Raw genomic sequence first — 72,089 nt, forward strand, 5'->3', positions numbered from 1 at the left:
GTGTCGTCAGATTGCAGCATTTAGAAAGTCCTGCTGTGTCATGATGACGCTCAGCTGGCGTGTGTGTGTGTGTGTGTGTGTGTGTCGGTCACATCCTGCTGTGGTTAACCTGACTCACAGTTCAGTGGAGGATTCTGGTGGATGAATAAAATGCTGGAAAACTTTGACATCAGCAGTCACGCCTGAGCTCCAGCTCGTCTCTCAGGTGTTTGAGACTTTGTGCACTGAGACACGTCGTGTTGAAACAGGACGGAGACAAACAGAAGCAGCTGAAACACAAACGATGAGCAAACTTCACTTTTCATGTCAAAATGTGTTCTGTGAGTTCAGCATTAAAGTTCAGACCAGCAGCAGGTGGATGACAGGGTTAGGTGATCAGCCTGATGATGCACACCTCAAGTCTGTTTGACCGTCTCCAACGTCACATGAATGCAGCAGTGACTGCAATGCATTATGGGATACTGAGGACCCAAATTTGGTCAAAAAGAAGGTTGTACTTCTTCGAAACCGACCAAACTCAGACGTGATGGACTTTAAAGCAGCTGCACAGATTTAAAGACTCACTCATACACCATGAAGAAGCTTCGGTCCGACCTGGGACAGAGCGATGGAGTCGGTCTGAATTAACCTCATTAACAAAGCTGAAGCTCTTTATTACTGACGAACATCTGCGATGAGCACAGACACCACCGGTCCCCAGTCTGAGCCACGAGACGACGCTGTCAGTCCTGTTGACCCTTCACACTCACGGTCCACTGATCAGATTAAACAGCTGCATCAACATCTGGACTGATCACTGCTGATTCATGCAGCAGTCACATTAACACACCAGATATAATGAGAACATACTCTACACACTGTGAGTACATGATGCTGATGACGTTGATACTTTTCCTCAGCCACGTTTTGAATGAACTCATAAAAATGATACTTGCAGCTGGTAAATCCAGCTCATTTTAACTATTTACTGCTTTAATTATAATAATACATCATAATAAGATAAGTCAGATTGTGACAAAGAATTTACAGTCCAACTTGAAAATCATCGTTATCGAGACCGATATTCATTTTTCTGATTGTGTGTTTTGTGTCAGATAAAATAAATGTATTCAGAAACACAACGCAGCTTCATCTCTCTCTGTAGTTACTGAGTAATCTGAATCTGCAAAGTAACTAAAGTAATGAAATGAATGTAGTGGAGAGGAAGAATCCAGGAGAAGAGAATGAAAATACTCAAGTACCTGAGAAAGCTGTAGTTAGTTACATTTCATCACTGACACTAAGATTTTAATTATTTTATTTATCATCAGTTCCACTTATCGTTTATCTTAAGTGTTGCTATCGGCCCTGAAACACACCAGTCGACCCCTGCTTCTAAAAGTAACTAGTAACTTAAGTTACTGATCTGAATCTGAAGCCACAGAGGAACATTTCATTCTGTAGTTTTAATTTAACTCAAGTAAAGTACAAGTACCTCTAATGTGTGCTTAGTGCCTATTATCATTATTATTATTATTATTATTATTATTATTATTAATGTTATTATTAATAATCATAATGATAATGATAATATTACCAGACTGTGGTATCGTTGTGAATAAAGTGGGTCAGACTGACAGCATGGAGCAGCAGGACGCTCAGTGTGTGCACGTAGCTCACGAGCGAAGCAGCGCCGCGTTGCTGCTACGTGCAGCTCCACACACGCACGCACACGCACACACACACTGAGGACAGAGGGGGTGGAGTCAGAGCTGGTTATGTAATCAGTGATCTCCACCTACAAGCTGCTCGGTGTTTATATCACACTGCTACTGCACAGAGTACAAGTACACACAGTACACACAGTACACACAGTACCACTACATGCAGTATTACTCCTGAGCGATGGACACTAGTGTTTCAGGAGTACTTCAGGACTGTGTGTTCACTCAGTGTGTGTGTGTGTGTTCAGTGTGTGTGTCGGTGCAGGACAGTCAGTAAACAACAGACCTCAGTGGGGTGTGTTCCTGCGCGGCTGAGCTCCACCAATCAGCTTCCAGCTCCTCCCCACGTGGTGATCTTGTTTACTACGAGGCTGGAGCGGCACCGCGGGGGCTGCTGGGAAAACCCGGAGCGGATCAGCTGCTCGGAGCCCAACATGCAGATCCAGTGTGGTTCTGGTTCGCTCTCCTCAGCAGATGAACTGATGAGTCTGAGCAACATTCAAGACTGAAAAACAAACTTTACAGTTACACGAGACGTCATCCTGTTGCATGATGGGAAATGTAGGATCCTGTGTTTATGAAGGTTTGCAAGAGATTGCACGTGAAAAACAGTCACACGTTACACATGTGCATGTAGGAGCAAAACATCAGGATCAAACTGCACATATATATAATACACACACACACACACACACACACACAAACACAACGTGCATCTCCACAGTAACATGTAACTTATTCTGCATCAACAGCACTGAGGCGGGTCCGGATGTGTCCACCTCTGCTCCTTCAGTCACGTGATGTTGAACTGTCTTTTTGGACCGACGGCAGCGGACTCAGGTCACCTGGTGTGCAGGTGTGCAGACTGGATCTTAATGACACACCTGGGTCAGTCTGATTCTGCTTCTGTCCTGACTCACTCACCCAAACAGACTGTCTGTCTGTCTGTCTCTCTGCAGGTCCACTTCACATGTCCGCTGTCCTCCATCAGAGCCGGCTGATCTGTGCGGAGCTGCTGCCTGAACCTGCTGCCAGCTGAGCCCGTCTGCACGCCTCCACTCCCCTGTTTCATTTCACTTCTTAAAATACAAGGATATTTCAGCTTCATTCTCCCTAAAGAGACGTTTTTCAGCTTTATGGATCTCCCCCTAAATATATAATACGCGTTTATCAATCTGTGCACGTTTTCTTGAGCTGTGCACAGATTTCACAACATTGTTTTCAGAAATATGGATCTTTTAATACAAATCATTTCTGAATATTTGAAACGGTGATTTTCTGTATCGATGCACCAGCTGTTGTTTCTCACCGTCTCTTCTCTCCAACAGCGACTCCACACACACACACACACACACACACACACACGCACACACGTTTTTTAAAGTCCTGATCAAAAGGCAATAAAACTATTTTTTCTCTGTTGATTAAATGTTTTGTCAACGTGTTTTCCGTCCCACAGACTCGTCAGTTATTCATCCAGTTCAAGAACAAATAAAGAATAAAACTCTGAATATTTTCTGTTTGAATAAGTTTGTTAAATAATCATGTTTCGTATCAGCCAATCAGAAACGAGTCATCAGTCTTCAGCATGTTACTGTTTGTTGTCGCATTAGTTTGCATGTGTTACACGTGTTGCTGTCCAGGCTCACAGCTTTCTAACAATATTTAAAGGCTTCGTAGTGAATTCAAAGAAGGAAAGTACGAACACGTCTGATCACAACAAACTGAAGCGTCTCTGTTCTGGTGTCGTGCTGAAACAGGCTCCGCTCCAGATGTTCCGGTGCGATCCGGTCCGTGTGTTGCGTGAACTCCTCCCTCCCTGATGGTGTTCAGACTGGCTGCAGCCTGCAGCAGCTCACACACTCACACACCCTCACGCACACACCCTCAGCTCCCAGTGAACACGGTGGACAGTCCCAGCGGAGTGTTGTTGTGTTGTTGTTGTGTTGCTGGAGCTCCGGGCTGCAGGTAGGTGACAGCTGACCATGTTTCCTCTTTCATCACAGCTTTAGTGTCCGAGGACAAACTGCTTCCTGCTGCTCTGAGGACTGAATGAAGAGCTGCTGCTGCTGAAGTTCACAAAGACAACGAGCTGACTTTACTTCAGCTCCGTGAACCTTCAGTGTGTCTGTTCAGTCACTGATCAACATCACTGACTGTGGATGAATCATTTTCAGTCATTTCTGGAGTAAAAACTTTGGGTCTGGTACCAGCCTGTAGCCTGGGTCCTGTTGTTCGGACGGTAAACACAGTGAAGAGTTTGTGAACTGATAAAAGGACGTGTTGGGTTCATGCTGACGTGCACGGCTGACCCTGAGCTCAGAGGTGCTCCAGCTTCATGAAGGTGCTGCTGGAGTTGTTTTTGTGCTCATTGAGGACTCTTATTGTGGAGGGTGTGAACTCTGCACTGAAGGAATCTGATTGGTTCAGAGCTCAGAGCAGCAGACAGACACAGGGGTGTGTTTGTACAGTGTGTGTGTTGTGTTGTGTTGTGTTGTGTTGTGTTGTGTTGTGTTGCTTTGTGTTGTATTTATTTGTTAAATGTGTTGAATCTTAACGCGGCTGCACATGAAGATGTTCTGGACGTCTTTGTGTCTTTGTGTCAGCGTGTCTGGTGTCTGTGCTCAGCAGCTCTGCAGAGTCACCAGACTGCTGAGAGGACCTGACCTCAGCAACATCCAGCAGCTTTGGCATGAACACAAAATCATTTAGTGACAGAAAATGAAGTGGACACTGTTGTGATTATCGTTCGTGGATGTAATGTTGAAACAAGCTGCTCCAGCGTTGTTGTTCCATCGGAGGCTCGATGTTTTTCTTTCAGCTCGTCTCAACAACAAGTCTCGACAATGTTCGTTTGTGCAAATCACAGATATGTTGAAACTTTACGTACACGTCAGGCACAAAAAGCACTCGTCAGGGTTCGGAAGAGATCCTGTTTTGGCTTAAAATACCTGGTTCTGTCTCGACAAACACGGCTGGAAAATGTCCCGACGTCTCGTTGAATGTATCCAGTGGTTTCATGTTGACCTGCCGACTCCACCACCAGCTCCTCCACCTCCTGATGTAGGTCAGGTCATAAACATGTAATGTGAGCGTGATGTGGACACGTGACGCAGTCTTTGAGTATCAGTGCTTCACAGGAACATTAACTGTACATGTCATCCTGTAAACTGATAGTAAGCTTAATATCTTTGATTTTGGACTGTTGGCTGGAGGAAGCAGGCGCTCAGGGAGATCAGTCTCAATCAATACGACTGATCAGTAATGGAAACAAGCGTTAGAGCTCAGTGTGATCAGCAGCAGCTCCAACATCTGCTGGAATCTGCTGTATGTGTGTGCTGATACTGATACCGGTTACTCTGAGTCACTGATTAACAGGAAACTTTAACGAGGGGGTCATCATGTTTCATCATGTTGCCACGGTGACACAGTTTAGTCCTGAAGGTGATGTAATCATCATCAGTGTCAGCATGGTAAAGAAACATTTAGCAACAGTTGGTGCCATCTGTTCATGTTAATCCTCTGATCAGCTAGTTACTGGTAACCTGCACGCACGCACACACACACACGCACACACACACACACACACACACACACACACACGCACACACACACACACACACACACACACACACACGCACGCAGCAGCCTGACTGTAAATGACACTTCAGCCTGTGAGTCACTGTGAGTTCACTCTGTTTCCCAGCAGCCCCGGCTCCGGTCATGTTGGATGTTTTTTAAAATGAGTCTGTTAGAGTTGAAACATCTGCATTAAAGGAAAACTCCACCAATTTTACACATTCAAGTGTGTTTGCAGGTATTTGGGAGGACGACTGCGTATGTGTATGAAGTAGTATAAAAGCCTTTTGTGGCTCCGGTGGAAGCTGCATGTAAACTGTTAAACTGCCTCTGAGCTGGACTGAAACGTTTCTGTCTTTGTGGTTCCAGACGGACAGACATGTTACCGAAGACACGTCTGGGGAAGCGTTCTCCTCTCGGGGCGTTGGTGAGCTCCACCTGCCCGGCAGCAGGGACACAAGCAGGCCCAGTGATGGGTGACACCGGCGTCACCATGGAAACAGCAGCAGGACATCTGAGCAGAGTCAAAGGTCACCCCGGGCTGAAGGTGAGATCATTTTGTCTGAACAGGAAAATCCCAGTTTTGTGTTTCAGTTCTGGAGAGAGCGGTGAGAGAAACCCCCTGCTGTGTCCAGGGAACTTTGTCTTGATTGACGGGTGTCTCAGCCTTGATTGACAGGTGTCTCAGCCAATCACTGTCCTCTCCCTCAGGTGTATTTTCAGTGTGGAGGAGCAGGTGAATCTTCAGGTGTGGTCGATCAGCCTGAACTCATGCAGACAGACGCTTGTGTCTGGTCTTCATCTCATCCCTCCTCCTCGTCCTCCTGCAGCAGATCTGTCTCATCCTGCATCGACGTCCCTAGAAGGTCAGATGTCCTCCCTGTGTCTCTGTCTCTGTCTCTGTCTCTGTGTCTCTCTGTGTCTGTGTCTGTCTGTCTCTGTGTCTGTCTCTGTCTCAGTATCTCTGTGTGACGTCCAGTAAACAAACTGTCGTCCTGCAGTCAGAGGAGTCCACACGAGGTGGACATGGACGAGCTGATGGCAGCGATGGTTCTCAGCAGTTTGTCCTGCAGCCCTCTGCTGCACAGCCCCGCCCACCCGGACACCACAGGTACGACAACAATAATAAACAACAGACAACAACAATAATAAACAACAGACAACAACAATAATAAACAACAACAGACAACAAAATAAAACTACAGCAGATAACAACAATAACGAACAACAAACTATAAGAACAACAATAACATTGAATTAAACAAATAATAACAACAAAACAGGCATTAACAAACAACAACAAACAATGAGAACAAACAATAACAACAACAACAAACAATGAGAACAACATGTAAACAGTAGTCGATGATGCAGGTTGGCGTCAGCCTTCAGGACCTGAACACACTCCATGTTTCAGCTCCTCTGATGGACTGTGGCGGCGGCGAGCTCTCTGACGGCGGCAGCAGTGGCTACTGGAGCGTCGGCCACGGCAACGGAAGCCCAGCCCCCTCTCCACCGTCCGCGGAGCCCGGCGTCAGCCCGACCACGCCCTGTGACGAAGGACTGGACATGGAGCTGGAGCAGGTGCTGTTCGATGAGCCGGCGCCGCGGAGACGAAGGGTGAGCAGGGTTTTATTTCGAGCACAGGAAAGAAGTGAAAGAGCGTCAGAGAGCTGACGTGTTTCCTCCTGCAGAACTCGGTGAAGACGGCCTACAGGTGTCTGTGGCCGAGCTGCGGGAAGGTGCTGACGTCAGTGGTGGGAATCAAACGTCACATCCGGACAACTCACCTGTGGTAAGACTCACCGGAGACACACGGCTTCTTTCTCTGCTGATTCTTCTCTTCACGAAGAGTTTTGTGTTTATATGGAAGCTTCATCCTGACAGTACAATAAATCAACTGTTGAATAATTTAATGATAAAAATAAAGTTTCATATCATCAGATAACTGTTGGATATTTTAACACTATGATCTTTTATCTTGTCAGTCAGTCATTATATTTCTGGCATGAAGGAGCTTCCGTATGTTTATTTATATATTGTACTGACATGAAGTTATCTAAAGTTAGAGAACATAAAATAATACAAAAACACTTTAATTCTATGATTTAATTATCAGATACTAAGTCAACTTCTACATTTATATGTTTCAAAATGCCAAAATTCTGATGATCTTATAATTTCAAGTTGTAGTTAGTATTTCTGATTAAATCAGAAAACAGCAGATTATCAATAATGTGTTTTTCTTTTATTAATTCAGAAATGAGAAATGAGCTTCAGTATCACCCGACTCAATATTTCCAAAAGCTCAACTAGCTTCATGATAACACCTGTCTAACACCGGTGACCTTTGACCTCTGACAGCCGCGGCGGCGAACACGAGCGTTGTTCTCGCAGCGAGGAGGATTTCTACTACACTGAGATCAACCAATGGGAGGAGCAGCAGCAGTCTCCTCCCCTTCCTCTCCTCTGCAGCCCCGCCCCCGCCTCCCCAACCTCCTCCTCCTCCTCCTCCTCACCTCCCAGCCCTCCCCCTCCCTCCCCTCCGTCCCCTCCGTCTTCCCCGTCTCCGGCCTGCAGCGCTCTGAGTTGCTCCGCCCCCTCCTCCTCCGGCACCTCCTGGCAGGTCCAATCAGAGCACTCCTACCAGGTAGGGCGGGGCTTATCAACAGTGATTGTGTTTCTGAACGTAAGCTGCATCATTCAACACAAACAACAATTTTAGTTTTGGTATTTTTGGACAAAAAATGATCTTAAATCATTTTGTCTTGTTTTAGGCTCCGCCTCCCAGTCATGTGACATCAGCAGCAGCACCTTTGAACACACCCACCTGTCGTTGGACGGCCCCGCCCACCAGCTGTGTCAAACAGGTAAATCCTGAAAGAGGCTTTAATCAGTATTTTATATGACAGCATGAATGTGAATCCTCAGTGAGTTTCTCTGAGCCTCTTTTAGCTCCCAGCGTGGAGGAAAGTAACTGAATACATTCACTAAGGTTCTGTACTGGATCCAAACTGTGCCGGAGCACACGGACCAGAAACAACTCACTTTATTACACAACACACGTTTAGACGCCAGTTAAACAGTCCCCTCCCTCCAGCCCCTCCCCCTGTGCTGTGTGAGGTCTGATTACAGGAGCTGATTAAACAGGATGTGAGTCTTTGTGTTGTTTGACTCGATGAAGACGCACATGGTGTCGAAATGTTCCTGATCCATCTGCAGAGTTCAGACTCTGGACGGGCCTCCAGCTCCATGTGACGCTTTAAACTTTAAGCTTTAAACTATTTTTATACTTTAAACCTCTACTCCACTACTTTTACATATTTTTACAGCTGTAGTTACTTTTAAAATGTAGATTCAACATTGAAACACGTTTCATTTAACTGATGTGACGTTCATTTCAATAAGATTTTAAAAAGTCAAATACTTCACAAAACAGGAAGATTAGAGAAAAACAGAGGAGACAAAAGTCCACACAGTGTGTCCTCCAGGAGACGTTCAGGTACTTGTGTAAAAACAGACTCTTGTGAAAGTAGAAGTACTGATTCAGCTTCTTTACTCCAGTCAAAGTAATAGAGTACAGGCTCTGACATGTACTCAGAGTATCAGAGTAAAAAGTCTCCCTCTGAAGGACATCTGTGGTCAAAGCTAACTGAAGCTCACATCATATTAATATAATTCACAGACTATTAAAGTTAAAGGTAGAGTCAGTAGGATTTGTCCCAGCTGTTCCTGAACGCACCACAAAGATAGTTGATAGTTGAGTCTCATTCCCAGGACGTCAAATAGCCACATGTTGGGTTGGTAAAGCGTCCCGAGCAGCAACAAAGAGAGAAAATAAGAAACTCTCTGCAGATACGAGACACTAACACGCCTTTTCTCCCCATTCAGCCTCCCTCTCTGTCTGTTCACGTCTTTTACGTCTTTGTGTCGTCTCGCTGCGTCTGCTGTGCGTGATGTGTTTGTGTTCAGATGTAGAGGGAAAGTCTCAGAGATACTCCGGTACAGTACAGATACCTGAAACATGTACTGCAGGACAGTAATGAAGTATTTGTACTCTGTTACATCCCACCGCTGGAGAAAATGAGGTCATCTCGACCCCTCAGATTTATCTGGTGACCCTGGACTGAACTAGCTAGCTTCACCTGGAGCAGCTCCACCTGTATGATGCTGCTCCAGCATCATGAACTGACGTATAATGTCACACAGGATCAGTTGAGTGTGTAAATAACCACTTTCCATCAGCGTGACGACGTGTCGGGGGAACTTTAATCTCAGTGTTTCCAGCAGCAGGCGGCTGTTTGATAAAACCCCGTCAGGCTCCAGACAGCAGGCTGTCCCTCTGCTGACAGTCATGCAACTGTAGAGAACAACAGCGTGCAGCGCTACAGCAGCCAGGTGAGACAGTGTGAGACAGTGTGAGACAGTGTGAGGGGAGACAGTGTGAGACAGTGTGAGACAGTGTGAGGGGACACAGTGTGAGACAGTGTGAGACAGTGTGAGGGGAGACAGTGTGAGACAGTGTGAGACAGTGTGAGGGGAGACAGTGTGAGACAGTGTGAGGGGACACAGTGTGAGACAGTGTGAGACAGTGTGAGGGGAGACAGTGTGAGACAGTGTGAGGGGACACAGTGTGAGACAGTGTGAGACAGTGTGAGGTGAGACAGTGTGAGGTGAGACAGTGTGAGGGGAGACAGTGTGAGACAGTGTGAGACAGTGTGAGGTGAGACAGTGTGAGGGGAGACAGTGTGAGACAGTGTGAGACAGTGTGAGGGGAGACAGTGTGAGGGGAGACAGTGTGAGACAGTGTGAGGGGAGACAGTGTGAGACAGTGTGAGACAGTGTGAGGGGAGACAGTGTGAGACAGTGTGAGGGGACACAGTGTGAGGGGAGACAGTGTGAGACAGTGTGAGGGGAGACAGTGTGAGGGGAGACAGTGTGAGGGGAGACAGTGTGAGACAGTGTGAGGGGAGACAGTGTGAGACAGTGTGAGACAGTGTGAGGGGAGACAGTGTGAGACAGTGTGAGGGGACACAGTGTGAGACAGTGTGAGACAGTGTGAGGGGAGACAGTGTGAGACAGTGTGAGGGGACACAGTGTGAGACAGTGTGAGACAGTGTGAGGTGAGACAGTGTGAGGTGAGACAGTGTGAGGGGAGACAGTGTGAGACAGTGTGAGACAGTGTGAGGTGAGACAGTGTGAGGGGAGACAGTGTGAGACAGTGTGAGACAGTGTGAGGGGAGACAGTGTGAGGGGAGACAGTGTGAGACAGTGTGAGGGGACACAGTGTGAGACAGTGTGTTGTTGTGCAGATAGTCTCACATGTGCTCTGACTGACAGACTCGTCACTTGATGGTGTTTCACTGTTGCTTCTGCACACGAGAGCAAACAGTTCTGGACTTTCCATCAGAACATCAGGTTAAGTTTGGGTATTTCTCTTGTTGCTGTGCGTCCCCGTGAAGCTGCTTCACCTCCTGTGGATCAGCACACTTCTCTAAATCACTTCTGTTTTCTCCGTCTGGATCCTGCACAGCAGCCTATTGTTTATTTCCTCCAGCAGCCGGAGCAGCCTGTTAAAACTGGTTTCATACTGGAGGGGGGTGCACTGTGTGTGTGTGTGTGTGTGTGTGTGTGTGTGTGTGTGTGTGTGTGTGTGCTCGCTCCTCCCTGATGGTTTTCATTCAGCAGGAAAATCCCCTCTTGGATTGTTTGTGGTCACGTTTTCCATCAGTGTGCCACAGTGCAGAGCTGCCACCTGCAGGCTGACGGAGGCACCTGCAGGATGTTTTTACACCACAGAGGAGAAACACAAAGGAGCAAACAAACAAACAAACAAACAAACAAACAAACAAACAATCAGCAGAGAGACCGATAATTAATTAACAATGAAAGTCTTTAATCTTTAAATCTTTAAAAAAGCTCCTGAAGTCAAACATCAGAGATCAGCGACGACAGAAGAGAAAAGAAATGAAATGAACACACAGCTGCTCTTCATCACCTCCACACTCACTCCTCCTCCTCCTCGTCCTCCTCCTCCTCCTCCTCCTCTTCCTCTTCCTCAGGGTTTGGCGTTTCGGGTGCGTTCGGTCAGTGTAGGAGAGCAGTGGCTGCAGCATCAGAGCGCCCCCTGCAGGTCAGTATGTTTCACATGGAGGCTTCGTCCTGACAGGAACATTTAAAAAGTTTGATAATTCATTATATGAAAAAGAAATAAAATGTGAGATGTTTCTCACATTTAAAGGAGAAAAAATTAAAACTCAGAATTTAAATATTTACAATATTAATGAGGTAAAAATACCAACATGTTTTTATTTGTCATTCTGAAGTCCTTATTTTTCTGCCATGATTGAGCCGTCGTAGATTTAAATATATAGTTTGTACTCAAATCAAACCTGGATTCATTTCTGCCTGGAAACCATGTTTGAACTAGAATGGCACGCAGTAGAGTGCATACCTCCGCCAAGGCCCAACAGTCCCCTTTAATTCAATCAAACCTCGTCAAATATCAAATAAAACATTTACATCTGGAACTGAAAGTCGCAGCAGGTGCTGATGCTTCTGTATTTCTCTGTCAGGAGGATTCGTGGTGAAGCCAAGAAATGCCGTAAAGTGTACGGCATCGAGCACCGAGACCAGTGGTGCACGGCCTGCCGCTGGAAGAAGGCCTGCCAACGCTTCCTCGACTGAAGGAGGAGGAGCGAGGACTGAGGCGGGCCGAGGCCTTCAGCCTCACCTGGTGGATGTTTTATATTCTCTGAGACCAGAAATATTTTTGTTTTATACTCTTTCTACATTTTCTATAAGTGTCTTTTTTATTTGGAGTGTTTGTAGAAGCTGTTTGTAGACGTCCTGTCAGTCTGAGGCAGCTATGATGTGACCTTTGACCTTGAGGCAGCTGAGTGAGTCTTTGCGTCCGGCCGACTCTCCTCAGGTGATCCTGACAAAAACCAGCCGACTGTGTCAGGACCTATATGTCATATACGTACTCGGTAACCGTGGAAACACTCGGCTGCGACCGAGTTCTTCTGATGAACGTTCAGGCTCAGCTGGACGACACTGGGCCCAGTCTGAGTTCTCATAGAGCTGGTTCAGGTTCGGATACTGCTCCTCACATCACATTTATGGATCAAAACATGTGAGTCACCACGTCTACAGGATCCCAGCAGGGACAACAATACTGTATTCCCATTTAAAGGCACAGTTCACCTAAAAATACAAGTCCAGTCATCATCTCCTCCTGATGATATAAAGTCAGGCTCAGCCATCTCCTCCTGATGATATAGTCAGGCTCAGCCATCTCCTCCTGATGATATAAAGTCAGGCTCAGTCATCGTCTCCTCCTGATGATATAAAGTCAGGCTCAGTCATCATCTCCTCCTGATGATATAAAGTCAGGCTCAGCCATCTCCTCCTGATGATATAAAGTCAGGCTCAGTCATCGTCTCCTCCTGATGATATAAAGTCAGGCTCAGTCATCGTCTCCTCCTGATGATATAAAGTCAGGCTCAGCCATCATCTCCTCCTGATGATATAAAGTCAGGCTCAGCCATCGTCTCCTCCTGATGATATAAAGTCAGGTGAAGTCTCGTAGTCCACAGAACATTTCTGGAGCTTCACAGCGAAACAGAGTTGCAGCGTTCTGCTGAACACCTGAAGCAGCTGGAGATGATTTAAACATCAGATGTCTCCATGCAGCTCGTCTGCTGTGATCACAGGCTCACAGTTCAGCTTAGCTTTAAAGAGTCGAGTCTAAACGAGAGCAGAGTGAAGAGACAGCAGGAAGCTGAAGGTCTCAGTGTTCTTGACAGAAGCTCAGCGCTGCGTTCAACAACATGAAGCAGCTGTGCGACTTAAAAACAAGATGTAAATAAAAAGGATTCCCTCTGGACCTCGATGACAGGAAGACCGAGAGCTAACGCTAGCAGTAGCGCTCTGATACAGTCGACTCAGCAGGATTAAATCTTTAAATCGAGGGTCGCTGGTGCTAAAAGAGCTGACTCAGCAGAACTGAGGACTGACACCACCAAACTCAAAAATCAATCAGTTAATCAATAAATGGCTCAATTAATAATATGCACCAAATATGAAATTAAAAATAAATGCAGGCATTCATTTATAAAATCTGCCTTAACAGGATATTTATGTTGTTTTAACTGATGTATTCATTTTAAAATGAATTTATTTACAAATATAAATATTAATGATTAGATCATTAAAATAGTTAAACAAATGGAAACATGAATAAATAACAATAATAAATATGGGAAATAAAACAAAGTAAGCAAACAGAAAAAATCAATTTATGTCACATTTTATAAATAAATAAATGTCTACTTTAATTTTTAGTGTTTTTGGTGCATTTAATGACTCATGTATGTTTTTATTGAGCCATGTAGTTATTTTTTATTTTGGCAGCTTTGGACCCGACACACTGAACTAACATGCACACGTGGAGCCTCCATGTATCTGCTGACAGCGGCTCGTCTGTGATCAACAGCTCATCACATGTTGGTTCTGTGCTTTAAGGTGCCGACAGGCTGCAGACTCCACACACACTGAACCAGGTTTACTTTAAAGCCATTTATCGTGTCAGGTGTCAACATCGTCTCATCTCAACTACACCACACGTATCTTCACTGTAAACATCATCACCGTGTTCGTCCCCGTTAATTTCCCATCAGCCATTTCTTCATTAGAGCTTCAGTTCAGTTGTTAAATGTCTGGAAACAGAAGCCATTTCCACTCGTCCCTGTGGAAACCACATGCAGTATTGATGAAGTTTAAGTATAAAAACACACTGAGTCATATATATTTTATAATCTCTACTTCTTCTGTATAAATACAGATATCAGACCCGCAGTAGGACGACTCTTCCTGAAGCCTTTAAACTTTCAGATGTTTCAAACATTTCTTTGCAGTAAAGCTCTTCTCTATTTATATTCTCTGTATGTTCTGTTTGTTAATGAGCAGAAGTAAATGTTGATCATTGTAATCGTGTCATTCTGAAGATGCACTCTTTTATACATGATGTGAGGTTCTCATGTTCAAATAAAATGAAAGAAAAAGCAGATTTGGGCTCATTGTCGGGTCTGTTTCGTCTTTTTTAAGCAGACTGATCGTCTTCAGTTTCCAGAACACAACACTGATTTTCATTCTGATTATTGCAAAAAACACCCAGAGATTCAAGTTACACTGATGTAAAAAAGATAAATGAAACGCTCACTTTGAAAAATCTGGAACACGATCTCTCTTTATTGTCTTTACTGTAGGAAAACATTTCTAATCAATACGCTCATCTATGGATTTATAACAAACCGCTTCAGGAAGCACTCGGTGTTTTAAATAAAGTTTTTATTAAAGATGATCCAGCTCAAGAACAACAGCAAACTGAACACAAACCTCCTGTAAACTGATAATAAAAAAAATGCTGCAGGTACAGTGACTGGTCCACTCTGACACACACACACACACACGCACGCACACACACACACACACACGCACACACACACACACACACACACCTCAGCTGTGACTCTGCTGTAATAAATTATATGTACAGTCCAGGTCCATCTGTGACTCCATCAGAACATGTGAAGAGACAGTCGTCACTCTGGAGTCTGCACACAGAAATAAATCAGAAAGAAAGTTACAGAACCGTCACAGAACCATCACAGAACCGTCACAGCTCGACACAAATACAAGTCTGACCATGAGAAACATGAACTGTAGTTTTATATTCACCATTTATCCATTTTGTTTTGGGTCGACTCGCTCTTTCCGTCACAAGCAACAATTTTGACCTTGTCGACCTTCACGAGGTCCGTCACCTCCCTGAACTCCACGTCGTTGAGGACAAACGTCCACACGTTGTCACAGAACCTGTAGGTGTTCAGGGAGCCCTGCAGGACAGACGGACAGACGACAGAACAGACTGAGACGCACTTCAGAACATCACAAACATCCTGACAGGCGAGATTTTAGATTTTATTCTGCTGTGAAAACGTCTCACTGGGAACAAACTGAAGCTGAACACAAGATCTGATCTACAGAAGGTGACTGATCCATGTTCAATCGTCACTTTAAGACCTGAAATCACTGAAGGAAACTCATTTCACAGTGTACAGGGTTAGGTTGAGGGTCAGAGGTCACGGGAGGTGGACTCACCCTGAAGTTGACTCTGTTGCGGACTCGACTGGCGAGCGCCGTGTTGATCGCTTTATCAAACTGAAGGAGGACCTGAAGAGCCAGCTGAGGAGTGATCTGCTGAGTCTGAACACACACACACACACACACACACAAGAGTTAATGTCTCATCTGCCAGCACTGAGCGTCCACACGCTGACACACACTGTTGTACAGTTCACAGGCAGAATCTCCCTTTCGTAACCCGAACAGAACATCTCCACAGATCTTCTGGACATCTTGTCGTCAGGTTTGGTGTCGTCGTGCCTGTACAGAGCTCACCAACACACAACACCCCCATAACACCACAAACTACCATATTTACACGTCTTTCTGCTAAGCTAGGCTAACCACGTACTGGCTCCAGCTCTGTACTGAACAGACCTGAGACTGATCTCCACCTGAACGTCTCACTCGCAGGAAGAAAAGCTCATTTCCCCAAACACTGAACTTTTCCTTTAACATTGATCTAAAGAGGCACGTTACGGGAGATCTTTGGGTTTTATTGTCTCAGCACCATGATGGAGCTTCTTTCAGCTTCGCTTCACTCAAATACAAACTTCCCCTGAAACACAGCCTGAACTGAAGTACTGAAGCTACATCACGTACGCAGCCCTGCTCCGGACGTGCTGTAAGAACCAGGTACATGCGAACAGAAACACTGACACATCTTTCTGATAATAAAGACACAATCAGGAGGACGCTGAGGTAAAGCTGGTGAATGTTGCTTCTGTTAAACTCTGGTTCAAGCTAATTTACTGAACTTTCACTCCAGTTTATCTGCATGATCTTGTTTTCAAACCGATGCCAAGTAGCTGCAGCAGATTATAACTACATCATTTCAACACAGCAGACAGAAAAACATGTTATTCGCTTCTGTATGAAACAAATCAGTGCTGAAGCAAACCGCAGCTAACAAGCTAAAGTTAGCCTTGTTTGTTACTAGCTGCACTATGCGCCGCCGCTGCAGTTAGCAACATGCTAACGGAGGCTAGCTGCGAGCGAACAGCCCGTCATGTTTGGGGTTATTAGCACCTGTATGAGCTCGTCCAGACTCTCCTGAAGGCTGTTTCCCAGCGTGGTGTTCCTGTACAGCTGGTACGCCATGATGGAAACCACCGGAGGAACAAATTACTACAGTAAACTATCGTTTAAACACACTCAGAGCTAACGAGGCTAACAGAACTAGCCGCTTCCTTCCACAACAAGCGAGCGGTCCAACAGAGAGCACAGCAAGCTAACAGCAGCGACACGGCTTCCGGTTACGTATTTCAAAATAAAACTGTCACCACTGCTACTACCGCTACTACTACTACTACTATTACTACTATTACTACTACTGCTACTTCTACTACTACTACTACTACTACTGCTACTACTACTTCTATTACTACTATTACTACTACTACTACTTCTACTACTACTACTACTACTACTACTTATATTACTACTACTACTAATACTACTGCTACTACTACTACTACTACTACTACTGCTACTACTACTTCTATTACTACTATTACTACTACTGCTACTTCTACTACTACTACTACTACTACTACTTATATTACTACTACTACTACTACTACTGCTACTTCTACTACTACTACTATTACTACTACTGCTACTTCTACTACTACTACTACTGCTACTTCTACTACTACTACTACTACTACTGCTACTACTACTTCTATTACTACTACTGCTACTTCTACTACTACTGCTGCTACTACTACTACTACTTATATTACTATTACTACTACTACTACTACTACTGCTACTGCTACAACTACTATTACTACTACTGCTACTTCTACTACTACTACTACTACTACTATTACTACTACTACTACTACTACTTCTATTACTTCTATTACTACTACTGCTACTTCTACTACTACTGCTGCTACTACTACTACTACTTATATTACTACTACTACTACTACTACTGCTACTGCTACTACTACTATTACTACTACTGCTACTACTACTACTTCTATTACTACCCTACTACTGCCACTACTACTACCACTACTACTACTACTACTACTACTACGAGGCAGTTTTATTGTGAAATGTCTGAGTCAGACATTAAATCACTGTTCTGGTCGTTGACTCATTTATACTCTAATAATAATAATAAATATAAATAAACATAAATCTGTTAACACGGTATCACCAGTTTATCCAGAGGTAATTTAGTTTCTGCTTTTATTTTGAAGAAAATGTCCTTTCCCCTCTTTGACTCACGCTAACTTGACGAAGGCTACGGAGGGTCAGAAGGACCAAACCATTTAAAACACGTCCCTTCTTTCACTGTTACTGTTGGATTTTAATGATTTACACAGTTTGAGTTTTATAATTCATCAATTAATCATGTTTTTTATTTCATTAACGGAAATCACTGCTTTTATTATTGAAATTAAATTAATTAACAACGTTTATTATTATTTATTTGACTCACCTGTAGCCTGTAATTTATTGATTTATTAATCTCTATTTAATCTGCAGCTGATGAATCAGACTGATGAGGAATTAAATGATTTTCTCCACTAGATGGCAGCAAAACATCAAACAGTAAAATCACCTAAACTTCATTCTCCTCTGTCTTCTTCTTCTTCTTCTTCTCCTTCTCCTTCTTCTTCTTCTTCTTCTTCTCCTTCTTCTTCTTCTTCTTCTTCTCCTCCTTCTTCTGCTACATGTAACAGTATTAATGTACACTTACATTTATATTAATTTTCAATATATAATATGTCATCAGTCATATTTCACTTCATATTTGGTTAATTTCAGTGTTTAATGTCCACAAAAAACATTTGCACAAGACAAACAATTAAACCCACAATACTTATATAATTATTATATTAGAATATAATACATACATACATATTATTCATTATTATTAATTAATATATTATTTTACATAATATAATAACACTGTGTGCATATCGTTGTATCATTAATATAATAACTGTATAATCAGGCTCATTTTCATTGGTTGATAACGTGTTTACACCTCTGATGTTCAGTTTTAACCTTTTATAGAAGATTAAACTGTAAAGTTCAATTTTAAAGACAGTGAATATCTGAACATTTATGTTTCCATGGCAACCTATTGATCCATACTGTTGATTCAGACGTTTGTGTCGAACAAACAAGTACGAGGACGTTTAGTGAGACTGCATTTCATTATTTTCAGCCTACAGAAGAGACGTGTGCGCAGTAGTTCTGTGTCTGCAGATTAAATCTCACGTTTCCACATTTTTCAACTCTTTGTTGATCTCAGAGCCGCAGACTCTCGCTGCCACGTGGATCCTGAAACATCATCTGGACTTCAGGCTGCAGACGGAGATTCAAGATTCAGGATTTAAAAAGGCTTTAACTAAAAAAGACCCCCGACATGAAACTAAGATGTTTTTCTGCTCGGACTCTGGGTGAGACGACACACATGAGGTTCAGTTTATTGTCATTTTACAACACAAGACTGCAAAATGAGCTGCAGCTGCTGCTGCAAGACCTTCATACAGAGACTGTCTGAGCAAATACATCACAGTAACACAATAACATGGGAGGAGGTAGAACTACAAACAAGACGTAAAGAAAGGAAAACCAGATTATATTTTATTATAAGATAAGAATATCGAATCTTATTAATCTCAAATGAATGAGATGTTTTTATATTAAGACGCGGTCAGAATAAACCCAGTGGGGCTCCACGAGTTTCCAGTCACAGAAGAAAATGTACAAGAAAAATGTTACTAACAAAAAGTTTTTCTGACATCTCAACGTGGTGAAAAATATCGTTTTTACGTGTCTGGTTTCATGACAATAAGAGGTTGTTGGTGCTGCCCCTCTTCCGTCCACCATTTTGAATTTATGTCACATCTCTCGATAAGTGAGGACACAAAGATAATATTCATGTGTAGCTGAGGACTTCAGGGCTGCAGCGCCTGGTGATTAGTTCAAAATACTCCAGTTTAAAATGCGTCTAAACGTCTGTTAACTGGACACCAGGCATGAAATGACTCAAGCTACAATAGAAAAGGTCGAACATACACGTGATCCTGAGAAGTGATGAAGGTTATATTGCACATTATATTGATATTATTGTCTTCAGTCTCAGACACACATGAAAACACACATAAACACAGATGTTCAATATGTGCAGAAACCCTGTCGGTATGATTCCTCAGTGTTTCTGTACAGGAAGCTGATGAACCACACACACCTGCTGGTGGTCAGTGTGTGTGTGTGTGTGTGTGTGTGTGTGTGTGTGTGTGTGTGTGTGTGTGTGTGTGTGTGTGTGTGTGTGTGTGTGTTCCTCTCAGGCTGGAGTCCGACCTGCTCGTCTGCTGCTGCTCTCAGCGTTTCCTGTGTGATGGATGTGGCTGCTGAGCGTTGTGAGCGGCTGTTTGCTAATGAACAGATCTGTTTAGCCAGCCGCTCCGCTGACCTCTGACCCCGCTCGCTCTCCACACCGGGCGCTCGGTAAATACATCCGAGGACGGAAAACACAATTAATGTGAGGGAGTGTCGGCTCGACGTGGAGCGAAGGATTAAAAATGATGCGGAGGGAAAATAAACTGATGGTGTGTTCGAGTGTTTTCAGCATTAAAGCAGGAAGGTGTGACGATTCAAACAGGAAGTGGTTCCTTCACTTGATGAGAGCGTCAGGGAGGAGGACAAACCACAGCCAATCAGCTCCCTCCGCTCATTCTTTCTTTTTGTTCTGACCCAGACTGTGAGTGGCTCGGCTCTCCAGAACCACTGGTGAAGGGAAGGTTGTATGTCTTTGGTTTATTTCTGAGACCAGAGGAAGAACTGTTGTTCTGAGGCTGAGTGGACTGTTTACTCACCTGGACTCACCTGGACTCACCTGCTCTCTCTCTCTCAGCATCATGCACATTTATTTAACCTTCATCCTGAGATTATTGATCAGCCTGTCACAGCCGATCAGGACAGAGGAGAAGCAGAGCCATCACTAGAGGTTTGGGTCCACCTGAAGGAAATCAAAACGTTTCCCATCAGTCAGCGGGGTAATGACCTCTGACCGGCCGGGTGATACGTCAGCAAATATCCGTCTGTCAGAGCGCCGCTTCATTGTTTCCGCCCGCTGAGCAGCACGATCGACGGAGCTCGACGAGACGCCACAGACCATCGTTTCATGATGTTTCTTGTTGGTGTGAGTGTCTCACAGGCTTCGTCCTTCACACAGTAACACAACATCGACCTCGATCCTCAAAGCTGAACTGAACTGCAGAGGCCTGCGATCGAACACAGAAGGTGAGAAATTAAAAACATCATGGATATAACCTGTGTTTTAACAGGACGTCTGAGGAAAAGATTTCAAACACAACAGAGACGCTCCGACATGTGAGCAGAGGAGCCGAGTCAAGAGAAAATCAGACAGGATAATCATTTCCATTATCATGAAACCATCATTAAAGCGATGTGCGTCCATTAAACGTGTCCATCAGTGACTGTTAACATCTTCACACTCGTCTCTGATGTAGAGACTCAAAGACGCGACGCTGCAGATCAACAAACATCAGCTGCTGAAACGTCCTCGTATCAAACCGCTGAAGACGTCGACTCCCAAACCAACACGACCGCCGCAGAGCAGCTGGACAGACAGACAGTTTGTGGTTTGGCTCAAAGTTACCACATTACTTCTGTAACGTCAGTGACAAACATACCTACATTACAAATGTGACTTTAGTTACATCATGTTCATCACAACACGATGTTAGTAAGCTACAAGAACCCATCAACAGAAAAGAGGAGTCAGCAGAATCAATGTCAGCTCGGTGCGTTTCTATAAAACCACAGAAGATTCAAACTGAGCGAATCTTTGGGCTGAATTTTCTGTTTCTCACAGCTCTGTTTGTACTCAGGCACAAACAACCTGCCAGGGTCAGAAAACAGCACGGTTTGGATCCGATTCCTGTGGAGAATAGCTGGTTCTGTTTCTGCAGGTGTCTTTAAAAACATCCAGAGGTGTGACTCAACTGCAGTCAGCTGTTTGGCACCTTGTTGGTAATAACGTCACCACCTTTTGTGAAAGTCAGCTGATAATCATATAATGAGATCGTGATTGACACGTTTGGACGCATCTGTGCAGAAACATCAACAGCTGACGTGACATCCTGGAGACTGACTGCAGGAAGAACCTGTTCCTGAGCGCGTCGCTCTTCTGTCATGGAGACATGAGACGATCTCTCCCACAGAAGATCTCAGGGAGGTTCAGTGAGTTTGAGCCTCGCTGTGCTGACATGGAGGAGACGGGAGCACCTCAGTAGTGTTATAGTTGACTGATTATTATATATGATATAATTATATCATTAATACTGAAGCATCAGTTTGTAAGCAGCATGTTAGCGTTGTGGCTGCTGATCGCTGATCAGCTGTTGTTCATGTCATGTAGCTGTGTTGTTGTCGGCTTATTAGCTGAGTTTAGAAAGAACGCTATCAAAACAGTGAAAGTGAATCATTTTATGTTTTTCTTTCATCCCTCTTTTGTCGCGCCTCCGTTGATGGATGGTGTCCCGTATTGATGGACGGTGTCCCCTGTTGATGGACGGTGTCCCTGTTGATGGATGGTGTCCCGTATTGATGGACGGTGTCCCCTGTTGATGGACGGTGTCCCTGTTGATGGACGTTGTCCCTGTTGATGGACGGTGTCCCCTGTTGATGGACGTTGTCCCTGTTGATGGACGGTGTCCCTGTTGATGGATGGTGTCCCCTGTTGATGGACGGTGTCCCTGTTGATGGACGGTGTCCCCTGTTGATGGACGTTGTCCCTGTTGATGGACGGTGTCCCTGTTGATGGACGGCACTCTGCCTAGAAGAACTCACTGTTGACTTCTAGTTTCACGCTGGACACGACCAGCAGTCTCCTGTCAACTGTCCGTCCCCGTCCTCCTTCCTGTGTGGACTTTTTACTCTTTATATGTCACCTGACTTCCTCCTTTGCTGTCGTGATAATTACTACGGCCACTAGAGGTCTCCATGTAACAAGAGGCAGAAATATGGATCATAACGAGCTGCTTTCACAGTCAAACTGTCAAACGTTTGTCATCTTGTCTCTCAGCTCTGTGATGTCGAAGTTTTAATTCAGACCTTAATGTGATGTGACATATTGTAGGTTAACTACAGCTGGTTCTCTTCAGGTGACAGAAGAAACAGCAGACGATGGAAAAACTTTAAATGTTTGTATTGAGGAAACATCCTCTGCTAACAGCTGAGAGGAGGATTCACACATCTTCTGTTCATCCACACAACAACTTACACGTCAGTTAAGATCAAACACTCCTGTGAAGATATTCAGCCGTTTATTTTCTCTGACATGAATGTGACACGAAGATAAAATCAGCCGGACAGAAACTCGTTCAGCAGCCAGAACCAAGTCCAGCAGCAGGACGGACTCGTCACGCGTGTGATGTGAAGAACGAGGTGAACAGCTGAGTGTTTAACTGTTGAGTATTAATCAGCGTGTCGGTGTGACGAGGTTAAACAGCTGATTAATACGAGGCTCCGCTCCGTCTCTCACTGTTATGATAATGAGCTCATTCAATATGCAGATTCAGTCCTCAGAGGCCGAACGCAATTAATTGTTCTCGTTGACTCGAGTAATTATTTGTTTGCAGATTTAATTTGGAGATTTAGAAAGTGTCTCTGCCACATGATTTGTGTGTGTGCGTGTGTGTGTATGTGTGTGTGTGTGTGTGTGTGTGTGTGTGTGTCACATTATGTAATCCAGAACTGCTGCAGTAACAATGCAACAGCTGATCACAGCTCAGTTTTATTCTGCCCTCCTGTGTTCTCGTGCTTCTCCACACCTGCACCTCCTCCTTCATTAGCTCCGCCCTCTTCCCAGTGTTTTTCCACTCGTCACCCTCACCTGTGTGTCTCCTCCTCCCTCCACCTGCACCTCATCCTCTCGTTGGTTTAGTTTGTATTTAAGTCCAGTGTTCGTCGAGTCGTCTGATGTTCCTTCCCTGCATCGTGTCCAGCTGCTCTGCTGCAGTGTGACGTCTGAAACATCTAAAAGTAAGAAAACATTCAAACTTGAGCACAATTAAATCTATGAAATGAAACAATTCCTGGAAAAAATGCACATTTTCCATTTTCTACACAGTGAACTGGTGTTGGCAACATTATTAATGGACAGATGCTTCTTGAATGGCAGAGGACGAGTGAGGGCAACTGTACAAAACAAATATTTGAGTTCTGACTTTTCATTTGATTTCTTTTATTTTCGTGTCCCGACCCTCGTGTGTCCATAAGACACCACAGGTCCAGCTGCAGCGTCACATGATTCATTTCATTACAAATTGCTGCTGTTGTTAATTTTGCAGTTCGGTCTGAAACTGAATATTCTGCCTTCGCTCCAAAACTTGACCAAGAAAATGTGCTACAACGAAGTTTCTCTCCCTGAAGCTCAGCTCAGGTTTTTAATCATCATCCAACCAGAAGAAATCAGAATGAATCGAGGACATTTTAGTAAAAAGTTCATCTGCTACGTCCTCATAGATGGACAATCACTGTCAACACTGGCTTTTCTTTATGAGACAGACCATTTGTCTTTATACAGGAGAAACACATCCTGAATTACCTGCTCTGGAAAATGAATGACGGCCGTTCAGACACAAACAGGATTTCAAGTCATCAGTGGAGGGATGAGAGACGTCCTGATGAAAGATCTTATTACTGAGTCTCTGATCAGACACGAAGGGTTAACGTCGATGTCTCATGTTTAAAGCTGGACGATGCAACTTCTGTCTGTCTTTCATTATACGTCAGTTTTATCAGCTGAATAAACTTAAAGTATGTAAAGTAAAAGTATTCAGGTAAACTGTCCTGTCAGTGTTTTTATATCCGATTGTGTAGATTAATATTACTGCTACTAACCTTCACCTGACTTCCATCAGCATGGAGGGAGGAGATGATTTACATTGTTGGGTGAACTGTTCCTTTAACAGCGCGTCTCTGTGATCGTCTGAGCGTGTTTACAGACAGAAACCTCTGATATTTGGTCAGGAGGAGACAAACAGATTTTGGTGGATTACTCCTTTAATCAGGCAGCTCTCTGATCTCCCAGAACAAACAGAGGAGCTCTAATTAGCAGCATTAGTGTTAATTAGCTGACGGTAATCTGAAGTCAAACACGTGAACTGTTTCTGTTTCTGAGTGACTGACAGGACGAATGTCAGGAAGCAGAATGGATTTAAAGAGTTAACGTGATAAAAGATAAAAACAAGCAATAAAATAACAATTAACATCAAATAAAACAATTAAAAATGTATTTAAAAAAGCTCAGAAGAAAGTAGAATATCAGAACAATGATAAACAGTAAAATATAGATAAATAACAATTAAATTAAAATAAGTGTAATCATTCAAAACATTAAATCATTAGATACTAAATAAAAGACAGACCGAACAAATAAATCACAGAAAGTCTGAAGCTTTGACCGAGCCCCGAGGAGACTGGACCGAACCCCGAGGAGACTGGACTGGACCGAGCCCCGAGGAGACTGGACTGGACCCCGAGGAGACTGGACCGAGCCCCGAGGAGACTGGACCGAGCCCCGAGGAGACTGGACTGAACCCTGAGGAGACTGGACCGAGCCCTGAGGAGACTGGACCGAACCCTGAGGAGACTGGACTGAGCCCAGAGGAGACTGGACTCAGCCCAGAGGAGACTGGACTCTACCCCAGAGGAGACTGGACCGAGCCCAGAGGAGACTGGACCGAGCCCAGAGGAGACTGGATCGAGCCCCGAGGAGACTGGACTCAGCCCTGAGGAGACTAGACCGAGCCCCGAGGAGACTGGACCGAGCCCTGAGGAGACTGGACTGGACCGAGCCCAGAGGAGACTGGACTGGACCGAACCCCGAGGAGACTGGACTGGACCGAGCCCCGAGGAGACTGGACCGAGCCCCGAGGAGACTGGACTGGACTCAGCCCCGAGGAGACTGGACCGAGCCCAGAGGAGACTGTGTCACCCACAGCTCCCCCAGCAGGTGGACCACAGTCAGTACTTTAACCTCCTGCACACATCATGTTGCTCCAGAGTTAACGAAGCCGCTCTGTGTCGTTTTATAGAAGAAGAATTTTAACATTTACAACATTAATGAGGTAAAAATATAAACTTGTTCCATCAGTGAGTAAACCAGCTGTTCTCAGAGGAAAATAAGGTCCCAGGACACTGTTTGAAGCTGGAAAGGTGGCAGGGTCCGCCACATATAAACATATTTTTCTCTTCTCATGAACATTTCTTCACCAGAACTACGAACTGCTCCTTTAAGCTGTGAACACAGCGCCTCCATCAGGACGGTCATGGAATTTATTTACTTTTTATTTGTCTGAATTATTTCTCATCATAATTATAAATTTAACATCTAACATACTGTGTGTGTGTGTGTGTGTGTGTGTGTGTGTGTGTGTGTGTGTGTGTGTGTGTGTCCAGTGGGATAACTGTCCAAAAATATTATTAATTACCTCAGTCCAGCTTCTTAAAATGTGCCGGTTAATAAGAGCTGAGACATAATTAAATTTGCGGCTGAGCGACCTTGAGAGACTTAAAACATAAAAACATGATGGATGGACGCGCACACACACACACACACACACACACACGCACACGCACACGCGCACACGCACACACACACACTTTTGTATTTGCATATCTATATTTCAGTCTCGGAGGTCAGAAGCAGCTGACGACTCGATCGAATAGTTAAATTCACTTTATTGAAGTTTTGAGTCTCTTTGTTGTTTTGCAGTCGCTGATGATGATGATGATGATGATGAGGATGATGAAGATGAGGAGGAGGAGGTGGAGGATGAGGCTGATGATGAAGATGACATCACTTTTCACATCACACTATAATGAAAGACATCTCACACACTGACGCTGCACGCTGTTAGCTAGTTACTGCGTCGTCGTGGCGAGTAGCGACCAGCGTTACGGTTCATAACCGCCAGCGACTGACTGGCGACTGTGTTTTGAAATTTGTTTATTTTTAACAGTATTTTATTCTTAAATATCCAGATATCCATATATCCAGCTCATACCTGATTGGCCGAGGCTGCGTCCTCAGTAGTGATGGCGTGTTGGTGTTTACGTGCCGTCTGTGATGGTCATTTGACAGAGATCTCTGTCGGAGCAGGAAAATGATGGTTAATTAAAACATATATGTGTTTTTGTTGGGGCGGCCGTCATCAGTGAGACATGATGGATGTAAATCCTCTCTCAGCTTTAAAGGACAGACCGACTGCACTGACTTGTGGTCGCCTAACAAACCGCAGCAAATTACATATTAACTTTCTTTTACGCTACGCTCGGCTTTCATCTCTGTAATAGCGTCGACTCGGCCGCACGGCCAGATCTGCTGTCTGAGATAACTGCAGCTGTGAGTCATTTCTTCATACGTGACACGAGCGACCTCCTCTCAGAGTATTTTATGAATGTAATCAGACGCATCAATCACAGCGAGGCAGCCGGGCCCGTGTTAATCCTCCGTGTTCTCTCTGAGTTTGGAGTTAAATGGCCCTAAAGACTAATGAAAGAGCAGACCGAGCTTCACTCCTGCAGCCGGAGGAATTAATCTCCTCTGTCACTGCTCAGTCAGTGTTGAGCAGATCCAATCATTATTCAGCTCAAAATTAAATCACACTTTCAACTCGGAACCCATTTTCATGAAAAGTTACCGGGCTGAAAGCAATAAGTTCTGCAGAGTTAAACAGCGAGGCCCGAACAAGGAAAAATGTTGTAATATTCCTTTAATTAGTGCTGGAAGATGTCTTTGAACCTTGAACCTTTTTAATTCAGTAAAAGTATAACTGACATCTGAACTACATTTACTACAGTACAAGTACACGAGCAGTAAAAGTCACAGTAACATGTACATCAGCTGACTTTCATGTCAGGAGGAGCAGGAGACGACGAGACAGAGACCTGCTCCAACATCTGTTACCATGACACCACTGGATGTTTGGAGATGTTGGGACATTTTATAAAGTCAGGCTCAGTCATCATCTCCTCCTGATGATATAAAGTCAGGCTCAGTCATCGTCTCCTCCTGATGATATAAAGTCAGGCTCAGTCATCATCTCCTCCTGATGATATAAAGTCAGGCTCAGTCATCATCTCCTGATGATATAAAGTCAGGCTCAGCCATCGTCTCCTCCTGATGATATAAAGTCAGGCTCAGTCATCATCTCCTCCTGATGATATAAAGTCAGGCTCAGTCATCGTCTCCTCCTGATGATATAAAGTCAGGCTCAGCCATCGTCTCCTCCTGATGATATAAAGTCAGGCTCAGCCATCGTCTCCTCCTGATGATATAAAGTCAGGCTCAGCCATCGTCTCCTCCTGATGATATAAAGTCAGGCTCAGCCATCGTCTCCTCCTGATGATATAAAGTCAGGCTCAGCCATCGTCTCCTCCTGATGATATAAAGTCAGGCTCAGCCATCATCTCCTCCTGATGATATAAAGTCAGGCTCAGCCATCGTCTCCTCCTGATGATATAAAGTCAGGCTCAGTCATCAGGGTGAGGGCTACATTAAAATAATGTGTTACTTTCATATATTTTGCGTGTCACTAGATAACATACTTAGAAAATTAGTGGTAATATGTTTGATAATATGTGCAAACAGCAATAACATGAATAATGAATAATAATATTTGACAATATAGTGAATATATCATTTGATACATTACGAGTGCACTAAATATATTTTGTTTTGTGTCAGCTCATGTTGACACAAATGATGCATATATGAATGAAAACATCTAGAATGTTAATTATGTTGATGTTAGATCTACATATATGGAAACATAGTGGGACGATACAGGAGGATCACACCTGAATGTGACAGAATAAAGAGCAATTCAACTTTCTTTAATGAAATATTTATTTCATTGTGGGAGGAAACCTGAGCTCCAGGAGAAAACCTGTGCAGACACATGGAGAACACCTCCACCCAGAAACCAGGTGGAGGTGTCTCTGAGGCTCATCACTGAGCCACCATCTGCCCCTGGATGGTGACCACAGAGCCTGAGATCAGTGGTGTCGTAGCTCGTTAGTCTCCAGTCCTTTGTTGTGGACAGGACGTTCCTGGGTGAGGGAGCTGGAGAAGGGCTGGAGAGGTGAAGGGGGAGGAAGACGGAGCTGCTGCTGACATACCTGAGCTGAACAACCAGCAGCCTGCTCCACCTCTTCTTCCTCTGCATCTCCACCTTTGTTTCCTTTTTCTCTTTCTTTGCTTTCTTTTTGAACTCTGCTTTCATCTGGGTTTCTTTCTTTTTCATTTCCTTTTCCTGTTTTTCTACCTTTTGTTTCTCCTCCATGTCCTTTTGTTCTTGCTTCTTCACCTCCTCATCTTTTATACTTACTTACCTTGGTGGTCCTCGTGCAGGTGTCCTGTAGATCTGTCCTCTCTCCCTCCACCTGTTTCAGTCTCTCTCCCCAGCTGTGGGAACAGTGTGATGAACTGTTACTAGTGTCACTCGCTCACTCTGAAGACAGTAACGTGAGATAATTTAATAAACAGCTGGAGTTAACATCAGTGACTCCACCTCGTATTCATCAGAGCATGTTGGAAAGACTCGTCAGGTGTTTGGGGAATAAACCACAAAATCATTTTGAGAAATACACTTTTACTTTTAATTGTGATGCTCGGACCGTCCACTGTCCACTGAGACCAGGCAGACGTTTCTATTGACGTCTCAGTGGAGTTAGCCAACGTTAGCGCTGCTACGTTAGCCAATTAAAATGTTCTCCCACCACGTGTTGTAATGAAAAGTTTCTAGTTACTTTAAAGAAATAAGATTTTACACAATAGATAACGTACTTATAATTATTATATTCTGTGAATGTTTCTGCTCGTTGCCTTCTGTGTTTTTCTTCTCATCTTTGTGTAACATACTGAACATGCTGCCGCCTCGGTCACTGATATTTTTCTATTCAAAAAGCCGTTCTCGTCAAACTTCCTCTTCACTTATCTTGTCTTTGAAACATTGAGCTCAGTCTTCTCGACGGATCTTGTCTGTGACCTTACTGTTGTAACTCTGTGTTGGTCTCACTTGAACCTGAATGCTCGTATTTAATTAAACTACAGAGCTCAGAGACGTGTGGATGTAAACCTGCTCTTTATTTAAATGGTAAATATAAAGCACAGTCAGGTGTGATGATGGCGGCGGCGGCGGCGGCGGCGGCGGCGGCGGCCTCAGTCACGCCTGTCGTGTTGAGCGAGTGCTCTCATTGAACTGTGGGCTGCAGCAGACATGTCATCACACTCAGACCATCTGTCTTCATCTGTCGCAGCACAGAGAGACACGGTCAGAACCCGCTGAGACTCCGACACATCTGAGGAACAGGAAACGTCTGATTGGTCGGACAGTCAGCAGAGACCGCCGACCAGCTGAAGGCTGCAGCAGAGAGGACTGAGATACCTGAGCAACACCTGCAGGATGGGACAGGTTTGGGCTGGATTTGTAATTATTTGTTATTAATTATGTTGATATAATGAGGTTCTGGTTCTGGTTTCACTTCACTGTGGAGAGGAGCAGCTGCAGTACCACCGCTGTCCACTAGGACGAGCTGACAGTCAGTCACAGTAAAACATCTGTGGGTTTAACTCATTACAGATGTTACAAAGACTAACAAGACAAACAGGCTGAGGTGTGTGTGTGTGTGTGTGTGTGTGTGTGTGTGTGTGTGTGTGTGTGTGAGATGGATGGACGCCTCTAAACGATGTGTTCAGTAACAGGAGGCGACACAATAATCTGCCCGTTTGTCGGCTTAACTGGAACGTCAATACTGTATCGACTGAAACGTCAGAAACACAGAGGCCTTCATTAACCTGCCGTCTGACACACACACACACACACACACACACACACACACACACACACACAGACCTCAGCCTGTGCGTGTGTGTGTGTGTGTGTGTGTGTGTGTGTGTGTGTGACTCTCACCTCATATGAAACGTGACCATGATGGAGACCAATGATCATGAAGCTGAGCTGTTTCAATTCACATCTCAAACCTGCAGACTGTCCTTTGTGTTCATGTTTAACCACAAGCTCTTCTAAACCTCCTCACCTGAACGTGTCCTGGTGTTTCCTCTGAACGTGTCCTGGTGTTTCCTCTGAACGTGTCCGGGTGTTTCCTGTGAACGTGTCCGGGTGTTTCCTGTGAACATGTCCGGGTGTTTCCTGTGAACATGTCCTGGTGTTTCCTGTGAACGTGTCCGGGTGATTCCTGTGAACGTGTCCTGGTGTTTCCTGTGAACATGTCCTGGTGTTTCCTGTGAACGTGTCCGGGTGTTTCCTGCGAACGTGTCCGGGTGATTCCTGCGAACGTGTCCGGGTGTTTCCTGTGAACGTGTCCTGGTGTTTCCTGTGAACGTGTCCCGGTGTTTCCTCTGAACGTGTCCTGGTGTTTCCTGTGAACGTGTCCCGGTGTTTCCTCTGAACGTGTCCTGGTGTTTCCTCTGAACGTGTCCAGGTGTTTCCTGTGAACGTGTCCAGGTGTTTCCTCTGAACGTGTCCCGGTGTTTCCTCTGAACGTGTCCTGGTGTTTCCTGTGAACGTGTCCAGGTGTTTCCTCTGAACGTGTCCTGGTGTTTCCTCTGAACGTGTCCTGGTGTTTCCTGAACGTGTCCGGGTGTTTCCTCTGAACGTGTCCTGGTGTTTCCTGAACGTGTCCAGGTGTTTCCTCTGAACGTGTCCTGGTGTTTCCTCTGAACGTGTCGGGGTGTTTCACCTGAACGTGTCCTGGTGTTTCCTGAACGTGTCCGGGTGTTTCCTCTGAACGTGTCCGGGTGTTTCCTCTGAACGTGTCCGGGTGTTTCCTGCGAACGTGTCCTGGTGTTTCCTGTAAACGCGTCGGGGTGTTTCCTCTGAACATGTCCTGGTGTTTCCTCTGAACGTGTCCGGGTGTTTCCTCTGAACGTGTCCGGGTGTTTCCTCTGAACGTGTCCTGGTGTTTCCTCTGAACGTGTCGGGGTGCTTCCTCTGAACGTGTCCGGGTGTTTCCTCTGAACGTGTCCGGGTGTTTCCTGCGAACGTGTCCTGGTGTTTCCTGCGAACGTGTCCTGGTGTTTCCTGTAAACGTGTCGGGGTGTTTCCTCTGAACGTGTCCTGGTGTTTCCTGCGAACGTGTCCTGGTGTTTCCTCTGAACGTGTCCTGGTGTTTCCTCTGAACGTGTCGGGGTGTTTCCTCTGAACGTGTCCGGGTGTTTCCTCTGAACGTGTCCGGGTGTTTCCTGCGAACGTGTCCTGGTGTTTCCTGTAAACGTGTCGGGGTGTTTCCTCTGAACGTGTCGGGGTGTTTCCTCTGAACGTGTCCGGGTGTTTCCTCTGAACGTGTCCTGGTGTTTCCTGCGAACGTGTCCTGGTGTTTCCTGTAAACGTGTCGGGGTGTTTCCTGTGAACGTGTCCTGGTGTTTCCTCTGAACGTGTCCGGGTGTTTCCTGTAAACGTGTCCTGGTGTTTCCTGCGAACGTGTCCTGGTGTTTCCTCTGAACGTGTCCTGGTGTTTCCTGCGAACGTGTCCTGGTGTGTCCTCTGAACGTGTCCTGGTGTTTCCTCTGAACGTGTCGGGGTGTTTCCTGCGACTCTGTCTGTTTCAGAATAAAGTTTTGGACCCGTCGTCTCTCGGACAGAAGATTCACAGACTCGTCTTCAGGGATCCGTCACACGTCCTCCCAGTCTAATTTAACAACCACAGGGCCCATTTGGTTCCATCGCTGCACTTTGGTCCCACGGTCCCTGAACACATCAGAGCAGTAATGTTGGCAGATTGTCTCACTAACAGTTCAGGACCCCCCCGTCTCTCCTGGCTCTGCACACACCTTGTTAAATCCCACTTTGTTTGCGGCCCTCGTCCTCTGACAGTTAAAGAAGTGACGAATGGCCATTATTATGGAAAGAAGGTTACTTTTATACACGGCTCGCGGCGCTGAGGGGGGCGACGCCGGCTGCTCCATCACTGTCAGGGAAACTAATGATAAGATATCATAAGACACAGGACGGCCATGTTAAGATGGAGTGGCCTCCCGCCGAGTTTTCATCAGCCGCCGTCTGTCTGCGCTCAGCATTCATCTTGATTCTGCATCCACTCGCACTTATTTTGCTTTACAGCTGCAAAAATACATCAAACACTCGCAGCTCGTGTAGATTTATAAGTGGAGGAATCTGCACAATTTAAATGAATAATGATGATAAAAGTGTCGTTTTCTCTCTTTATTTCTGCAAAACTTCACCGTTCAGTAAACGCCGCCGCGTGTTTGCAGATCAAACGTGACAGACTGACGAGCGGCGTCCAAACACTGCAGACGTTCACAGCGTAAATACAACATAAATATAACGTTAAATCAAACACGTCTCGATTCAAAACAAACAGAATGAATCAGAGGTAAACTGCAGCACGAACTCTTCTGTGTTTTAATGGTACAAACATCTTTTCAGCTTCGTCTCTGGACTCTTTATCCTGATTATCATCTCTGATCACCCGACGGACTCTGGTCGTGGTCGAGGAGCAAAAAGCTGATGAGAAATTTGTGAAACTTTTAATCAGAGTGAAGCTGACGGTGATAAGCTGTTAGTCCAGGGAGCCGTGCTGCATTCACGGTCCGTTAAAAAAGAAAAAGAAAAGCAGTGGTCTCGGGATCCTCCTCCGTGATGGACGGATTAGAGGCTCAGATTGTTTTCCTGCTGCACTTTCATTGAAGTTTCCTCTGATTAATTGAAACTGTGTGCTGGTTAAGCCCTAAAAAAACACCTTCAAACACGCAGGCTCGTAGTTTTTCTCCAACGATTCCCAAATCTGCGTCTGTGGGTTGTGATGTGTTTGAAGAGGATTTTGATTTAATTACCAGAGGCACACAGGAAGGAGCCCGAGCTGTGCTGCTCCTCAATCACAGTTAATATCAAAACAAAATCACACACTAATCTTTTGATAATTGAATCCTTATTTATTAGCAGCTTTTATTTGTTTAATGGCCGGCGAGGGAAATGAAGTTCTGCTGCAAATATATGCACAGACAGACGAAACCAAACCTCCTGTTCTTTGACTGCGGAGAGAAAATGAGCTAATAAGTGTTCACAGAAAGTATACAAGTAGACAGAGAGCAGCCGGGCTCGGGCCAGCTCCGGCATCCGTCTTCATATTTATTTAGTTTTTTCCAAAGAAACAATTTCCATTTTTCTTCTTTCTGATGTGAAAATAACAAACCAGGATTCATCCAACAAGATTATAAACTAAAAGATCCGATCAAACTTCAGTTATTGCTCGTTACAACCCGACATCGTGTTGAGACCGTTGAACCTACAGAAACATAAAGAAATGCAAAGTTTTGTGTGTTTGTGGTTTTTTAGAGATGTGCAACTATAAATGTTTTTATGGTGACTGAGTTTTATTGAATTTAGTTTTACAGTTAAAAGTAATTTGAGTAATTTGACGTTGTATAAAGTACTTTGTTACATGAAATAGCAATACGTTACCGGGGTCTGTAGGTTGAGCTACTACCTCTGACCTGGAAGATGTCGTCTCTGAGCTGCGCGCACCCGCGACAGCCGGCTTGTTTACCTGTAGCTGCTGCTGCTAGTTTGACCCCGGATGTTGATAACAGACGAGCCCGGACTCAGAGGGGAATAGCACGAGCGTATCATGACAAAATATTGGTGAAATGAACTAGTTTCGTGGCAGATAATGCTCATAGAGGCTGTGTGTCGGTGCCCCCTCACTCACATTATATGGATATATCGGCGCTACACCGGATCTAATTTCGTCCGAACAACTTCAAATGACATCAAAGTTATCTGGGTGAGTAAATGACCATATATTTTGCTAGAAATAAGACCCAGGTTGTAAAAAACGGTAGTTATCCTTTAAAGGAACAGTTCACCCAAAAAGTACGCTGATGGAAAGTCAGGTGAAGTTTTGAAGTAACTGCGGACCAAAAAACTATTTCTGACCTTGTTGTGCTGCAGATCAGAAACAGGGTGTATGATTTTGAGAACTGACCGATGCACTACGCCGTTCCACTGCCGGACTTCCTGACTCGCCACGTGTTCTCTACAGCGAGACGCTTCTGACGCCGCGGTGCAGCCGGTGGAAACATGAACACTGTCTCCAACAGCCACGATCAGCTCCGGCGGCTGTAACGTGCTGCAGTCGGTGGACTCTGAGGGTTAGCGTCGCACCGTCTGGAGAGGGTGCACAAGCTCAACATCTTTGATTCCTCTCCTCGCCTCCTCGCCTCACCTCCTCTCCTCACCTCCTCTCCTCGCCTCCTCTCCTCACCTCCTCTCCTCGCCTCCTCTCCTCGCCTCCTCTCCTCACCTCGCCTCCTCACGTCTTCCCACCTTGTTTTGTTTGCTGTTTTTTATCATCTCTGCCAGATGTGGAAAACACAGTTCATTTACTTTTAATTCAGTTTAAAACTTCTCAGCACACAGGAACATCTGTAGCTTCCTGCTCCCTCCTCGGTGTCACAGCTGCTGGAACAACTTGAGGACACACCGGTGCGTCCTCGCTCCCCCAGCGAGGCTCCTCTGTCCTCGAGGAGCGTTTCAGGAAATGAAACATCCTTTAAGATGTCGCCCTGCCATCGATTTCCAGGTCACGAGCAGGAGGACGGAGACGAGGAGATGATGAGGAACAACAGTCTCTTTTTTACTTGATGGATAATAACTGGATATTTAAATGAGCGACGTTAGGATTGATATTTGTCACTCGGATGCGACTCCCCTCACAGCGTCTCTCTACAAGCCGCTCTGACTCTCTGTGCTGTGTAAAGACCATTATTTCCTTTTGTCCCGCACCGTCTTCTGTCTTTATTATTGCATAACAGAGGAGTAAATACAACAGATTCATCCTCTCTAATGACTTCCTTGTCGGCCATCTCCTCCCTCGACGCCGCGCTCCGCTGTGATTAATGCGGCGCGGCGAGTCCGAGCCGAAACGCCGAGGGAGGACGGAGGAAAGTGACAAAACAACAACAGGAAGAAAACAAAAAGGTTGTGGAGAGATCACGGGAGAATTGTACGAGGAGCGTCTTGTGTATCAGAAACATTAAGAATGTAATGTGCTATTACTCTGTGAGCTGCCAGCCGCCTTCCTCCCGGCTCGGCTGATAATAGAGCCGGGCTTTAGCCAACACACCGCCGCCGACAAGGGCCCTCGACACGCCGCCGCCTTAATACCAACCGGGGCCGCCGCTCCTCGGACAAAAATTGACATCGTCTGGAGAGTAAAGCAATCAGCCGAGCCGGTATTACAGAGCATTTATGTGTGAGCCGAGCCCCGGCACAGCAAATCTTGACCTTAAAGAAGCCGTTATTCCATTTTTCTTTCAGACGACTCAGTAAGTCCCTGTGAGAGCGGCGGTCGGGGGGATTTCCTGCAGGTTATCTGTGGGTTTAATTCACTGATTCACCAATCTGTTCCCTCCTAACGCTGCCGGCCCGACAACAGAAACGCAGCAAGAGAAACAGGAGCAAATGTGTTGATATACGATCCGACACAGAGCTGCTGGTTTTCAGAGCAAATACTCCTGAGAGCAGCTGCAGGGCTGCACAGGTAAATGTAAAGGTGAGTAAACTGAACTGGGGATCAGAAACTCTCATTAACCGATCAGCTCGACCCTCCACACGGTGACACCAAGAGCTTTTTGTCTCGTGTAAAACCTGCAGACGGATTTTATTCTGGAGGAGTCGACAGGAACATAACTGTGCTTCTCATCCAGTTTCAGAAGATGAAACAAAGTTTATTTTAAAAGTGAAGACGAGCAGGATGTTTGTGTGTCAGGAGCTACGACGACACGAATACTTGGTACAAGAAAACTACTCCTTCTGCTGCCTGCGGTTATATTTTGTACGGACAGGCTGATCATCAGTCTGGCTGATTATTGGGGCCGATATTCAACATTTGTCTGTCTGTGGTCACCACGCTGACACAATGTCCCGCCCACAACACTGTCTGATTGGCTGTTACTCGTGATGCGTAAAAATCAACACTGAATAATCTGAACCTGCAAAGTGACTAAAGTTATCAGATAAATGTAGTGGAAGAAAAAAGTAGCAGAAAATGGAAATACTCAAGTAAAGTTCCTCAACAATGAGTACATACAGTACTTGAGTAAATTGTCCGTAGTTACATCACTGGCTGTTCTCAACTCTGACACAAAGATGTTTATTTCTACAGTATCAGTTCCAAACATCGATTTTAGACAAAATGACTCGTTTCACTGTCAGAATTTGATCCGTTGAGTCTGAAAGTCCAGAAGAGCTGCACCACTGAGTCTTTTTATTCCCAGTTAAGTCAGCTGGGTGCTAAACTGGAAGTCAGCCGGCTCGGTCAGTCTCATCTGGGCCCGACAACACAGAAGATTCATTTTATAGCCGGAAAGTCGACCTTTTTCAGGACTGAACTGTGTTTTAATGCTCCTTCTTTTCTGTTCCTTTTTGATCTTTGCCGACTACAACTGAAATAAGAGAAACAAGGTTTTCACCTGACGGCACACCTGAACTCTACATTTCCTCCACATCGTCTGTGACCTCTTGACCTCCTCCTCTAAAAGAATAAAGTGCGTCTGGGTCTCATGGCTCCTCCGGTGGTGTTTTGCCGTGGCGTCCGGGGATCTGCCCGTCAGTAAACACCTCCGGGGTCGACCCGGACGTCGAGCTAACGGCCTCTCCGGCATCATTTCAGCCATTAGAGCTGTGGACTCAGCCTTCAGTCGGAGGAGACGGCCTCATTTCCTCCTCCGTCCTCCTTCTGGGAGCGCGAGCAGCAGTTTAAGTGATTTCTCTCTGAGCGTCCCCATAAGTGCAGCAGATTTCCCCTTTAAAGCCGGCGAATGTAAAACACCATGTTTCTTCTTTTTAAAAAGCTCAGCGATCACCGCCCGCCATCCGAGGAGATGGGCTAATTAAATTGGTACTTTTTACAAGTCTTACTCAATAAATCTGAATAAATTAACAAGGCATTACTAAGGCTGCTACATTAAATTTGCATAGTGCATTTAATGAATATGCAACTGCGAGTGGAAAGGTCTGCCACTGTGAACCCCGGTGAATTAGCATAACTACTTCCAGCATGTTTCTTAAATAATGCTCTCATTTGCACATCACTGAGTTGGCTAATTCTGTCTTCGGCGAGGGCGGCCTCGTAATTAAAGAATCCCACTTTAATTTTTAATGAAGTTTATGTTACATCAATCCTGACAGTAATGAGGGGGACGTGGAAACAAAAAGGCTGCTAATAATTAAATTCACAAACCAGTTTGAGGGATAATAACTCCTGAGGAGGAATTACATGACTAATTATTAATTAAATATTCATAGTGTCGTACAGCAGAGGCGGCGGTGATGGCGGCGGCTCGCTGTAAGCAGCCGCCTCGGCGCCGGCAGAGTCCAGATGCCAAACGGCTTTTATCTGTGAAGGACTTGAGAGGCTCGTAACGGCGCTCCAGACTGTCATTAATTATAATGACCCCTAAAACAAAACAGGCTGTAATTGGTCGTTGTCTGTGGCGGCGTGATGTCAGCGGAGGTTCAGTCGCAGCTCGGTCTGGTGGCTCCACACAGAACCAACCACAGAGACTTGATCCAAACAGACTTTACACTGGAACAGAACGTCTGACTTGTTGTTGTTCGTCTGTTAACGAGAGCGTCTGACTCTGAATCTGTTTTCATTATTTTTACACTCAATCTCATTAATCAACAAGAGAAACTGGACAGAGAGCGTCTCAAACTGATTCTGCCTGAAAACAACTCTCACGTCAGAAGCTGGTGAGACGGCTGAAACCACTGGAGGTGTTTGAGGACATCAGGACATTTTCAGCCACGTTTGTGGAGACAGAACCAGGTATTTTAAACCAAAACATGTTTTCCTCACCTGAACCAAACCGGGCCGACCAGAAGCACAGCGCCGTCGCATCACTGAAAACTCAACATAAAGTTTTGTAGAAACGTACGTGACCAACATTTATTCTGGTGACCGGGCCGATGAAACAAAAACACTTACGACACTTTAATGAGTGTAAAACTAAACCAAGTACAACAGTCAATCTGAAATGAATGTGTTCACAGCTTTGGGTTCTGACCCGTCGGACAGAACAAACACCTGGCAGACGTCACAGTGGGCTCACTGTTCTCACTGTGTGATATGTTTTACTCTTCAGATGCGACCGGGTGCACTGATGACGTGTTCGGGGCTGATCTTTAGATCGTCCGGTTCATGGTACATTTAGATCGATCCAGGTCCAGCACATCGACGTTCTTCCTTTGAGGCTGGTGTTACACACTGTGTGTTACACTTAAACTCACACACAAACTGCAGGATGAACAGCTGTTTGGTGTTTTTATGTGTAACACAGTTAAACATGTTCACTAACGCTGAACGTGAACACGTGAAGTGTTTGTGCAGAGCGTCACACACCCGGCGGCCCGGTCAGACACGACAGCACCGCCTTTATCTGACGCCTTCAAAAGTTAATTTCAGAGGTAATGAGTGCTGAGCTCCTGCTGATTCACCTCCTCTCTGAAGTCCTCCGTCTGCAGGAGGAGGAGAGGGAGGAGGGAGAGGAGGAGGAGAGAGGAGGAGGAGGAGGAGAGAGAGGAGGAGGAGAGGAAGGAGGGAGGAGAGAGAGGTTGGAGAGGAGGAGCGAGAGAGGAGGAGGATAGGGAGGAGAGAGAGGAGAGGTGGTGGAGGAGATGGAGGAGGGAGACGTGGAGAAGGAGGAGAGAGGAGGAGGAGGAGATGGAGGAGGGAGACAAGGAGGAGGGAGGAGAGAGGAGGAGGAGGAGATGGAGGAGGGAGGAGAGGGAGGAGAGAGAGGAGGAGGAGGAGAGGGAGGAGAGAGAGAGGAGGTGTTGGAGGAGATGGAGGAGGGAGACAAGGAGAGAGAGGAGGAGGAGGAGGAGGAGAGGGAGGAGGAAGAGAGGGAGGAGGAGGAGGAGGAGAGGGAGGAGGAGGAGATGGAGGAGAGAGAGGAGGAGGAGGAGGAGGAGGAGAGAGAGGAGGAGGAGGAGGAGGAGCGCCGTCTTGTCTCTTCTCATTACAGCCTGGTGAAACCGTCTCATTGCTCGTGTATTTAATTGAGCTGCAGAAGCGCAGCATCAGGAGGACTCGGGGTGAGTAAGGAGCGCTCCCATTGGTCCCACTGAGGAGCTCTTGATGTTCCATAAATCCCAGTCAGGAGAAATTTAATTGAGTTATACCACGCTGAATTACCTTGCATCTAAATGGCAGCCAGGTCTGGGCAAATGGAATAATTAGGCCCTGGCCAGAACGTTATGGAGTGTGATCCCGAGCGGCGCCGGGCCGCAGATATTCACGGATGCGATGCACTCGATTGGCTGCGTTTATGAAGAAGCGTATCAGATAACAAGGCCGAGCAGGGAGCACTTCACCAGCTCAGAGTCAAGATGCTGAAAATAACAGCTGCCTCAGCGGAGAGACGACACATCCAGCACTCGTCAGGACGTCCTCACAAAGACCTGCAACCACACAAACACCACCGACCCATAAACATTTAAAACCATTTAAAGTTTCTACATTTCAACATAAATATGTCAACAGATTTTGGTTTGTTAAGTTAATGGATCTGGACTTTAAAACCCTGAAGCCTCCACACTTCTCAGTCTGAGAGCTCCAGAACATATACTCAGTTATTAATGTACAAATACACACAAACACGTCGTGCAGCTTTTTAATGTGCGTCAGGCTGAATGTGAACAGCAGCCAGCTGGTGATGATGATGTCGTCGGGATCTTCATATTAAAAGTTTGACATCTGTCCATCGACTGTGACTGTGTGTGAGCACCACGCATCGATGTTATAAACAGAGTCCACCTGTCCTCGTCCAGCTGTAGTCCTGCACTCTGTCGGATCAGAACGCGGTCCGTAAGCTTGATCTGAGATGTTGTGGTGGAGACAGTCTCTGGTTTCATGTCGTTGTCTGCGTCCCATTTGACCAGACATCAGCCAGCAGCGGCCTTAAACTGAGCTGAGTCAGCACAGCTCTTATTCGGACTCTCTTCCTCTCTGGGACGGTCCAGACTGCCAGGTCCGACGGACCAGTGATGGTGACCGTGTTCCTGCCATGGGCAGCACGTGTTTCACCCTCAATTCCACCAGATCCGTGTTCGGTCCGTCTCCGGTCCACCACGGCAGCGGAGCCGATAGGTTTCCCTGTAGTCTGCGTTAACTTCCACTGGTTCTGCTGCGTATCAGCTCCAGAAGTCTGAAACCGTCTGTAGAAAATACACGAGGCTTCTGTTTCTGCAGGAGCATCAACTCAGCCGAATTCAGCACAGAGCAGACAGGAAGTCAGACACGAAACAACAACATAGCATCCGGGTAACCTTCAGAATAAAACACTCGTGTTGACGCCAGCACAAAATGCTCTTCTTCTGATCCTTCGGTCGGGAACACTGACCTTCTGTCTGTCTGTTGTTGTGTTTATGACACATATTTACCTGCGCTCACGCGTGATTCTGCCATCATCGCAGGAACTGCTCGGTCTCGCAGCTCCAGCTGTCCGGCCGTGCTTCGCCGAGCCGTAGTGAGAGGTTCTGCAACGTACATGCAACCAGTGGACTTCACGGGTCAGCAACAAAGCAGCCGGCCGCAGCATCTTCATGCGCCACATTACCACAACATCTACCTGCACATGGAGCCTGCATGAAGAGTTTAAACCTGCGAGAACTGATGTTCACTGGTTTTCATCAGAAACACGTAGTGAACATAACATTAATATATCTTCACCTCATAATGTTGAACCAGTTGTTTATTTCCTCACCCAGCAGTTACACATCAACATGATCCAGCCGTCTCTTCTGGCTGTTTTCAGTCTCCAGCAGCTCCTCGGGGACATAATGTGTCTCTGTAGCTGCTGAACGCTCCACCACGTTCACCAGCTCCGTCTGAGTCGTTCAGTTGCAGAACAGAGACGTGAGGTTCATCTCCGCTGCTCTGGTGTGACGTCCAAACTAACCGAAAAGTTTCAGACGCATTACCTCGGAGTCCTTTCAGAGACGGCACTCAGCTGCTGTGAGCGAGTCGCTGTCTTCAGTCCAGATGTAGAGTTCCTCTGCTGAGCGTCTCTGTGATGAGGTCTCTGTATCGGCGGCCTGCAGGAGTAATAATCTCTTAACGAGTGCCGGCGCCTCATTCGCCGCTCTTGACAGGCGCTAATCGCCGCTCTAATTAGCAGCTCTCCTGAAGACCGCAGCTCGTTTACTAATCAGCCTCCAATTTGCTTAATCAGCGGTTTAATTGAAGTAATCGAGCCACTCGAGTGTGAGACGACCGGAGCAGACACACACCTGCTGAACACTGCCGGGAATCGAACCAGAGATCCTTCACTGTGAGTGCCTTGCTTCTGTACAGCCCAGGCTTTTATCTGACAGGCTTCAAACAGGATTTGATGGTTCAGTCAGCTGCTGCAATAATTAGAGTCAGTTTGTTGGAAATGGATTAGATGTCAACTATTAAATTAATCGCCACCTATTTTGATAATCATTTAATCAGTTTCAGTCATTTTTCTTATGGAAAAAAGTCCAAGTTCTCTGATGTCAGCTTGTTAAATGTGAATATTTTCTGGTTTCTTTCTTTTTGGTGTGACATTTAGGATGAAAACACGATTTTCTGACATTTTACAGAGCAAACAACTCATCAATTAATCGAGGAAATAATCAACAGATGAATGTTTGAATATGTGGACACGGTCTGATGTGATTGTGTCTGATAACATGTCAGCATCAATAAGATGATGACATCTCAGATGTTGTTACAGCTCGTTGCCTTCGAGCATAAAATAATGAATGAATGCATCTTTAAGTTTCAGCATCGCTGCCGCTGTCGATCATGTGACCTCTGAAAACAACAAAACTGGAGACTCCAGAAATGTGTGTGTGATGTGGAGGTAAATCAGCCGCTACTGAAGACTGTCAGGGTCACGAGTGTGTACTTGACCTTTGACCTTTCCTCTGAGTGTTGACATCTTTTAAAATGGAGGCTGGAGGAGGTCAAAATTATAGTCTGTTGTGGTGGAGGTGGAGGGGCTGGAGGTGGAGGTGGAGGTGGTGGAGGTGGAGGTGGTGGAGGTGGTGGAGGTGGAGGGGCTGGAGGTGGTGGTGGTGGAGGTGGAGGGGCTGGAGGTGGTGGTGGAGGTGGTGGTGGAGGTGGAGGTGTTGTGTCCCTCCATGTACAAACAGTCTAATTGAGTGATTTACATTGTTTTGAATTCTCTCCTCCTGATAAATCAGCAGCTCTAATGGAGGCCACCAGCTCTGACTGGGGTGGAGGCGGGTGGGGTTGCAGGCGGCGTGCTGGGTGGTAACGGCCATGACACATTCAGTGGCACCCATTCATTTATTTCATAATAAGGGCCGGGCCAACCTGCGGCAGCGGCGGCAGCGGGGGGGTCGTCATTAATCCGTCACAAATTGGAGCCTCGGCGACGCTCGATGAGTCGACGCAGGAGGAATATTTAAATTTGCAACACACAGGATATTTACCATCTGGTTACCAACGGTTACCACAGCAGACATGCTGGAAAAACAACAAATAAAAACGGCAGGAAACAAACCGGTCACCTGTTCTGCTCTCACAGTTTAACACGAGTGTTGCATCCAACCAGACACGGAAACCATCTCTGCACCTTAGTTCCCCCCCAGACCCTCCCTGATCACATACTGTATCACATACTGTGTAATATACTGTGTAATATACTGTGTAATATACTGTCTAATATACTGTGTCATATACTGTATAATATACTGTGTAATATACTGTGTAATATACTGTGTAATATACTGTGTAATATACTGTATAATATACTGTGTAATATACTGTGTAATATATTGTATAATATACTGTGTCATATACTGTATAATATACTGTGTAATATACTGTGTAATATACTGTACTATACTGTACATTAGTAATATAAAATCTAACAAAGCTGCTTCAGGCTGAGCTGCATTGTTTCAGCTTCAGGTGAGACGACTACAAACGATCCAGGACGTGTGAAAATCATCCAACCTGCTTCAGAAACCAGAAGTCAGTGGTGAGTTATTTTAACTTAGTGACACAGTTAAACTTCTTATTTGTAAAGAAGTTGATTTCTGAGTCCCATTTTACTCAAGTTTGACGTTTGAGGTATTTTTTACAACACCTGCTTTCATGCAAAACTAAATGATATTTTATTGTCTTTATGACAAACTGCGACTTTATTGACTTGAAAAATTGTGTGTAAACTGACAAACATGAAAAGACTCATGTCACAACTCAGACATTTATTTGACTCTCACATCTGAAGCAGCGCGACGAGGACGACGTGTGAATCCAGCAGAAACCAAATTAGCCAGAATAAGATTTGTAAAAATCGTGTCTGTCTTTCAGAGAAACGTCCGTCCTCTTCTTTCTTCTTCATCATACGAACTTCCTGCATCGACGAGACAAAACACACAACAACAGCACATCCTCATATAAAACACACACAGCTCGACTGGAGATCAACACAAACATCTTTTCATCAGTGCGATCCTGAACTCTTCACCATCGTGTTGTTGTCTCCTTCACTTGGATTTATTTTTCGAGGAACATCATGTTTTTATTCCGATTTCAAACTGAATCCTCTTTTACATTTTTCAAATATCACCTTTTGTTTTGAGTGAAGCAGCGAAGCAGGAGACGATGACTGAGGACGATCAGCCTGTCGAGAAACACATTAATGAGTCAGTCCAGTTTAATGTTAATCTGTCAGATTCACATTAAAATTCACTGTGGACGTTCACGGTCCCCCGAGGGCGAACTGATCGGCCCTCCACCCGCCTTCAGTGTGTGTGTGTGTGTGTGTGTGTGTGTGTGTGTGTGTGTGTGTGTGTGTGTGTGTGTGTGTGTGTCTCCTCTCTAACTCTGAGTGCAGCTGAAGTGTCGGGGGATGATGAGGAGCGTGCTGAAGCACCAACGCCGCCGCCGCAACTCTGCATTGTAAAAACTCCCTAACACACACACACACACACACACACACACACACACACACACACACACACACACGCACGTGAACATGGTCATTAATGCGTGGTGAACACACTCCTGACAGCTGCCGCTCAGTCTGTTCTGTCCTCACGCTCTGAATAACGCTGATGTTTTGGTGTCAGACTGAGACCTCGGTGCTCGGCTGGTGTTCGTGCTCCTCAGAGATTCTTCTTCAGGACCTCAGCGACCCGCTGGACTCTGAACTGAACCGTCAGTGTGTCTGTTGGGTTCAGGCTGCTGCTGAGATGAACAGGTTTCTTCCTCTGTGAGCTCCATTAAAAACACATCAGTGACCTCGCTGTTGTTCCTCCATCTCCATGAACACACACTGTGGTTCACTCACACAGCTCCACATGTGGATTCATCCGCTGCTGAAAATAGTCCTCAGTCCTCACTGATGTCTGCACCTGTGTGGGTGTGAGCTCGGTCTGTTTAACAGGCTCGTTAACTTTTGTCTCTTCTCCTATTTTCTGTCTTCTTTAAAATGAATGTCGTGTCCTGTTGAATCTCATCCAGTCTCGCGTGCCTCCTCGTGGAGCCGGTGGTGACGAGCTGTTGTAGGAAATCGCTGAACATTTTTAAACATGGAACGATCTGTTTGTGACGTGTTGTTAAAGATTCACATCTTCAGTAAGAAGCGATGGGCTCAGAGCTGAGACAGGAAGTCAGACAGTACGAGGAACAGAAAAACAACAAAACACAAACACAAAGAGCGTCTGAAGTGTGTGAACGAGCTCGACGGCACGTCGAGGGTGTAAATAACGTCTCAGATCAGGTTGTGATCTCGTCTCTCCTGCAGACTGTGATCGCAGCAGACGAGCTGCATGGAGACATCTGATGTTTGAATCATCTCCAGCTGCTTCAGGTGTTCAGCAGAACGCTGCAACTCTGTTTAACTGTGAAGCTCCAGAGATGTTCTGTGGACTACGAGACTTCACCCGGGTGAGGAAATAATGACTGAGGCTTTTTTAACTTTCGGGTGAACTGCTCCTTTAACACCCACTGACATCTACTTCCTGTCTGTCCCCCTGAAGAGGGATCCCTCCTCTCTCCCATTTTCTGTCCTCGTTAAAGTTTTTCCCTCCCTGAGTCGAGACTTTAAGGAGAGCGAGCGTCGGCTGCTGCCTTCAGGGAACATGTGACGAGTTTATTGTGTTTTATGAATCAAACTGATCTGAGATCTGAATCGTGTGTTTCAGGTTTCAGACGTTCGTCCTCTGGAGGCGAATCAACCTGAGGTTCTTCTGTGGCAGCGGCTGAATGATGGAGGAGGTCAGGAGCCCTGAGGTGTGTGTGTGTGTGTGTGTGTGTGTGTGTGTGTGTGTGTGTGTGTGTGTGTGTGTGTGTGTGTGTGTGTGAATAATGAACGTGTGTTTCTCCAGAAATGTTTCATCTGTGACGTCTGTAAAACAAGAACACACACAGTTAATGTTTCCTCTGCAGTCTCCACACACACACACACACACACACACACACACACACATAATTAATAAACAAGCTGACTAATGAATGAAACATTAATTCTAATTAACTGACAGCTTTTTGAATATTCATGACACGTTTAATGTTACAAGCTGCTGATTATTATTATTATTATTATTATTATTATTATTATTGTTGTTGTTGATGTTGATGTTGTTGTTGATGTTGTTGTTGTCCTTTTTGTCCTGTTTGTTTGTTGCTGCTGCTCGTTCCTGTTTGTGGCACATTAATGTGAATATGATCAGTGTCATGGTGATTAATTTAATTCAGTAAAGCTTTATTGATCTCTGTGAGGACGACAGCAGCTGGTGAAAAGTAATCTGAAGTCAGACTTGAGTAAAAGTATTTTTAAAAGATACCGTGCTGAAATATTACTTTAGTAAACGTCCAGGTCGCCCATACACAGAGTACTTAAAGTAATATTAAGGATATTAAATGTGCTGAAGTTTCTGGAGGACAGTTTTAAGGTGTTTGTTAAATACTTGAGTATTTCCTTTTTCTGTACTCTACAGTCGTACTTGAGTAAAGATTTGGAGTTAAAATATTACTTTGGTAAAACTGAAATCCACCCGTTTGAATAGTACTCGAGTAGAAAGTCATAAAGTATCTGATATATTACATGTATGTATATACAGAAATTAAAAATGAACTACTTTGTCTCAGATGCAGCATGTAATCTGTAAAGTAACTAAAGTTATCAAATACTTGTTGTGGAGTAAAAAGTACAATATTAACCTCCATATGTAGTGAAGTGGAGGCATGAAGTGGAAATACTCGAGTAAAATACAAAAACCTCACAACTGTACTTAAGTAGAGTTCATGAGTAAAAGTACTTAGTTACATTCCATCACTGCAGACTGACACTAAAAGTTTAAATGGTAAAAGACACATAGAAACTTTCATTATAAATAATAATAATAAATCAGTATTTTTATTTCTCTGATAATTCTGATTATGTTAATTATTCCCCTTCTTGCTCTCTGATTGGCTGCAGTGTAACCAATCACAAAGCTTTGGCAGGATGACAGAGAGGCTGTAAAATTTAAAGTCTGGTCTTTATTTTCATTGGCTCCTGAGTCAATATGTACATTAATGTAAATATCACACACACACACACACACACACACACACACAGCTGTTTGTATGTTTGTTTGTTTGTTTGTTTGTTTAAAATACAAACATCAGTACTGCAGACATCTTAAACTGTACTACACTTTAATAATAATAATCATAATGATTATAAATTATTATTATTGTTATTATTATTATTATTATTATTATTATTATTATTATGCAAAACTGCAAAACAATAAAAACATAAAAGCAACACAAAACTGAAAAACCTTAGAAACTGGAGGAAAAAAAAAAGATATTTTTCAAATAAAATAAATAAAGATAAAGAATTTCAAAATAAAATCATTCCGTGTTAAACTTCATGTCAGATTATAAATCAGGAGTTAATTTCTGTTATTTATTTTTTAAATGACTGTTTTGAAACATAAAATCACAAAACAAGATAAACTGCAGAAAGAGATATTAAATAAATATATAAATAAATAAACAGCTAAATGAGAAATTAAACAATAAATGAGTTAATGAGAGAAACATTAATTATAATAAAGACTCTGACGTTTCTCTTCAGTGTGTCTGTGATGTCGGATCGTGTCGCTGCATCCTGAACACATCATCAGCTCACAGGTCAAAGGTCAGACGTGTGAAAGTGGCTCTTTGGTGTCTTCACACCCCTCACCCTCCTGCTCCTCCTGCTCCTCCTACTCCTCCTCCTGCTCCTCCTGCTCCTCCTGCTCCTCCTCCTGCTCCTCCTCCTCCTCCTCACCCTCCTGCTCCTCCTCCTCCTCCTCACCCTCCTGCTCCTCCTCCTGTTCCTCCTCCTGCTCCTCCTCCTCAACCTCCTACTCCTCCTCCTGCTCCTCCTGCTCCTCCTCCTCACCCTCCTGCTCCTGCTCCTCCTGCTCCTCACCCTCCTCCTCCTGCTCCTCCTGCTCCTCCTCCTGCTCCTCCTCTTCCTCCTCCTCCACTTCCTCCTCCTCACCCTCCTGCTCCTCCCCCTTCTCCTCACCCTCCTGCTCCTCCTGCTCCTCCTCCTGCTCCTCCTCCTCACCCTCCTGCTCCTGCTCCTCCTGCTCCTCCTGCTCCTCCTGCTCCTGCTCCTCCTCTTCCTCCTCCTCCACTTCCTCCTCCTCACCCTCCTGCTCCTGCTCCTCCTGCTCCTCACCCTCCTCCTGCTCCTCCTCCTGTTCCTCCTCCTGCTCCTCCTCCTCACTCTCAACCGCACCCTCCTGCTCCTCCTGCTCCTCCTCCTGCTCCTGCTCCTCCTGCTCCTCCTCCTCTTCCTCCTCCTCCTGCTCCTCCTGCTCCTCCTCCTCACTCTCAACCTCACCCTCCTGCTCCTCCTGCTCCTCCTCCTCACCCTCCTCCTCACCCTCCTGCTCCTCCTCCTCACTCTCAACCTCACCCTCCTGCTCCTCCTGCTCCTCCTCCTCACCCTCCTCACCCTCCTGCTCCTCACCCTCAACCTCCTCCTGCTCCTCTTCCTCCTCTTCCACCTCCTCCTTCTCCTCCTCCTGCTCCTCTTCCTCCTCTTCCACCTCCTCCTCTCCCTCCTCCTCCTCCTCTCCCTCCTCCTCCTCCTCTTCCTCCTCCTGCTCCTCCTCCTCCTCCTCCTCTGGGTCCTGTGGGAATATTTAAATTTGTCGTCACAGATTCAAACACAATGAAACAAAGTGGGAGAATTAAATCAGCTGTTCTTCGTTAATGACGTCATAATTTACGCAACAATATAAAACTCAACAATCATTTGATGTTTTCATGTTTTAACAGCTGCTCTCTCTTCAACTCCTCGTTGTTTATTGTTTATTGATTATTGATTGATCAGTTCCACAAACGTTCTGATGACTCACGTCATTAATTTACTGAAACCGACAGAATCAATTAAATGAATTAATTCTGCCTCATAAATGAAAAACACGACAAGTGCAACGTCATAACGGATAAACCCGTGTTTATAGTTTGTTTAATAATAATTACAATAACAATAATAACAATAATAACAACAATAATTATAATAATTACAATCATAATAATAATAATAATAATAATAATAACAATAATAATAATCTAATTTTGGTCTCGTGGATCGACGACCCGTGTGTGTGCGCGCGCACTGAGAGGGTCGGTAATCCGTTTATTCTCATTTCTCCACTAATAAACTAAACTAGCAGAAGGTAAAATTAACAAAATGCAGATTTAGATTTTAATAATTTAAACGAACATGTTTTCATTTAAAATGATATTTTTTAAAGCTCCAAATCAGCCGAAAGAAAAAAACTGAGGAAATAAAAAGTGGCTGAAAAAACACAAAGCAGCTGAAATGAAACTAAAAGAATTAATGAAGCGTCAAATAAAACAAAACAGGTTCATTCAGTCTTTTAAATAAATCCTCAGTTTCATCTTTTAATGTAAAACTTCAATAAATTAAATGTTTGCAGGAGAAACTGGCTGAAATTATTCTGCTTCAGAGTTTCTTTGAGAAAATGTTCCTGAAATAAAAAATCACAGAGGATCGATTTATTTAAAGAAAAGAAAAGATTAAATCCATAAAGTGCGTGAGTGAAGACACGATGCGTGTTTGATGAACCGGATGTTGAGCAGAAAGAAAAACACGCGACATAAAACAGAAACAAAGCAAACTGTCATTAGAGCTCAAACAGCAGCTCAGCGGCTCGATTTGTCAATGCAAATTGGTGAGGGGCACCCGACACCCCCAACACACACACACACACACACACACACACGCACAAACACGCGCACACACACTGTGCGTAAAACGTGTCCAAACATACCTCCACAGAGCGCAGCGCAGCCCCTCGCAGGCGGACCCGACCATCAGGCTTCCTGCTCGGCTCCGCTCGCCTCTTTCTGCCGCCGCGGCTTCACATGAAAGTGGCTCGTGTTGGCTCAGCGCGTCCATGTAAATACGTGTAAATGAAACCACACTGTGCCCCCTCCTCCCCCCTCCTCCCCCGTCCTCCCCCTCCCTCCTCCTCCCGGCTGTGATCATGTGATGGTGAAGAAGTGGCCCATTAATGAAGCTCCTCTCCGGGGGTCTTTTCTGCTCCTGTCACCGCCGTCCAGCCCGCAGACGGGACAGACCGGGAGAGGGGCATGGAGGAGGCAGCAGCCGCTTAGCGCAGCTCAGCAGCGGGGCAGGAGGAGGACGGACAGCGCGCTGCACCTGCCGGGACAGAGAGGAGGAACCGGCCGCTAACTTTTCCTCAACTTGACGGCGGAGCGTGCGGGGCAGTCGGGACCATGCGTGCCAAACACCAGGCGAGTTTATCTCCGAGCGTGACGCTGTTTTAAAGAGTTGGAAGTGTTTGGATAAAGTTTGGAAAAAGTGAGGCTCTAACTGAGACTGAACTCATCCCGGCCCGGCTCGGCTCGGCCCGGTCCGGTTCAGCAGAATAATGCCTCGCCCCGGGAGGAACACGTACAGCGACCAGAAGCCTCCGTACTCCTACATCTCCCTCACGGCCATGGCCATCCAGAGCTGCCCGGAGAAGATGCTCCCCCTCAGTGAGATTTACAAGTTCATCATGGACCGGTTCCCCTACTACCGGGAGAACACGCAGCGGTGGCAGAACTCCCTGCGGCACAACCTGTCCTTCAACGACTGCTTCATCAAGATCCCCCGCAGACCCGACCAGCCCGGGAAGGGCAGCTTCTGGGCTCTGCACCCGAGCTGCGGCGACATGTTCGAGAACGGGAGTTTTCTGCGGCGCAGGAAGCGCTTTAAGGTGGGCGGCATGCAGGCCACGGACCCGCTGGCGCCCAGCAAGCCGCACGACGCCGCGCACTACCTGCAGCAGCAGGCCAAGCTGCGGCTCAGCGCGCTGCACGCCGCCGCGCACCTCCCGCAGATGCCGGCTGGATACAACCTGAGCCCGGTGTCCCAGCCGTCCAGCTTCAAACACCCGTTCGCCATCGAGAACATCATCGCCAGAGAGTACAAGATGCCGGGCGGGCTGGCGGCCTTCTCCACCACCGGGTACCCGCTGCACAACCAGCTGACCCCGGCCTGGCCGCACATGTACGGCTCCGGGATGATGGACACGGCGGCTCCCATCTCCATGGCCACCAGCGACTACTCGGCCTACGGCATGCCGCTCAAGTCCATCTGTCACGGCGGACAGACGCTGCCCGCCATCCCGGTGCCCATCAAACCCACGCCCACCTCGATGGCGGGGCTGCCGGGGCTGCCCACGCACATCCCGGCCTTCCTCGCGAACTCTCCGCAGTCTCTGAGCCCCACCTCCCCGCAGACCGCCACCGGACAGAGCAGCCCGGCCGCGCCCGGAGAGGCGCTGTCCTCCTCGGCCTCCGCGGCGCTGCAGTCCGCGGTGGCGGTGCACTGACGCACCGGACTCTTTTTCTAAAAACTCTTTAAAAAGGAAAAACTTTCACTCCAAAGCAGCGGCTCATCTCCAGGACGCAGAGCGCGCGCACGTGAGGATGCGCGTGAATTATTCGGATTTGTGTTGTTTTTTGTGCTGAAAAGAAAAATAATGTTTCATCATCATGTAAAGACTCAGCGGGTTGACCTCTGACCTCCGCTCACACCTCCACCCGGCACACACCACACACACCACAACCATCACACACATCACACACATCACAACCATCACAACCATCACACACATCACACACACCACAACCATCACACACATCACACACATCACACACATCACACACACCACAACCATCACACACATCACACACACCACAACCATCACACACATCACAACCATCACACACATCACAACCATCACACACATCACACACACCACAACCATCACACACATCACACACACCACAACCATCACACACACCACAACCATCACACACATCTTCATCTGAACGAAACTAAAATCATTTTTCATTCCGGGTTCATTTTGTCTCCACATTCCTTCACACTGACTCGGTGTTCCGGGTGTTCCGGGTCGGGTCGGGTCGGGTCGTGACAGATGATCCGGGTCTTTTGTGTCGCAGCCTTTTCTTCTGCAGATTAATGACTTTAAGATTTCTCTCGCTTCACTTCGGAGCCTCTGCTGGTTTTTCTTTTCTGCTCCCGAAACAAAAGTCAAAACCCCCGAAAGGAAGTCCATTAATAAACGTGAAGAGGAAAATTCATAAACAGCCAAATAATCCGTTTTGTCCCGTTTACACTGTTTTATAATCGTGACGATCAGACGAGATGAAATAACACTTAAATCATATATTTATGTCAGAGGAGATATTTGACCATGAATGAAACGATCTGCTGTCTCTGATGCACTTTTTAAATATGAACTCTCGATGTTTTTTTATTCTGAAGCCTGCTGGTTTCACTTAAAGTCTGTTTCCGCTGTAAAGCTGTGAGATGACCTGCTGTGTGTGTTTGTGCTGCTGCATGCTCCTCCTGTCTGAAGAACCACAGTAACTCAGTGTTTGTAAAAAAGACCAAAAGAAAAAGGCTGAAGCATCAAGCATGAACACGAACAACGGGCTTTTACTCCCCGCGCTCTGTCTGCTCATCCACATCCATTAAAAACCTTCCTGGGAAAAATACACAGAAGAGGCCTGTTATTCACCTGCACGCACACACACACACGCACACACACACACACACACACACACACGCACACACACAGGAACATTTTTATTTACATGTTTTTTGGTGTCAGTCTGTTAAAATCTCAGTTTTTCAGTTTCTGCTTAAAAAACAACTTTCAGAAATTATTCAGTTTTTAAAATGTGGAGAGAAAATCAAACGTTCATGTGATGAACTGTTGATCAGATGTGGAGAAAAATTGATTGAAAATTGATTTAAACAACAGATTTAATTTTTTTAAACGTATATTTGTGAATCACTTTCACTCTGACACTTTCCATCCTGCCAGCCGTCGTTCAGGCGACGATGATGATGTTTAAATTAATTTGTCTTCCAGCTGTTGGAGGATTTTCTCAACATGCAGAAACAAGTTATGAATCTAAATCCTGCAGCTGGAAAATCCCCAAAAACAGCAGATTTTCAGTGACAGTAAAATATTTGACATTAAATTATCCGTAAGTTTGTGGCTGTTAGTGTCTCTGTGGCCGTAAATCACGTGGACGTGTTTTAATCTGTTACAGCAGAAACATTTTAATCTGAACAAACATCAACATAAAAACAATTTAATATGAATCTATTTCTGTGTTCTGCAGTGAGATTTTCACGCTTCATGATGACATCATTAATTAATGTTAAATTTACAGTTAATTAAATTTAGTTTATCGTTATTTGACTTTCAAATGTTTTATAAAACATTTATTAAACATGTTTATTGTAAAGTTGCAACTGGTGTTTAAAAATGTTGTTTATTAAATAAATTGTAACTCATTTCTTTTGACAGTCAGATAACGTTAAAGTTAAATGTATTATAGTTTTACCATTTATTAACGATGTTATTGAACGTTGTCCGTCCTCAGTGTGGAAAAGTTCTGCTCTGTGAACGTTTTGCACAAATTTAATGAAAAACTCTTAAAATTAACATTAAAGAAATATTAAATAAACATTTAAATGAACTGAACGACAGTCAAATATTAATTACATCATTAATAATCATCAGAGTAATACAATTAGTGTTGCGACGGTACGAGAACCATATCCTGTCGCTGTAAACCGTTTTATATTATTATTATTATTATTATTATTATTATTATTACTATATTGTTATTGTTATTACTGTTATTATTGTCAGCCACAGTGACCCTGATGAGAATGAAAACAGAATTTCTTCGTTGAACACTTTATTATAATTCCACTGAACGTTTCCTCCTCACAGACATGAAACTATAAAAACTGATATTTATCAGAACCGTGACCCGGCAGAATTAAATTCTGTTTGTAATTAAACGTTACGATAATCGACTGGTTCCTTTAAAACAACAACATGGTTCATATTTGTATTTGAGGGATATTTTAAATGCAGTACTTTTACAGTGTGGTATTAAGGTATTTGTTCTTTACTTGAGTATTTCCACTCACTGTATCCAACAGTCACACTGGAGTAAAAGTAAAGATAATGTATTTATTACTCCCATCCATATGAAAAGTACTCGAATAAAAGTCTTAAAGTATCTGATATTAAATGTACTTAAGTATCAAAAGTACAAGTAAAAGTAAATACATATATTTACACAAACAATTATTTGATCTGATATTCAGCATGTTTACGATCCGAATGTTTTTGTTTGTTTTTTAAAATCTGATGTTGATAAATTAATTTAATAAAGTTGTAATCTGACTGATGTAGCAGGTAATCTGTAAAGTAACTAGTAACTTAACTTATAAAATAAATGTAGTGGAGTGGAATATAAAGAAGCAGAAAATGGAAATACTCAAGTAAAGTACAAGTACCTCAAAATTGTACTTAATTACAGTACTTGAGTAAAAGAACTTAGTTACATTCCATCACTGGACAGCTGTATGAATACTAACACTAAAAGTTTAAATGGTAAAAAACACATAAAAACTTTATTTATAAATAATAATAATAATAAATCAGTATTTTTATTTCTCTGATTATTCTGATTATGTTAATTATTCCCCTTCTTGCTCTCTGATTGGCTGCAGTGTAACCAATCACAAAGCTTTGGCAGGATGACAGAGAGGCTGTAAAATTTAAAGTCTGATCTTCAAATACTCAGATAAAGTACAAGTACCTCAAACTGGAACTACAGTACTTGAGTAAAAGCACTTAGTTACTTTACTTCAGCAGATCTGATTGTCTCATGAATGATTCACACATCGACTGTAAAACAGTTTGTTGGACCGTAGATGTTTTGTCTGCAGGTTACTGAAGGTGACCTTTGACCTCCGTCCCCTCAGTTCAGAGGTAAACTCGACTCTCGGGCATCAGCGCGTCTCTGGCGTCAGATTTCTCTGCTGGCGCGTCGGCTCGGTTTAATCGACTCTCGGCTGCAGTTTCTCTGAACGCTGAAGGAGGACAGACGGCTCTTCTGGAGGGAGAACAGCTCGTCTGAAGAGCTTTTTCTTCTGCGGAGTGACGGAGGTCTGGTGTGTAAACACTGGCCGGTCTGTGGAGAGCGCTGAATTAGCAGCAGGCAGCGTCTGGGCGGCCGTAAGGGATTAGCCAGTTAACACTTCCCTGGTGCCAAACACAATTGTGCGCCGTCAGTGTGTATAGGTCTTTGAGTGTGTTGCCGAGAGACGGCGACTGTTACCGTAAAAATGTCAGTTTCTGAACGCCCCCCACCTCCACCTCCACCTCCACCCCTCCCTCCTGAGGTTTGTGACCACACACAAGTAAAACAAATGACATTTAAAGAGGAAAACTGTCGCCTGCTGTTATTGACATTCCTGCTCGGAGAGGACGAGGAACAGATTCTCCAGCAGAAACATTTATACATTTACTGAGGCTTAAAGAAATCACAGGCAATACACTGAAGTGTTACAGTAAAGAGGGTGAGGAGGAGTTAAAACAAGAGGTGGAGGAGCTGATGGAGGCTGAGGAGGAGGAGGAGGAGAGGGAGGAGGAGGACGAGGAGCAGGACGAGGAGGAGGAGCAGGAGGAGGAGGAGGAGGAGGAGGAGGAGGAGTTAAAACAAGAGGTGAAGGAGCTGATGGAGGCTGAGGAGAGGGAGGAGGAGAGGGAGGAGGAGGACGGAGGAGCAGGGGGAGGAGGAGGAGGAGGAGGAGCAGGAGGAGGAGGAGTTAAAACAAGAGGTGAAGGAGCTGATGGAGGCTGAGGAGGAGGACGAGGAGAGGGAGGAGGAGGAGGAGCAGGAGGAGCAGGGGGAGGAGGAGCAGGAGGAGGAGGAGGAGGAGGAGGAGGGGGAGGAGGAGGAGCAGGAGGAGGAGGAGGAGGAGGAGGAGGAGGAGCAGAAAGCCTCCTGCGGCTGAGATTCACAATAAAGTCATAATCCTCCATTTTTTAATTCTTTTTCTTCCTGCAAAAACATTCAGTGCATTTACTTTCAGTCCTGTGTAGTGGTTGTGCTTGTTAGTGGCGGAGTCCGCCATCCCTGCACTGGCTTCAAATTCAGATATGTCAATAATAATCTACTGTTCACTCTTCTACAGTCCTGGCTACATGCTAACGCTAACGCAACAGTATTCAAGTCTAAAGTGAGAGGCTGTCAGAAAACCCTTCAAAGCTCTTTATTAACAACGTTCACTCGACTGAAATCTGAAATAAATTATTTCATTTTGAGCATTTAGAGACACCATTAAAGGAACAGTTCACCCAAAAATGTCATCAGGTGAAAGTCAGGTGAAGTCTCGTAGTCCTGCAGGAGATGATGTTTACACCCTCCACAAGCGGTCGAGCTATCACACATTTCAGACGGGGTGCATGCTAACATGTTAGCTCAGCAGCTACAGAGAAGATTTTTTGCCAAATAACATCTTTTAAAGTTTCGGGCTTCTGGAGACTCGGTTTGACCTTTCTTCAGTCTGGACGTCGATGTCTCACTTTTTAAAAGGGATATTTTAATAGAAATGTGTAAAAAAAGGTTTAGACATGAACTAATACCTTGTATTCTCTCTTTCCTCTGGGACGCTGCAGATATCTTATATCAACACCTGATCCAGACTTCTGCCTCTCTTGTAGCTCTGTTTTTGGTCTCCACCAGCTCCTGAGGGACATGTCTGTCTCTGTCTCTGTCTCTGTCTCCACTACGTTCACCAGCTCACCGGCTTTTTACAGCTTTTCTCTGGAAGGATCCAGAACAGTAAAATTATGTGCAAACAGATAAACAATGAGCTGAAGCTCCATAAAGCCGATCAGGTGATGATTCTCCACCAGAGACACCAACACACTGACGTTTCTCATATAAAATATATAGAAATATCCATAAAGATGCTTTAAATACTGCAGAGTACTTTTCTTTAACCTTGAGCTTTCTGCACGGAAACATTTAAAAAGCAGCTGTGAAGCTTCGTAACGTCAACAACACGCTGTGATGTCACATTTTAGTTTCAGTCGAGCGACTCTGGACACGATTCAGGTCTGAATATCACAAACACAATTACAGTTAAATATCAGCTGGATGTGCGGCGGCGGCGGCGGCGGCAGTGGCGGCCCTCTCACTCGCCATGCGTTGGGCTGTAATTAATCACGAGTCCCTCGCTGCTGTTTGTGTTGGTTAATTAAAGACCTGAGGGAGAGGCGTGACAGCGAGGTGTCCCCGGATCTCTAACGAAACACTAATTAACAAACAGCTTCTGCAGCGAGCAGGCGGCCCTGTGGAGAGAGATCAGACTGAGGAGGAGAACGACACGACGCAGAGAAGAAGAACACGAGAACAGTGATGATGATGACACGGCGGCGCACAGAGCGTCCCGCCCCCGCCAGCCACACGCCAACATGGCTTATTTACACTGACGGATGACTTCAGGATGATGAAACGCAGTGAAAGATTTTCACCGTCGTCAACAAGACATGAAGAGTCAGAGCAGGAGGTGAGACTGACGAGGACAGGACGTAATGATACATCTCACAGAGCCTTTTAGCCTCTTTTAGCTCCTAGTTTTGTTTTTGCAGCACACTTCCTGTCTGGTTCAGTCTCACAGCTGTCTGATGAAGCCGCCGCTGCAGACGCGTCACGTACACGTCAGTCAGCACTTTCTCAACAATAATGACGTCATAACAAGAAACACACCTTCATCTTCGTCTCTGTTGGATGTCGGTTGGTCTCGTCTGCTGCTTGGAGGCTGAAGAGCTGCAGGTCGTCTCTGATTTACAGACGAGTTCAGTTACTGTTATTCTGCTTTGAGTTAGCTGCTAACTGCTGCTAGCTCATCAACAGGTGAAGCATCCAACAGACGCTGATTCAGCTCTGGTACCTCCTTCACTGCCGGTGAAGAAATACAAATACTGTCCCACACGACGTGACTCCATCTTGAAAACTGTATCAACAGACGGGTTAATGGACGACTGCGCTGACTCTCCTGGTATCTCCAGCAGAGTAGAAGCTTCACAGCGAGCCGAACAACTTTACACATTCGAAAAAGTTTAATTACTTTATTTAACATCCGTGTGAACAATTAATCAGAACGTCTCATCGAATGAAGACATATTGTCTGATGTGTAACCTCCGCTGTGGACCCTCCATCCAGGCTGGTCCAGGTTTTATAGTCCACCACACGAGACCAATCACAGGTCTTTAAAGTCTCGTTATATTTCTGCTTTTATTTGATTTATTTGTTGGTTCACAGACGACGTTTTCAGTTTCATCCTCTTCTTGTTAAGGACACACGAGGACACACGTCTGTCGTGACGAGGTCAGCACAATGAAAACGCTCTGGAGGTCAGACTTCTGTCTTTTGGTCAACGTTAAGATAAAGCAGCTGATAACGTTTCTCTCTGGTCCTCATCACAGTGAAAACCAGAAGAAAACATGTTGATCTGGATGTTGTGTTTGTGTCGTGATGTCTGTGAGAATCAGTCAGCTGTTGGACAGAAGCTCCAGCTCAGATCTGAGTTACCTGTTGAGGTGAAACTCCTGGTCCTGGTCTGTCCTCAGGTGTTGATTGACCCCTCGGTGTCCTGATGTGGAAGCTGGTTTTCCTGTTAAAACTGCTCCAACCCTCCTCGGGGCCGATGTGGCCTTTCCCCATCTGCAGGATCCCTCCAGCTCCGGTCCGTCTTTCAGTAAATGTTTCTTCCTCCCAACAATAATCTACGACACCTCATCAATCTGCACGTGTTTTCCCTTAAAGCGGCGGGCTGGTTTTTGGCGCCTCGGCCTCTCGCCGCAGCTTTGAAGTGTCGGTGTTAGGTGTTAGTTTATGGTCGACCGCTGCAGATAAGATTCCTGAATGGGCCGTAAATTAAAGTCGTCGCACACGAAAAAAAAAACAAAGCTGGAGGCGAAAATACACAGAGGTCGTTAAAGCTGACAGAGTCTGTTATCACCTGACACATTCTCCAAATACAAGAGCAGCTTTAACAGCCAAACAACAACTGTAACCTGCTGGAGGACGACCCGCAGGCGCTCAGCACAGGGGGCTGATGGGAAATATAACGCCGGCCAGAGCAGAAACCTTTTAAATCCATTTATCAGCAATCAGATTTTTAAAAGAAACACATCATCCTGTAAACATGTGAAGCTGTGATTTACTTTGACTTCTGATACTTAAATACATTTAACATCAGATACTTTTACTCGAGTACTCTTCATACTTTTGCCAAAGTAATATTATATTATCTTTTTACTTTTTATCTTCAAACAGAACCTTCTTGTTAGACGCAACTTAAACTCTCAAATATATGTAGTGAAGTAAAAAGTAAGGAAGCTTCTCAGGAACCTCACACGTGTTTTACAGGTCCGGAGTAAATGTTCTTAGTTTCACTGCAGTGATTACACACAGAACCAGAACCATTTCATTCAAACGTTGTGTTGGGTTTATTTTTTACATTTATCTGTAAAACATCACTTTAAGTTCACAGCCTCCATCTTCCTCCACCTGCTCATATTGATCCTGAGCTCACTTCTTAATATTGTATTCACTACATCAGTATCGTGTCGTCATGGTGACCAGCTCGTCCTGACGGACAGATTTCAGTCAGCGACTCGTCGTGACTCATCGCGTACCTGCAGCTCTGTGATCCGCTGCTGTGTCTCTGAGAGTTCAGCAGTTCACCCCGACAGTTTACGGCGGCGTTGAAAACCACCTGACGGCTGCAGGGAGCGACAGCCGCCCCGCCCCTCTCCTCCCCCTCCTCATCATACACAGGTGCGTTATGGGAGGGCGGAGCTGCCTGCCACAAAGTATTTAGAGGGCAGTGGGAGGGGGAGGAGGGGGAGGAAGGGGGAGGGGGGTTAGTTAGTGGGCGTGTGAAAAGAAAACGACTCTAATTCATTGGTAATAAAAGCCCCCCCCCTCCTCCTCCTCCTCCTCCACCGCCTCCTCCTCCTCCCCTCCTCCCCTCCTCCTCCTCCTCCTCTCCTCCTCCTCCTCCTCCCCTCCTCCCCTCCTCCTCCTCCTCTCCTCCTCCCCACCTCCTCCCCTCCTCCTCCTCCTGTTCCCAGGCAGTGCTGTGCTCAGCAGCTTCACCCCACCTCCTCCTCCTCCACCCACGACTAATTGTCAGACATGCGGGGGAGGACCCTGCCGCTGTGCCAGCAGTCTGCGACCACCACAGCTGATCAGCATCATAATAAACAAGCTAATAAACAGCGAGGTCACGAGGAGGCCCGGCGAGGAGCAGAGCTCCGACCAACAACACAACACAGGTTAAAGGTTAAAGTGTCTTTGTGTTTGAATGGAGACGTTTTCTCCCAGCTGACTGGTTCTGACTCCACCTGCAGCCGGACCACTGAGGAGACGTCTCTGACTCCTGGACCTTCAGCACCAGATCCTTTTTCCTTTCTCTTCTGCTCGTCTCCATGTTCACCAACAGCTGCACCTCCAGTCATCAGTCTGTGAAGCTCCTGAAGTTCACGGATCAGACCGCCCTCACTGGACTCGTCTCTGGGAGACTGAACATCTGGAGCTCATGGTTGTGGACTGGAGGAGTCCAGCTCCAGCCATCCCCACCTTCCTGTTTGACACCCCAGTCGACACCATGGACCTCAACATCATCTCCAAATCTACATCTACAAAACCTGAGTTTATTCATTTATTTAATCTTTAATGGAGACGTGAAACAGACGGGAGTCTGTCAGGCTGCTGGTGCGACTGATCACAGGTCAGCAGACAGGAGAGCACAGTGACGTTATCAAGAACTAATCTAGACACAGATGGTGTCATTATTGTACATCCATTATTATCCATAATGATGCTTTAAAGGTTCAGTTTGTAAGAAAAGTGATTTTTAAGTCTCAGCTTGTCCAACACTGACGCTTTGGGATGGTGACTGACCGGACTGACGTCATTATTGACGAGCTGAGACTTAAAAATCAACTTTTCTAAAGAAACTTCTCTATCGACAGATGAAGTTGAGTCACATCTCTCTGCAGCTCTGTTTCATTAAGTCATAGTTTTTATTTTTACTGTTTTTATAATATTTTCACTTCTTCATATGTTGTTGTCAGTTTTCCAGTTTCTAACCGTGACCCTCTTCGTGTGTTGTCATGCATCTTGTAGAGCTCATGTAAAGATCGACTTCACAATAAACCTGAGTGTTTTTTCAGTTTAAATTTCAGGATAATAACTCAAACTGTCTGCAGCTCGTCACTGCACGTCAATAAACACAGCATGTACTCTACATTACAGATGAACAGGTCATCTCTCACTAAGTTATTAAGTAATTGTGAATTTTTGCTGAGATAATATTTTGTGAATCAGCAGCTATAAACCCGACAAATCTGCAGTGAATTAATTCAGGTTCTCGTCAAGCTTTACAAACTGTGAAGCCTGATACATGAAATTAACTTACAACACTCCTGCAAACCTGCAGCAGGAACCAAGAGGCCTGTTACCAGAGTCTTACTGACCAGAACTGAGAAGTGAGAGGAGACAACTGAAAGGTAAAACCACATGTGACCCACACACACACACACACACACACACAGGGGAAAGCCTCGTTATTTGGGTCACACATGAAATCAAACAGATTCACCTCTAGCTGAGACGGATGATTTATTCAGACGCTGGCAGCCGGTCGGCACAGCGACAGATTGTGTTCTTGGTGATCTGCCTGACAGCGCCGAAGGGAAACCGAGAGACGAGTCTCAGCAGAGACACAGACAGACTTTAGCCTAGCTTAGCTGAGAGACTGGAAGCCCGGGGAAGGCTAAGTCCTGACAATGCTGCGTTTCTGCTTCTATCTGTGCTTAAAGAACGAGACGGGCTGTAAATCACGACGGCTTTGGAGCCGTTGAAAGGTGGATTTTTTCTGTTTCGATGGCGTTTCCCCCTGCGTCCAGTCTTTATGCTAAGCTACGCTAAACATGTCTTGGACCTGATGAATGTTGTGGATTTCACAAAATGGCAGAATGTTCCTTTAACTAGAAACAAACACAAACCATGAACAGCTGATTCAGATCAGCCAGAAATTTAAATGTTTGAGTTCAGGTTAGCGAACATTTCAGTTTGGTTCACAGCTAAAGTTTCATTTCAGCAGCAAAATAGGGAATTTTGAGAATTTTAATATTTACAATATTAAAACTTTCTCCATCAGTGAATAAACCAGCTGTTCTCAGAGGAAAATAAGGTCCCAGAACACTTTGAAGCTAGAAAGGTGGCAGGGTCCGCCACGTATAAACCATCGTGTTGTCCTTCAGGTCAGTTTGTTTATTCAGTTTATTCAGTCATGAAACAGAGTTTGATTATTTAGTTTGTTTATCAGCCAATGAGGAGCTTCGTCTGCTCATTAACATTTCTTCAGACTGCTCCTTTAACAGACGGGTTGGTGTCTCACCTGTCACCTGTCATCACATCTCATCAGTGAAAACTTAGCGTGAGTTTGTAACTGAGATTTGGAGATTGAAGGAAAACGTGTCTGACTGACGTTGATTTAATGTCCTGAGCTGCTGTCGCTGCTGGCAGCACTCAGACTGCTGCTCCAGCAGAAAACTACAGGTAGAATCGTCCAATCAAATTACAGTGAGACACACCAGTCGGTCACGCCAGCGACAGAGCCAATCAGAAGCCTTGTTGTTGACTTTGAAGTGCGACTGAGCAGCTTTGATGTTAGTTTCTCCGGCAGCAGCGCGGGTCAGCCGGTCCAAGTTCCCTCGCAGGTGAACCATCAATCAGAAGCTGTCTGACAGAGCTGCTCCTGTTTCAGGTGAGCAGCCTCCAAAATCTGCTTTTTCCAGCTGCACTGACCTGATCAGCAGGTTTCAAAGGGTTTCATTCATCTGAGGTTTTGGAGAAATTTCCGAACTGATCCCTGAATCTTAGATTTAAAAGATCAAAAGTTGAGACGAGCAGTTCGACTGCCTGAAGAAGGCTCAGTGACGCCTCCACACCTGGTGCTCTGGTGCTCTGGTGCTCTGGGGCTGCGGTTTGTGGTTTTGTGGTGATGGAGGGCCGGCGTGTTGTAAATTTGGCCCAGCAACCACAAATCAGCGTCCAGGAGCAGGCATGCGCCATCAAAGCTCCGGCCTTTCCCCTTCTTTCTTTCTTTACTTTCTTTTTGTCTTTTTTTTTTTTTTTTACAACCCGCTGTCCTGCACCTGCAGCCTTTTTATCAGGCGAGGAGGACGATCCCAGGCCGCACACATTCACATTCACATGTACAAGGAGAAGATTAGGCCCAATTCAGCCTCCTTTCTTTCTGCTGAGCCTGAAAGACACGATGAGGGGAGGGAGGACAAGTGAAAGGGCTCCTCTGGTGGTTTCTGCTCCTGAGGGGTGAAAGGCAGCGCCGGGAGAGAAAAGAAAGAAGGGAGGGGACGAACAGAGGCCATTGTGTTCCTCTGAAGTGCTAATTCACAACTGATTCTTCTTAATGCACTCGTGAGGCTCTTTTAATTGTCTCAGTTTGCATTCAGACGCTGCCTTTGTAGCTTTTTAATCACTTTTCTAAAGTGTAATTGAAGCAAGGCCTGTTCAAACACTCGAACATCTCTAACCTGCTCTGGTTTCATGTTGTTGCTGACTGCTGACCAGAGGCTCTGTTCCTCACTGATGTGTTTACTGACATCAAAAATCAGTCCTGACCCGCCTGAAATTCTTGGAGAGACACATGACACCACGAGATGCTGGTTTCCTCCTGGATTAGTATTGCTTCACACATTCAGGAGACGTTTTATAACTTTTAATATACGTACAGGAACACGTGTCAGTGAATACATGTGAAACAACAAACAGTCTAATATGAGCAGGACAGACCGACGTGTCTCAGCAGACCAGATGTGTGTGGATGAATAAACTGCAGACGACACTGAATCTCCCTGAGCTGAGACTTCAATCTGCTGCAGCTCGAAGCTGAACGCAACGTTTATCAGTCCGGTTGAGTTGTGTCACATCAGAGTTCATCAGCAGAGTCACAGCGCGACGCGAGTGAACAGCAAACCTGCTGAGTGACGTGTTTAAAGCCTTTATCTCCTTTATCATGTCAGAATAATGTAACTGAACTCACTCATCAAAGCTTTATTACATAAAGAGTGCAATATTAAATATATTCTCCCTCAGGTCACAGTGACATGGACTGGACGTACCTCAGGATCTTTTGCACATGTGTATGCACACAGAGCCATCTAATATATTATATCTATATATATATACACACTGTTGAATTTCAGTTGTATTTGTTTCGTAATTCTCCTGACAATAAACAAACATATATAACATGTAAAACATGATGTTCAGGTTATTATATTGGCTTCTTCTCACCTGTTCATTGATCTGTTTGTTTTTTACAATATAAAATTGTATTTATAGTTTAAGTTTCTTTGTTGTCATCAGCACAGTGATCCAATAAAAACAGGTGTGACCTGTTAGATTCAGTATCAGTTTGGAGTTTGAAGCCTTTATCTTATTGAAATATTTTAGTAGTGACCTTCACTCTTCAGCTCAGTCGTCTTCAGGTTACAGTTGACTCACAGTTCAGTGTTTCACCTTCAGACAGACGTTTACGTGACCTTTGCTCTTCAGGTTATTTGACTTCATGCTCACTAATTCTTCACTTCAGCAGCTAATTCTGAAGACAAAGACACAAACAGACAACATCTTTGTACATGACTGAAGTTAAGCAGCTGAACAGACAGAAGTGTCTGACTCTTCCTCTCGTAGTTAAACAATTATTATGTCACTTTTCTTCAGCGTTTTGATTGTGAGCGGTCCTTCAGTGTGTCGTGGAGGACGTGTAATCGTTGGGAGACGGTCTCATGGCCTCTCAGCCTTCATCTGGTCTGCAGCTTTTTTTCTCTCCACACTTTTCACAGTTAAAATCAGTAAAACTAACAGTGCACTTCCAGCCGTATTTGCTCACAGCCATTCAGCTCCACACAAAGCGCGGTTCAATCACTTTTTTCCACAAGTGGGACTCACGTTTTGTTTCGACAAAATAAACTACCGGAGCCGTCTTTTTCTTTCTTTCAGCCTCCTCGCAGCTTTTATTTCACGGCTGCCCCGAGTCTCAATGAGGGTGTCAGCGCTGAAGAATGCCTCGGCCCTCCTCCTCCTCCCGCCCCGCTCGCCGGGATTCAGCCGCCGTCCAGCCGGCTGACAGTTTCCCCACCACATCGCCTGGCGACTGAAGGGACCACACACACACACACTCCACGTCCTCGCTGCCAGGGTAATTCTTCTTCTTGGCTTTTTTGGAGGCTGAGACTGTTTGCAGCCACAGGTCCTTTCTCTCTGGCACTTTCTACCCTCGAGGACTTCCAAACAAATTTCAAGCATGAGTGTAAAAGCTGTCGAGTGTTATGAGACAATGAAAATGTGCCCTTTTTGTGTTGCAGGTCAAAACTACACAACACTCATATCTGCAGCAGAGGAGGCCACAGCTCAGTGAGCGCTGATGTTGTTCGTGCACCGTCATCAGGACCGTCTGTGAGTTTTAACTCCTGATACCTGAAACCGTGACACTGACAGATTAATACAGACTTTATGTTCATGTTATTGTTTGCAGTTCAGTTTTAAATATTAATTTTATAATGCACATTTTAGTTTAGAGCCGTGTGGAGTCAGTGAAAATTAACACATATTCAGTTGATTACAATCAACTAAACTACATTTTAAAATAAGGTTCACTCTCTGGAAATGTTCATGTTTATGTCCCTAAACTTTACTGACAAATTAAACCTGAAAAACACCTGAGACTTTAATGTTGTTCAAACTTTATAATAAAACAGCAGGTTATTTGAACAGTCACTGCCTCTGGGGCCTTAAATCTGTCAGCATTAGTTTTTTAATCAGTTATTTAACTCCACTGAGTTCAAAACCATGTTTTTCTACCATTTAAAGTGCAGAAATGTTTACACGACTGATAAATATCTGATAGAAATTACATAAAAAAAACAATTTCCAAATAAATCTTATAAAATATATAATCCACCCTGGAGTCGCCTCAGTGGTGTTAACGTGTGAAAAAGTCTCTTATTTATATCGATCATATGGACGTTCTCTGACGTCCTCACATAAATCTGGAAATGATCCAAAAGTTTGAGGATTCAGAAAATAAATGAAAGTAAAATATTCTTTTCTTTAATTAATGTCAAGTTGTTATTGCTCGTCTCAACGATAGTTTCCCTACAGAACCTGAACATCTCATGAAGAGGTGAGACATCGTCTCTGATACTGACCTCGAACAATGAATCCTGTTGGACTGGAGAAGAAGACTTTAGGCTGTGACTCGTGTCTCATCTGTCTGAAGACTGACTGATCGTCGGCAGTTAGATCTTATAAAAATCTGTTTTTATTCTTCTTTGACATCCTGTCGCGCTTCGGTTGGCGGCCGACTGACTGACGGGTGTGAAAATAAATGGGCTCGGCTGCAGCCTCACAATCAGTCTTAAAAGTTAAACAGCCATAAAAGGCTGCAGGAACTCTGACCTTCACAATCTAACCGAGCAGGAAAAGCCAATGATGTGTACAAGGCCCCGCTCGGCCTCGGCAGATTATGATAAAATATGTCTCCGCGTCACAAAAAGATAACTGCACGTCTCCCTGTGACAGATACGAGCCCGCTATTTTAATAACAGCCCAATTTCTGCAGCACTAAAATGTTTTACTGTCGGCTATAAAGCATGCAGCGTGTGACACGGGGAAGCACGCGACGTCCGGACGCTTCAAAGTAAGATGGACCACGTGGAGCCGCAGAGGATTTAAACCAGCCCATCCAGAGGTAAGTGCTATAACATGAAGACGTGTCAGCCGGTCGCTGCTCCACCTCAGCCCGGAGAGGCCTTCAGCAGCAGCTGGTCTTGAATGATCACGGAAAACAGTTTTCAAACCCAAATCTTACAGAAAGGTTCGTGGTGTCCAACACAACAGAGCTTTAGTTTCTGACTGTTTAAGACGTCAAAAATCAGGACGAACGTCTTCCTGACACCAGACACAGAGATCGATAAATGAAAACACCAGCACGACGCTGGCTGGTAAAGTTGGTTGTGGTTGGTGTTCAATAAAGGCCAATAACATCCTTAAATACTGGAAAATCTAAGATATAAGATAATAATTAAAATAATTATTGTTCTTATCTGAACATGTGGAGTGAAACACAACATTACCGATGGGATTTGTAGTTCTTCATGATTTTACGTTTGTCAGTTGGATTTTGAATAAAGTTTTCTGACTCCTGAATCTGAAGGTTGAAGTTCTGGTTTCACTTGGGTTCACTGTGTCGATCCGGGTTTCATGGCTCAGTTCGACTGGAAGGAAGAACAGATATTTAGACGTTTGTGTCGGCTGCAGGTAGCTTGATGAGGGATGAGGACGGTTGCCATCCTGCTGGGTGATTGATAAGCTTTTCCCTCCAGAGACCAGAACTCACATCACATCCACATCCTGTTATTTTGAGAGTCTGAGTCCAAGTTGAGTCTAACGTATCGGTGCTAGCTTGACCGTGAAGCCCTTCACGTCCAAAGCTGACGCAGAGCGTCACAGTTTGAAGCTGCTATTTGTCAGAGAAGTTGATTTTTGAGTCTCATTCCCGACAAGTCTGTGTGTTGATGAATCCATGACGCTGTAGCAGACGGATTTGTAGTTTTCCTTTAGTCCCACCCTTATGTCACCTCTTTTAGTCTGAACTGAAGCCGTTATACTACCACTACTACACTAGTCACCTTCATGATCAGAGTAGCATCGTGTGGTTACAGACAGGAGGACCACAGCGACACACTGCAGCCTGAAGTGTTCCCATCATGTAATATTTCTGATCGTTCAGCAGCGTCGGGGAGCCTCACTCCTCCCATCAGGCCGTTTAAAATGAACAAATCACAGAACGTGTGCTGGTAAATTGACAATATGCCACTGATTCTGAACACAATAGCACTTCCTCATGCCGGTCCTGCAGACCCCCTCCCGTCTCCTCTCACACTGAGTCTTTGGACGGTTGTCGGGGTCTCGGGGGGAGACGCCCCTCCTCTCCGGCTCCCGTCATCAGCAGCATCTTTGTTAAGCGTGGACGCTGCTGCCGTGTGGGCGGCTGCTGTGGTGTCTGTCTCTGTTTCACTTTACACAGTCGGTTCCCTCTTTGTGCTCATTAAATATTTAATGGGGAGTTTAAGCGTTTGCGAGGATTAGGCTGCAGTCTCCAGGGAGTCGCTGCATTGTTTCTCTCCACGGCTGCTAGTTTACAGTCTGTCTGTTTAATCTGCCATTTACATCTCACAGTTCTGCTCATTCTGGTGATGCTGACAGAGTTTCAGCCGTCACAGCAGGTGGGCTTAAATCTGGGAATGTTCTGTTTAGGCGATGATACACATGAAAAGACAATAAAGGGCATATTTAATGTCCCGTACTGGTGTCACACTGTGGAGCGGACTGAATGAAGCGTTCTTATAAACAGAACCACGCAGAGTAAACTCACAAGACAGAACAATGATCGGAAAATCTTAAGACGGCTCAGAGATCAGGTTCAAGGTTCAAGATGTTTGGGGGAGGAAAAAAGGAGACTTAGATGGTACAATGGGTCCTTCACCGGGTTCTTGTTGTCCTTTGCTGGGGTTCTGTTGGTGGTTCTGGAGGGTCTTTGAGGAAGTTCTGTGGGTGTTTGAACAGGTTTTGGATCTCTGAGGGCATTTTAGATGTTTGCGTGGAGAGTCTGTCATTTTTTTGAAGGCGTTCTAGATGAAAGAGGTTTTAGATCTCTCCCAGGAGGTCCTTGGGGTCCTTGAGGAGTTTCTCCGTGTGGACTTTCTGTGGGTGTTGGTGTTTTTGCGTCTAGAGACGATAGAGGAGGTTTTAGGTTTATTTTGGGAGGTGTTAAGAGTGGTAGGTTTAAGAGATGTTGAAGACATCGTAGGTGTCTCTGAGAAGGTTCTTTAGGTTTTTGAAGACATATTTTTATGGCTTTGAGTGTAGTTTAGCAGTGTTTAGGAGTTAGAGCAGAGTCGTTGGGGAGGTCCTGTACATGTCTCAGGAGGGTCTAAGTGTTCTTTAAAAGGTTCTGGGTTTCCTTGCAGAGGTTCTAGGGATGCTTCAGGAGGTTCTATGAGTGTTTGAGTTGGTTCAGTGTGTGTCTGAGGAGAAGGCTTTATGTCTTTGAGGGTGCCCTACAAATACTTGAGGAGGTCCTGGGACTGAAGATGTTCCCTGTCGGGGTTTTCTGTCACAGTGAAAGAAGAATTGTAGGAGTGAGGATGGAAACACAGATCGTGCTGTCAGTGTTTCACAGTGAGAACAAGGTAACGATCTGAAAAGTCTCGCTGTTTCCTCCGTGTTGGCAGGTTTTGGTGTTTACATGTGTAGACGTGAACCCAGTTTAACAGAACGGTTCACATGTGACTGGCAGTCCTGCTGTCTTTGTAGTGGCAGAGCTCTAAAAACTGACACCCCGAGGGTCTCAGGGGCCCGGGGACGTTAGTATTGGGGGACTGTGGGGCCACGCCTTCCAGCCGCCATATGCTCGAGATAACAAGTCAAACATGGGACTGTTTTCTTGGCTCATTAAAATGTTCGACATTTGGCAGAAGACAGCTTTGTTTTCCTGACCTATTTTTCAGTATCGAGGCTTTTCAGTGAATGTTTCAGTGTTTCCCAGATCCACACCATGATGCTGACAGAGCATTCTTTACTTTGGTTAGCTCAAACAAATACCGACAGACATCTGTGGTTGTTTCTGATTACTGCTAACCAATGTTAGCCACTAAACTAGCATGTTAACGTGCTAATATTGTAGCTGTTGAATTACTGTGTTGTACTTCCTGGTAATATCTTGTTTTTTCCTGGAATGAGGGACTAATTACAAACCTACTTTTGTGAATCCAGTTTTCAGATTATTTCATCAACACATTTGGTGTCACTACTGCTTTCTGCATATTATAATTGTTTTAATCATCGTTTTAATCATCGTTTTGTTATTCAGAGCTGTTTTCACAGTTTCAGAATTACCTTTTACTAGAAGTCTGGTTCGCTCGCTGCTTGTCTGTGCAGTGTGTGTGGGGTAATCAAGCAATGTAGCGTTGGATTTTTATTAAGTTTGGGGGTTTTCCCCTGGTTTCCTGTCTGCTCTGTAAAGATGTGGTGAGGACAGCTCTCTGTAAAGATGTGGTGAGGACAAGTCTCTGTAAAGATGTGGTGAGGACAGCTCTCTGTAAAGATGTGGTGGAGACAGGTCTCTGTACAGATGTGGTGAGAACAGGTCTCTGTAAAGATGTGGTGAGGACAGCTCTCTGTAAAGATGTGGTGAGAACAGGTCTCTGTAAAGATGTGGTGAGGACAGGTCTGTAAAGATGTGGTGAGGACAGCTCTCTGTAAAGATGTGGTGAGGACAGGTCACTGAAAAGATGTGGTGAGGACAGGTCTCTGTAAAGATGTGGTGAGGACAGCTCTCTGTAAAGATGTGGTGAGGACAGGTCTGTAAAGATGTGGTGAGGACAGGTCTGTAAAGACGTGGTGAGGACAGGTCTCTGTAAAGATGTGGTGAGAACAGGTCTCTGTAAAGATGTGGTGAGGACAGGTCTGTAAAGATGTGGTGAGGACAGCTCTCTGTAAAGATGTGGTGAGGACAGGTCACTGAAAAGATGTGGTGAGGACAGGTCTCTGTAAAGATGTGGTGAGGACAGCTCTCTGTAAAGATGTGGTGGAGACAGGTCTCTGTAAAGATGTGGTGAGGACAGGTCTGTAAAGACGTGGTGAGGACAGGTCTCTGTAAAGATGTGGTGAGGACAGGTCTCTGTAAAGATGTGGTGGAGACAGGTCTCTGTAAAGATGTGGTGAGGACAGGTCACTGTAAAGATGTGGTGAGGACAGGTCTCTGTAAAGATGTGGTGAGGACAGGTCTGTAAAGATGTGGTGAGGACAGGTCTCTGTAAAGACGTGGTGAGGACAGGTCTGTAAAGATGTGGTGAGGACAGGTCTGTAAAGACGTGGTGAGGACAGGTCTCTGTAAAGATGTGGTGAGGACAGGTCTCTGTAAAGACATTATCCAGGAGCAGCCTTAAACCAAGCTGCATTAGCCTGACTCTTATCCTGACTCCAGCGGTGCGGCTGGTCAGGTTGGATGGTCGAGAGATGCCGTGGGAGGTGACGGTCTCAGAGTCTGCTGCTCTTGATCCAAAACCCGGTGTCTCCTTTAATGAGTATTTCTGTCCCACATAATATTTGTTACAGCAAGAAAGCTGAAACTCTCATGACACCTGAGATGTTGATGTTTGATGTGGGACTGTACATCAGAGAGTCGAGACGCCCTTTGACTCTTGATTTATGTTTATTAAGGTGCATATCTCAAATAGTGAGTATGTGTGTGTATGTCTGAAGGCATTAGGAAACAGCTAACACTCTGCATTAGAGTCTCTGCTCAGTAGATTCGTTCCTCCTGTAAATGTTTATTTAACTTATTCATCACATTTCTGCATCATGTCTTGTAATAGCCTTCCTCCTGTGGCCCTGAAATAATGTAAAGACCTGTCTGCTGCCATCAGCAGCTCTATCTTTAAAATCAATAAAAACTTAAATACAAAACAAAAACAAACACGACTGAATGGAAGTGAGAGTCTATCTGTCTGTCTCTGGTATTATTATTATTAATAATAATAATAATAACACCTCCTCCTCTTATTGTCCCGCCGGAGCAGCATCTCCTTTTATTACCCTGCAGGGTCATTTACAACCCCGTCCCGTCTATTCATTGGTTGAGGAGATAATCCTGTGATAAATCCTCCGTCGTGCCCTTCACAGTTGTCATAGCAAGACCATAAACAGCATTTATAACAATCTGAGGAGGAGGAGGGGGGCGGCGCTCTGCTTAGCATGCAGAACAGATTAAGATGGGACGGGTCTGCTTAGAGCCGCCGCTCCATCCGTGACAGACAGACGGACTCATGGGAAATGTTCCGTCTCCGGCCCGTTTATCCTCAGTGGGAAATGAGCTGCGGTGACGGCTCGCTCGCTCGAAACAAACGCAGGAAATTTCCTTTTATAGAAGTAAAAAAAAATCTATTTTA

General features: G+C 45.2%; 3 protein-coding genes and 1 long non-coding RNA gene across 7 annotated transcripts; 3 read left to right on the plus strand and 1 right to left on the minus strand.

Moving 5' to 3' along the window:
• The first annotated feature begins 3,547 nt into the window (after positions 1-3,547).
• On the plus strand, positions 3,548-14,352 carry znf395a (zinc finger protein 395a). Of its 3 annotated transcripts, XR_014622347.1 has the most exons (11): positions 3,548-3,671; positions 5,652-5,829; positions 5,994-6,148; positions 6,284-6,393; positions 6,700-6,902; positions 6,977-7,077; positions 7,647-7,971; positions 8,060-8,152; positions 11,345-11,415; positions 11,858-12,537; positions 12,570-14,352. XR_014622347.1 is itself a non-coding variant. In XM_084349593.1 (10 exons), exons 2-10 carry the CDS (start codon positions 5,662-5,664, stop codon positions 11,967-11,969), a joined length of 1,338 nt encoding a protein of 445 aa, XP_084205719.1. In that variant the 5' UTR covers positions 3,548-3,671; positions 5,652-5,661; the 3' UTR covers positions 11,970-14,352. The 3 variants fall into 3 exon arrangements, 2 of the variants coding, with proteins under 2 accessions (XP_084205719.1, XP_084205720.1); XM_084349593.1 differs by having other exon boundaries at positions 11,858-14,352; XM_084349594.1 differs by having other exon boundaries at positions 3,550-3,671; positions 7,647-7,932; positions 11,858-14,352.
• A 263-nt stretch (positions 14,353-14,615) lies between these two features.
• gtf2a2 (general transcription factor IIA, 2) lies at positions 14,616-16,697 on the minus strand (the record flags this gene model as incomplete). Of its 2 annotated transcripts, XM_084352351.1 has the most annotated exons (4): positions 16,500-16,697; positions 15,447-15,551; positions 15,024-15,181; positions 14,616-14,899 (listed from the first exon to the last, which is right to left on the minus strand). In XM_084352351.1, coding segments are annotated over exons 1-4 (336 nt in total). In that variant the 5' UTR covers positions 16,572-16,697. The 2 variants fall into 2 exon arrangements, with proteins under 2 accessions (XP_084208477.1, XP_084208476.1); XM_084352350.1 differs by lacking the exon at positions 14,616-14,899 and having other exon boundaries at positions 15,020-15,181.
• Positions 16,698-23,437: 6,740 nt separating this feature from the next.
• On the plus strand, positions 23,438-24,318 carry LOC311255949. The gene is made up of 2 exons (XR_014622417.1): positions 23,438-23,513; positions 24,058-24,318. It is a non-coding gene; the product is annotated as an uncharacterized lncRNA (long non-coding RNA).
• Positions 24,319-50,126: 25,808 nt separating this feature from the next.
• LOC311261023 (forkhead box protein B1-like) lies at positions 50,127-52,631 on the plus strand. Its single transcript, XM_084359366.1, has one exon. It carries the CDS (start codon positions 50,504-50,506, stop codon positions 51,449-51,451), a length of 948 nt encoding a protein of 315 aa, XP_084215492.1. The 5' UTR covers positions 50,127-50,503; the 3' UTR covers positions 51,452-52,631.
• Positions 52,632-72,089: the final 19,458 nt, after the last annotated feature.

The sequence above is a fragment of the Pagrus pagrus genome, assembly GCF_965226575.1.
Source record: "Pagrus pagrus genome assembly, chromosome: 1".
NCBI lineage: Eukaryota > Metazoa > Chordata > Actinopteri > Spariformes > Sparidae > Pagrus > Pagrus pagrus.

What these genes read in the sequence shown, in the direction of transcription:
- znf395a (XM_084349593.1), top strand. Translation starts at nt 5,662, where the DNA reads ATGTTACCGAAGACACGTCTGGGGAAGCGTTCTCCTCTCGGGGCGTTG. An exon ending in CGCCCACCCGGACACCACAG is followed by an intron (nt 6,394 to 6,699) that starts GTACGACAACAA and finishes TCCATGTTTCAG; the next exon opens with CTCCTCTGATGGACTGTGGC. An exon ending in ATCCGGACAACTCACCTGTG is followed by an intron (nt 7,078 to 7,646) that starts GTAAGACTCACC and finishes GACCTCTGACAG; the next exon opens with CCGCGGCGGCGAACACGAGC.
- LOC311261023 (XM_084359366.1), top strand. Translation starts at nt 50,504, where the DNA reads ATGCCTCGCCCCGGGAGGAACACGTACAGCGACCAGAAGCCTCCGTAC.